Source organism: Castor canadensis, chromosome X (genome assembly GCF_047511655.1).
Source record: "Castor canadensis chromosome X, mCasCan1.hap1v2, whole genome shotgun sequence".
Lineage (NCBI taxonomy): Eukaryota > Metazoa > Chordata > Mammalia > Rodentia > Castoridae > Castor > Castor canadensis.
The window spans coordinates 143,956,031-144,028,119 of NC_133405.1; the positions used below are offsets into that span (position 1 = coordinate 143,956,031).

At 37.3% G+C, this 72,089-nt stretch overlaps 2 long non-coding RNA genes across 4 annotated transcripts; both read left to right on the forward strand.

Moving 5' to 3' along the window:
* Nucleotides 1-8,365: 8,365 nt before the first annotated feature.
* On the forward strand, nt 8,366-47,497 carry LOC141419734 (uncharacterized). Of its 3 annotated transcripts, none has more exons than XR_012444395.1 (5): nt 8,366-12,616; nt 34,027-34,132; nt 36,359-36,706; nt 40,009-40,059; nt 47,124-47,497. It is a non-coding gene; the product is annotated as an uncharacterized lncRNA (long non-coding RNA). The 3 variants fall into 3 exon arrangements; XR_012444394.1 differs by lacking the exon at nt 47,124-47,497 and adding an exon at nt 41,900-42,106; XR_012444396.1 differs by lacking the exon at nt 47,124-47,497 and having other exon boundaries at nt 11,580-12,616; nt 36,415-36,706; nt 40,009-40,723.
* Nucleotides 47,498-48,125: 628 nt separating this feature from the next.
* Nucleotides 48,126-52,196, forward strand: LOC141419733 (uncharacterized). Its single transcript, XR_012444393.1, has 3 exons — nt 48,126-48,211; nt 50,634-51,323; nt 51,850-52,196. It is a non-coding gene; the product is annotated as an uncharacterized lncRNA (long non-coding RNA).
* The last annotated feature ends 19,893 nt before the right edge of the window (nt 52,197-72,089 follow it).

Here is a 72,089-nt window from a genome sequence, read left to right on the forward strand (position 1 = left end):
GTCTGAAGGTTTGAAACACTACTTGCGTGCTCATTTCTTCCATGGAGCTCTCACCATTCAAACATAACAAAATTGGTGAAAAACCAGTTTTGCTTTTCTTCTGTCATCTATGTATGAATTCAACAGCTGTGCTTTTTGTTTTGGACTGTTTTACTGACGGTATTGAAAACATTTTTCACCTGAGGCTCATGAAGAGAGTGAGTACTTAGCTTGATGTCACTAATGAAAAGAAATCTATCTAACGAAGTACATTTCTTTGCAGAGCTGTGTCGTGCCATCTTTTAGGCCCTCTGCTGGAAAAGTGAAGTCTCAACTAATGCTTTCTAACCATATTTTCTTGTATTATAGAAGTAAGATGTCATTATATGACATCTATATGTATATAAAATATTTTGTGTCTGCTTTATGATATTTAGTATTGACTGCTTTATCTAAATAGCTGTTTTTAATTACATTACTTTAGAATATTTTCTTTCCTTCTGAAAATAATTTTTAAATGGTGCTAGGTTTGGGGGGATTCCAAGATGGTGGCTAGAGGGAGGAAGCAGAAAGCGAGCCTCCTATAGTGAAATCTTGGAGAGATGCCAGAGACACATTTTGCAGGCATAATCACTGAGAAAAGGCATAACTTTGACCCCTCCACACCTCCAACTGGCGCAGAGAATCTCCACTTCACGTTAAATGGAGAAACCAGGAGGGCCCCCCGGCCGCCAGTCGCTGGCGCCCAGATGGCTTGGGAAGACGTGGACCAGGTGAGCTTTGCGGTACCGCGGTACTCCCACAGACAAGCCTGGGCCAGAGCAGCATAGCCCCCTGGACAGACTGACCTCCACCCAGGGAAAAAAAAGAGAAACTGAGTAATAAGCAATAAGAACAAATAAGACACGTAGGAAAGAGGGTGGGGCGCACTGAGCGCCAAAGATTGGGGGAAGGGAATCCTTCCCGGGACTGTAACTAAACAAGCCAGGCAGGCCAGAGAGCCGCTGGCAGGAGCGGGAGTGCGTGCCCAGCAACCAGGAGTGGGAAAGCTTGTGAGAGTGGCGGAGGGAGGAAAACTCCACAGGAGAGGAGGGAAGACTCACTTCCCATGTGAGCTGTAAACAAACATGGCAGCTGGCAGGAGCAGCAGCACCACCCAGTAATCAGGAGCAGGAAAGCTTGTGAAAGAGGAGGTGGGAGGAAAACTTCACAGGAGAGGGGGGAAGACCCACCTCCCACATGAACTGTAAATAAACACACAGGCCTGAGAATGCAGGTGCAGTGTCACGTTTCCCGGTGCTTGGAAAGGGGAAAGCTTGTAGCAGAGGCTCATGCACGGAGAAATCTGAGCAAACAAAGCCTGCGGGACCAGGTGAGTGCTAAGCTCACCCCAGAGATCTGCATAAATAATGCCTCCAGCAACAGCAGGCTGACAGCAGCAGGCAATGAAGCCACAGTTGCAGATACCATTCTCAGAACTGTCTCCAGACTCTTTTTTTTTCTTTGTCTCTCTACCTTTGATGAGAGAACAACCAAATTACACCTGCAAGCTGAAAAACTTACTGAAACTGTATTGCATTTGAACTTGGGACACTTGGTGGGGTTCTTTTTGTGCATGTGTGGGTAGTTTTGTTCTTCTTTATGCATCCCCTTTGATGAGACAACTACAGAACAACATCTGAGGCACCATCTCCAGGATTGGAGACTGAGACTTCACTGCATTTGAACTTGGAGGTTTCTTGGGTTTTTGGTTTTTTTTAATTTTCTATTTTTTCATTTAATTTTAATACATTTTTATAAATAGATTTTTCTTTCATTTACTTATTTTTTATTTTTATTCTTACCTTTATTTTTTTATTTTTGATTTTCAATCCTCTCTCTGACTCTCTAATGTCTGTTCAGCTTACTGTCGATTAGTACACTAAAGCTCCCTGTTTATACCTTTGAAATCTTCTCTGACACCTTGTTCTGTTTTCTCCCTCCAGTCTGTGTATTTGTTTTTTGCATTTCTTTAACTTCTTGCTTTCCATCTCAGCTCACCCTGCCATTCTAAATATTACCATTGTTATTATTACAAGCTAGGAAATACTTAATTGCACGCAGTACAGGGACAGTAACAACACCAAAGACAATGATGGGAAGACAGAAAAAACAGGGAAACCAGTTTCCCCACAGCAAAAGAGTTAGTACAGGAACCAGAGGGGAATGAAGAAAACAGGTACTCAGATCCAGACTCCAAAAAAATGAAGATAAACTATGCCAAAGGACCCAATGAAGCCCACAAGAATAATTTAAAAGAAGACATACTACAAGTACTCAATGAGAATTTCATAGAGATGATACTGGATAGAGTCAACCAAAATGTACAGGAGACACTCAAGAAATTCCAAGACAACAAAAATAGAGAATTTGAAAAAACAAAAGAAGAAATAAAGGAAACCATAGAAGCACTGTATAAACACCAAAGTGAAAGAGAAAACACGATGAATAAACAGATAAATGAACTCAGGACAAAAATAGACAACATTAAAGAGGAAAACAGCCAGGATATGGAAAACCTCAGAAAAAAAGAACGAAACAGAACTGCAAAACAAAATGGAAGGCCAATCCAGCAGAATAGAACAAACAGAAGACAGAATCTCAGAACTCGAAGAAGAAATGGTAATTAAAGGAAAAACAAAAGAACAATTAATTAAACAACTGAAGACCTGTGAAAAGAAAATGCAAGAACTCACTGACTCCACCAAAAGACCAAACCTGAGAATCATGGGCATCGAAGAAGGAGAAGAGGTGCAAGCTAAGGGAATGTGTAATATATTCAACAAAATAATAACGGAAACTTTCCCAAATCTAGAGAAAGATACACCCATACAGATGCAAGAGGCCTCCAGGACACCAAACAGACCAGATCAAAATAGAACTACCCCACGACATATCACCATTAAAACAACAAGTTCAGAAACTAAGGAAGGAATGTTGAAGGCTGTAAGAGAGAAAAAAACAAATAACATACAAAGGTAAACCCATGAAAATCACAGCAGACTTCTCAACAGAAACATTAAAAGCAAGAAGAGTGTGGGGTGAGGTCTTCCAGGCACTGAATGAAAACAACTTCAACCCCAGGATACTCTACCCAGCAAAACTATCATTCAAAATAGATGGAGCAATAAAAGTCTTCCATGATAAGCAGAAAGAAAAACAAAATGTCACCACAAAGCCACCACTACAAAGGAATCTTCAAGGGATTCTGCACACAGAAAGTGAAACCCAACTTAACCATGAAAAGACAGGCAGCACCAAACCATAGGAAAAGAAAAAGCAAGACAGTAGAGAGTAACCTCAACTTAGGTACACACAATCAAACCTGCAAACAACTAAGACAACTAAATGACAGGAATCACCACATACCTATCAGTACTAACGCTTAATGTTAACGGACTTAATTCACCCATCAAAAGGCACTGCTTGATGAAATGGATTAAAAAGGAAGATCCAACAATTTGTTGCTTACAGGAGACCCATCTCATCAACAGAAATAAGCATAGGCTTAGGATGAAAGGCTGGAAGAAGATTTACCAAGCCAATGGCCCCCCAAAACAGGCAGGAGTAGCAATACTTATCTCTGACAAAGTAGACTCCAAACCTACATTGATCAAATGAGATAAAGAAGGACATTTCATACTAATAAAAGGGGAAATAGATCAAAAGGAAATAATAATTATCAACCTGTATGCACCCAATGTCAACGCACCCAATTTCATCAAACATACCCCGAAAGACCTAAAAGCATATATAAACGCCAACACAGTGGTTGTGGGAGACTTTAACACCCCATTATCATCAATAGATAGGTCATGCAATCAAAAATCAATAAAGAAATCCAAGATCTATAATATGCAATAGATTAAATGGACCTAGATGATGTCTACAGAACAGTTCATCCAACTTCTACACAATATACATTCTTCTCAACAGCCCATGGAACCTTCTCCAAAATAGGTCATATCCTAGGGCACAAACCAAGTCTCAGCAAATATAAGAAAATAGAAATTATACCGTGCATACTATCTGATCACAATGCAGTAAAAGTAGAACTCAACAAAAGTAAAGACAAAAAACATGCAAACAGCTGGAAACTAAATAACTCATTACTTAATGAAGAATGGATCATTGATGAAATAAAAGAGGAAATTAAAAAGTTCCTGGATGTCAAGGAAAATGAAAACACAACCTACCAGAACCTATGGGACACAGCTAAGGCAGTCCTGAGAGGAAAGTTTATAGCCATGAGTGCATATATTAAAAAGACTGAAAGATCCCAAATCAATGACCTAATGATACATCTCAAACTCCTAGAAAAACAAGAATAAGCAAATCCCAAAACAAATAGAAGGAGAGAAATAATAAAAATAAGAGCTGAAATCAATGAAATAGAAACCAAAAAACCCATACAAAGAATTAATGAAACAAAAAGTTGATTCTTTGAAAAAATAAACAAGAATGATAGACCTTTGGCAAACCTGACTAAAATGAGGAGAGAAAAAACCCAAATTAGTAGAATCAGGAATGCAAAAGGGGAGATAACAACAAGCTCCATGGGAAGTCCAGGAAATCATCAGAGACTACTTTGAGAAGCTATATTCAAATAAATTTGAAAATCTTAAAGAAATGGACAGATTTCTAGATACATATGACCATCCAAAACTGAACCAAGAGGAAATTAATTACCTGAATACATCTATAACACAAAATGAAATTGAAGCAGCAATCAAGAGTCTCCCCAAAAAGAAAAGTGCCGGACCTGATGGATTCTCTGCTGAATTCTATCAACCTTTAAAGAACTGATACCAACCCTCCTTAAACTGTTCCACAAAATAGAAAGGGAAGGAAAACTGCCAAAAACATTTTATGAAGCCAGTATTACACTTATCCCAAAACCAGGCAAAGACACCTCCAAAAAGGAGAACTATAGGCCAATCTCCTTAATGAACATTGACGCAAAAATCCTCAACAAAATAATGGCAAACTGAATTCAACAACACATCAAAAAGATTATTCACCACGACCAAGTAGGCTTCATCCCAGGGATGCAGGGGTGGTTCGACATACGAAAATCAATAAATGTAATAAACCAAATTAACAGAAGCAAAGACAAATCCACTTGATCATCTCAATAGATGCAGAAAAAGTCTTTGATAAGATCCAACACCATTTCATGCTAAAAGCTCTAAGAAAACTAGGAATAGAAGGAAACTACCTCAACATTATAAAAGCTATATATGACAAACCTACAGCCAGCATTATACTTAATGGAGAAAAACTGAAACCATTCCCTCTAAAATCAGGAACCAGACAAGGATGCCCACTATCACCACTCCTATTCAACATAGTACTGGAATTCCTAGCCAGAGCAATTAGGCAAGAAGAAGGAATAAAAGGAATACAAATAGGTAAAGAAACTGTCAAAATATCCCTATTTGCAGAAGACATGATCCTATACCTTAAAGACCCAAAAAACTCTACTCAGAAGATTCTAGACATCATCAATAGCTATAGCAAGGTAGCAGGATATAAAATTAACATAGAAAAATCATTAGCATTTCTATACACTAACAATGAGCAAACGGAAAAAGAATGCATTAAAACAATTCCATTTACAATAGCCTCAAAAAAAATCAAATACCTAGGTGTAAACCTAACAAAAGATGTGAAAGACCTCTACAAGGAAAACTATACACTTCTGAAGAAAGAGATTGAGGAAGACTATAGAAAGTGGAGAGATCTCCCATGCTTATGGATTGGTAGAATCAACATGGTAAAAATGTCGATACTCCCAAAAGTAATCTACATGTTTAATGCAATTCCCATCAAAATTCCAATGACATTCATTAAAGAGATCGAAAAATCTACCGTGAAATTTATATGGAAACACAGGAAGCCACGAAAAGCCAAGGCAATACTCAGTCAAAAGAACAATGCTGGAGGTATCGCGATACCTGACTTCAAACTATATTACAAAGCAGTAGCAATAAAAACAGCATGGTACCGGCACAAAAACAGACATGAAGACCAGTGGAACAGAATAGAGGACCCAGATATGAAGCCACACAACTATAACCAACTTGTCTTTGACAAAGGAGCTAAAAATATACGATAGAGAAATAGCAGCCTCTTCAACAAAAACTGCTGGGAAAACTGGTTAGCAGTCTGCAAAAAAATGAAACTACATCCATGTTTATCACCCTATACCAAGATTAACTCAAAATGGATCAAGGATCTTAATATCAGACCACAAACTCTAAAGTTGATACAGGAAAGAGTAGGAAATACTCTGGAATTAGTAGGTATAGGTAAGAACTTTCTGAATGAAACCCCAGCAGCACAACAACTAAGAGATAGCATAGATAAATGGGACATCATAAAGCTAAAAAGCTTCTGTTCATCAAAAGAAATGGTCTCTAAACTGAAGAGAACACCCACAGAGTGGGAGAAAATATTTGCCAGCTACACATCAGACAAAGGACTGATAACCAGAATATATAGGGAACTTAAAAAACTAAATTTTCCCAAAACTAATGAACCAATAAAGAAATGGGCAAGTGAACTAAACAGAACTTTCTCAAAAGAAGAAATTCAAATGGCCAAAAATACACAAGAAAAAATGCTCACCATCTCTAGCAATAAAGGAAATGCAAATTAAAACCGCACTAAGATTCCACCTCACCCCTGTTAGAATAGCCATCATCAGCAACACCACCACCAACAGGTGTTGGCGAGGATGCGGGGAAAAAGTCCCTCTTACACCGTTGGTGGGAATGTAAACTAGTACAACCACTCTGGAAAAAAATTTGGAGGCTACTTAAAAAGCTAGACATCAATCTACCATTTGATCCAGCGATACCACTCTTGGGGATATACCCAAAAGACTGTGACACAGGTGACTCCAGAGGCACCCGCACACCCATGTTTATTGCAGCACTATTCACAATAGCCAAGTTATGGAAACAGCCAAGATGCCCCACCACTGACGAATGGATTAAGAAAATGTGGTACCTATACACAATGGAATTTTATGCAGCCATGAAGAAGAATGAAATGTTATCATTCACTGGTAAATGGATGGAATTGGAGAACATCATTCTGAGTGAGGTTAGCCTGGCCCAAAAGACCAAAAATCGTATGTTCTCCCTCATGTGCGGACATTAGATCAAGGGCAAACACAACAATGGGATTGGACTTTGGGCACATGATAAAAGCGAGAGCACACAAGGGAGGGGTGAGGAGAGGTAAGACACCTAAAAAATTAGCTAGCATTTGTTGCCCTTAACGCAGAGAAACTAAAGCAGATACCTTAAAAGCAACTGAGGCCAATAGGAAAAGGGGACCAGGAACTAGAGAAAAGGTTAGGTCAAGAAGAATTAACCTAGAAGGTAACACACACGCACAGAAAATCAATGTGAGCCAACTCCCTGTATAGCTATCCTTATCTCAACCAGCAAAACCCCTTGTTCCTTCCTATTATAGCTTATACTCTCTCTACAACAAAATTAGAAATAAGGGCAAAATAGTTTCTGCTGGGTATTGAGGGGGTGGGGGGAGAGGGAGGGGGCGGAGTGGGTGGTAAGGGAGGGGGTGGGGGCAGGGGGGAGAAATGACCCAAGCCTTGTATGCACATATGAATAATAAAAGAAAAAAAATAGATAAATCGAAAAAAAAATGGTGCTAGGTTCAATAACACTAACACAAAAGAATCCTAAGAGGAAATGAGAAATCTCTTTCTGGAGCTTACTGAGCACAAAAAGAAAGCAGAAGAAAAATTGTCAATGCATAGAAACATACTATGCACAAGTTACACCTAGGTTGTGCACAATCAACACATTGCACTTCACACATTGTAACCAAGAAAAGCAGAACCACCAAAAGCACACCTCCAATTCATCCCAAGTGTGACCACTCCTCACCTCCATGATCATTTTAGAGCAAGCCTCCATCATATTTCATCTGGTGATGGCTACAAAAATCACTGAAATATTTGGCAAATATTTTACTTTATCTCTTCTTTATAATGAGCCAAAATCCTATCAAAATCCTATGTTTGCTCTTCTCCCTCCATTTATATTTTATTTCTATCTAATTGCTTGTGATATCTGTTCAAGCCCAGGTCTTTGAGAGACTCTCTTATCCTTACCATGCACTGCAGGTCAGAGCTGATAGTAAACAAACACAAAGGAAAGGAGGCTGGGTATTGTGTAAGTGAGATCTTTGCCACCTTCTACATCTCACAACGCAAGCAAGTTGGATGAGGAAGACAGTTCCTAAGGGCACCTTAGTCTGGTAGGTTTGGAAGAAGGTAGGCCCTGAGGATTACAGAGAAAATAAATTTTAATGATCCATCTGGAAATGTTACATTTAGTGAGTCCCAAAATGCTAGCCGCATCTTTTGGGGACCAGAATAAATGGGAGCGATTCTGAACAGGGTCCGTAAACCAGGGAAAGTTCAGTTTATAATGCCCAAGAACTGATATGCTTTGGCCCTGAGCTATGGAGGAATTTGTTGCTCTTCTCAGTGGTGGTGCTGAGGACCTAAGGTTAACAAGAGTGATGGGGCTATCTGGCATATAGGGAAGAAGGTGAACAAAAGTCGTGGTAGTTGAGTGTAGCCAAAAGTCACAACTAGGATATAACACTGAGCAACCAGGAACTCACAGTTTTGCTTGGCTGTGTGGTTCACTTCCCTTTCTGCTTTACATATTGGATCCCATATGCCACAACAATGAAGAGTAACAACAAATGACCCCATTGCAATATATAGTCTCATTCAATGTGTCATTGGCTTAGAAACATACTATGCACAAGTTAAACCAATATGTACAGTTTTGATCTTCTAGGTAACCTGCTCATTTCTGAGGACTCCTTCAAACAGCATTAAAATTTTAATCCTCTTTCCCTCCTTCTGCCTTCCAATTCACTAAGGGACACCTCCCATCCTTCTGAACTTAATATCAGAGATGATCCTTCATTGTATCCTTTTGCCATTCCAATGCAAATTTACAGGCCAAGTCATTCTTACTGCACAGTTGGTTGATACATCCTCAGAGTTGCCATTTTTGTTCTGTCAGACATCATGGCCCACTGTTGACCTGAATTTCTGTGTCCACTCCAAGAATATTGGTGCAAAGGTTGTCATAGTCAAAATGTGGTGAGTTAGTATCACAAAGTAAAATAGAATATATTCCAGAAATTGCCCAAAGAGATATGGCCCATTGTGAACTTTATTTCAGAAAAATCATGTAAGCAATGAAAGCCAGGAAGAGAGCTCCCACACCTCTGGGCTCCTATTGATTGTGGGGCAGCATCAGTCCTGCTTTCCCAGAGTGTCTAATGTCAACTTGTTTATTATGGAGTTTGTTTGTCAACAAATGGCAGGTCTGTGACATAACAACTTACAGAATACTAACTTTGAGGTCACAGTGTCTAGGTAGTAAATCTTTTCACTCATATTTATGAAGCTAATCCTATTCTATGCTCTGAAAGATCAGTTTTGGGAAAACTCAAATGATTCCTCTGTTCAATAATTTTTTCAGCTCGTTGAGGACACAAAACTATAATTCACCAGGAATTATGAAATGAAAATGATCACAAGACAGGTAGAGGTCTATGTTGTGTCATATACATGAGATGCTAAAGATGTGGTTTCAGCAAGCAGAAGGGACCATGAGTGTCCTGTAGGGAAAAATGGTGAACTGAGGGATGATGACCTAAATCTTTCAATCCAGCCTTACCATACTCATTCCAGAAAATATCATCTTCTGTCTTTTTCATGCCAATATTTTCACAGGATTCTGCTGAAGGAATCCACTGGCCCTGCAAGCTGAAATGCACCCATGCTTCCAAAAGCATCTCCTTCCCAGCAAGGCCACCTTGATTATCAGATTCATGTATGACAGTTTTGAAAACACCACTCTGGCAAAAGTTACACTGACATTTTATCAAACACCATGAACATGGAGGATGGAACAGTAGGAATGCAAGTATGGGACACAATAGGTCAAGAGTGCTCAGGAGCTTGGTTCTTGGATGCATATTTGACTTTGGCGAGTGCTGTTTATGACGTTACATATGGTAACTCATATGAGTGACCTACCAGAATTTCCAGAATTTCAATTTAATTTTCTCATGCATTCTATGCTTTAATTGAATGTTTTCATTATCTTCTTTAGTTCATTCAACTGTTTGTATTCTTTGAAGTATTTATTGGTACCTTTTAATTTTGATATGACCTATCAAAATTATATCATACTTATAATCATTCTTTTAATTTTTTTGATGTTTTATGTACTTCTCAGTCATTAGAGTCCATTATTATGGAACTATGATTTTTGGAGGAGTCAAGTTGCTTGTTTTTTCATATTAATTGTGTTTCTTCATTGTGATTTATGCATCTAAGGCCAAGTCATTGGTTTAAGGTTGTCATCCTATGAATTCTTTTTGTTGAAGTACTCTCAATTTTTTTGTCAAGACTTGGTAGTGTAGGGTTAGGTACTGTTTCACACCACTGGACATGGTGTGTAGCTTGTTATCCACACATTCATCATGTGATCATGTCAATGACCCAGTCCCAGCATCCCTAGAGGGCTGGGGGTGTGGCTCAAGTTGTGAGTGACTGTTTAGCAAGAAAATGTCACTGAGTTCAAACACCAATACTGCCAAGAAGAAGAATTTAAAAAGAAAAAGAAAGAAAGAAAGAAAGAGACAAAGAATAAAGAAAGAAAGGAAGAATGAAAACAAAACCAAACAAAATTACATGGAAACTCTCGCATTTCATGATTTATAAGTTGGTATTTTATGTGGTCTGAGGGAAGGGAGGACTGGTTGACTCTCAGTTATTTGCTTTAGGTATGCATTTAATATAGAAGTTTCCATTTTTTGTGTACTGTGATCCACTGTTGGACTCAAGGAGCTTTGCAGTGTATGGGCTGAATATGTACTCACTTATTCCAGCCCTTTGCAACCCTCCCCCGTTTGTGCCCTAAAGAACAGGAAGCATTAAAGTTTAGGACCTTATGATAAATTTATCAGCAAGTGGGGTAAGTAACCTAGCACTGAGTTCTATCCTAGAGGGGAAGAACTGGAGATCCCTAACAATTTGCATGATGGTCTTAGTGCATTCAGACTTTGCTAGCAGTTAGCTACCCTGTGTAAGGTCAGAGGCTGAAGAAATCAAGTGAACTGAAAGAACTTTTGTCAGTTTTACATGGCAACAAGCATTTTGAGCAGAGAGGAAGCTCTGGAGCCATCTGGAAGCCACAGGATGAACCTCTGTTTCTACAGTCATATCAGGTTATAGGATTTACTCCTTGAAGAAGAGGGGAGCACATAGGGTCCACACCCATTGCACCTTCACTGCCCAAGCCCCGTATTTCTTAAACTCCTCAGTGAGTTCACATCACACTGACTCTCTCCAGGAAGTCTCTTCATACTTCCTAAATTCCTCATTGCAACAAAACCCTGAGCTTGGATAAATGTTATTCCCTTCTGTCTTCTCTTCCTCCTGTATGTACTTACTGCCACACTGTAATATTTAGAAAGCATTTGGATTATGGTTTTGAACAGACAAATGTTTTCAAATAATCATTATGCAAAATACCTATGGTATGGAGAAGTATAGTACTTTTATAACAAAATATCATTGATAAAGATAATATTTGACACTTCAGATTTATTTTCATATGGCATGTCATGCATCAATTCAATGTAGAAAAAAATAAAACTAAGCAGGTGCACAGTCAAAAGGACCATCTGGGGACACCCAGCCATTTGGAGTAAGAGCTGTGTGGTTTCTGATCTAGCTACAAACTTTCAGTGAATTAAGTAATTAGACAAGTGCTGATCAAGTAAATTTTCTAGGATAATATGGATGATTCTGTTGTGCCATTTGCTACATATACCTATTGAGGACTTGAAATGTACCTAGCATAACTGAAGAACAAATCATTTAATTTCATTATACTTTGATTGAGAAATATGCTGCTGGTTTTTCTTTAATATATAGGATCATGTTGTCTGCAGATAGGGATATTTTGACAGTTTCTTGACCTATTTTTATTCCTTTTATTTCTTCATATTGCCTAAATGCTCTGGGTAGGAATTCCAGGACTATATTGAATAGAAGTGGGAATAGTGGGCACCTATGTCTCATTCCTGATTTTAGGGGATATGGTTTCAATTTTTTTCCATTAACTATGATGCTGTCTATAGGTTTGTCGTGTATAGCCTTTACAACGTTGAGGTACAGTCGTTGTATTCCTAGTTTTCTTAGAGCTTTTATTATGAAGTGGTGTTGAAGAATTTTTCTGTAACTATTGAGATGATCAGGTGGTTTTTGTCTTTGCTTCTATTAACGTGCTGTATTACATTTATAGATTTGCCTATGTTTAATCATGTCTGGATCCCTGGGATTAAGCGACTTGGTCATAACGAATGATCTTTCTCATGTGTTTTTGTATTCAGTTTATCCTTAATTTATGGAGGATTTTTACATCGATGTTCATTAAGAAGATTGGCTGATAGTTCTCTTTTTTTGGAGGTGTCTTTGTCTGGTGTTTGGATGGGTGTACTACTGACTTCATTAAATGAGGTAGGTAATGATGCTTGTCTTTCTATTTCATGGAACAATTTAAGGTGGGTTCATATTAGTTCCTGTTTAATGGTCTGAGAGAATTCAGCAGAGAATCCAACAGGTCCTGGAATTCTTTTTTGGGGGGAGACTCTTTACTGTTGCTTCAATTTTACTTTGTGTTGTAGATCTATTCAGGTGATTAATATCCTCTTGGTTCAATTTTGGATGGTGATAAGAATCTAGAAGTTTGTCCATTTCTTCAAATTTATTAGAATAGACGTTCTCAAAATGGTCTCTGATGATTTATTGGATTTAATGGTGTTTGTTGTTATCTCCCCTTCTGCAAAAGGAGAAACAAAACAAAAACAAACAAATTTGTTTTTTTCTCCTCATTTTAGTCAGGTTGGCCAGGAGTCTGTCAATCTTATTTACTTCTTTTAAAGAAACAACTTTTTGTTTCATTGATTCTTTGTACAGTTTTTGTTGTTGTTTCTATTTCATTGATTTCAGATCATATTATTTTTATTTCTCTTCTTCTGCTTGTTTCAGGATATGCTTGTTCTTGTTTTTCCAGGAGTTTGAGATATAGCATTGAGTCATTGATTTGAGATCTTTCTGTACTTTTAATATGTGCACTCATGGCTATAAACTTTTCTTAGGACTGCCTGTGCTGTGTGCCATAGGTTCTGGTAGGTCGTGTTTTCATTTTCATTAGTTTCCAGAAATGTTTTATTTTATTCTTCTGTGTCATCAATGACCCATTGATCATTGAGCAATGTGTTTTTCAGCCTCCAGTTGTTGGCATGTTTTCTACTATTGCTTTTCTTGTTGAGTTCTAGTTTTAATGCATTGTGATCAGCTAGAATGCATGAGATTATTTCTATTTTCTTATATTTGATGAGTCTTGCTTTGTGCCCAAAGATATGATCAGTTTTGGAGAAAGTCTCATGAGCTTCTGAGAAGAATGTGTATCAAGCAGAAGTTGGATGAAATGTTCTGTAGACATCAGCTAGGTCCATTTGATCTATAGTGTGATTTGTTAGTCTATTTCTTAATTGATATTTTGTTTGGATGGTCTATCTATTGGTGATAGGGGGTTGTTAAAGTCTCCCACTACCACTGTGTTGGAATCTATATATGTTTTTAGCTCCTTCAGAGTGTGTTTGATGAAATTGAGTGCATTGACATTGGGTGCATATAGGTTGATAATTGTTATTTCCTTTTGGTGTATTTCCCATTTAATTAGTATGGAGTATCCTTCTTTATCTTGTTTGATCAATGTAAGTTTGAATTCTATTTTGTCTGAGACAAGTATTGCTACTCCTGCCTGTTTTGGGGGGGGCCATTGGATTGGTATGTCTTCTTCCAGCCTTTCACCCTAAGTCAGTGCTTGTTTCTGTCGATGAGATGGGTCTCCTGTAAGCAACAGATTTCTGGATCTTCCTTTTTAATCCTGTTTACCAAATAGTCTTTTATGGGGGAGTTGAATCCATTAATATTCAGTGTTAGTATTGATAGGTATGTGGTTTTTCCTGTCATTTATTTTTTGTTGTTGTTGAAGGTTTGCTTGTCTGCAGTTGAATCAGTGTTACTCTCTGATTCCTTGTCTGGAACTCTCCTGTGGTTTGCTATTGCATATCCTTTCATGGTTTTGTTTGCTTTCATTTTCTGTATTCAGAATTTCTTAAAGAATCTTTTGTAGTGGTGACTTAGTGGTTATATAGTGTTTTAGTTTCTGCTTATCATGGAAGATTTTTATTGTTCCATCTATTTTGATTGATAGTTTTACTAGGTACAGTATCCTAGGGTTGAAGTTATTTTCATTCTGTGCCCAGAATATCTCACTCCATGCTCTTCTTACTTTTCAGATTTCCATTGAGAAATCTTCTGCAATTTTGATGGGTTTACCTTTATATGTTACTTGTTCTTTCTCTTTTATAGCCTTCAATATTATTTCTTTATTCTCTGTGCTTGTTGTTTTAATGATAATGTGTCATGGGTAGTTCTATTTTGGTCAAGTCCTTGGTGTCCTGGTGGCTTCCTGTACCTGAATGGTCATAGCTTTCTCTAGAATTGGAAAATTTTCTGTTATTATTTTTTTGAATATACTGTGAATTCCTTTTTGTTGCACCTCTTCTCCTTTTTCAATGCCCATGATTCTGAGGTTTGGTCTTTTGATGGAGTCAGAGAGTTCTTGCTTATTCCTTTCACAGGCCTTGTGTTGTTTGAGTAATAGTTCTCCAGCTTTTCCGTTAATTTCCATTTAATCTTCAAGTTCTGAGATTCTCTGTTCTGCTCTTGTTCTAGTCTGCTGGAGTGGCCTTCCATTGTGTTTTGTAATTTTGCTTCATTCTTTTTTCTGAGATTTTCCATGTCATGCGACACTTCCTCTTTAATATTGTCTATTTTGTCTTTAATTTGATTACTTCTCTGTTTATAGTGTTTGCTGTTTCTCTTTGGTGTTTACTTAGGGCTCCTAAAATTTCATATAGTTCCTCCTGTGTCTTCTCATATTCTTTATTTTGGTTATCTTTGAATTTCTTGAGTTACTAGACATGTGGGCTTCTTTGGGTTTCTTGGCATAGTTTATCTTTATTTTCTTGGATTCTGTAACTGGGTGTCAGTTTTTCATTTCCCTCTGAATGCTGTATTAAATTATTTTTGGGGGTAGATAGGTTTCCATCTCCTTCTTCCTATCACTTCCTTTGGTAATGTGTAACTATGTTCTTGATAGGCTATAGGTGGTTTCAGCCACCTGTTTTCTTTCACTTGGGTTAATTTTGTTTTGTGGTGTGTTGGGTTTTAGGTTAGTGTATGTATGCTGTTTCTGTCCCTGGTCTGTTTGCAATTTAGTATTAGCTATCTCACAATAGTAACACTAACAAAACAAAGAATGAAAAAAAGAAGAAAACCAAAGAAATCAACAGGAGAGTCGACAAACAAACAGGGAACAAAACAAACAAATGATCAAACAAACACATAAAAAATTCCAGGTTCAAGAAAAAAAGAATTTCAGTCTTAGTAATTCTGGAGTTACTCCTTCAACATCCAGTTCTGGTGTTGGTATTTAAACAGAAGGTCTCTTTAGTCTTGCCAGGTGGTTGGGGAGACTCACCAGTTTTTTTTTTCCTGTCTTTCAGTGGCAGCTTCTTAGTCAGCTGCTCCTTCAGTAGGGTGTGTCTTTTCCTCAGGTTCTGGAGATCAGCTCTATAGTCCAGAAGCCATCCTGCTTCGGATTTGGGTTTTTTCTGTGTTGGCTTGTTGGAGGTTTGTTTCTTTGCTTCACTCCTTTTCTCAGGGGCGAGTCAGAGATCTGTCAGCTGGCTCCCAGCTGTCAACATGTTATTATGGTTTGGTCACTCTTTTTCAATTTTTCAATGTCATTTGACTTTGGATGTTGCTCACTGGCTAAAGAGATGAGCTTTGTTGACCTCTATTTGTCCTGTTTTAAGTAGCAGCTTATCACCCACCTGCTGTTGTCCCAGCTACCATTCCAGTCTTTGTTCACTGAAAGTTCGTGTGGAGATCAGCTCCTTACCACTCCCCCTTTCTCCAATGTGCACAGCACCCTGCCCCCTCTGCTGCATATTCCTTCTCAGTTCCTTGTTTATTATTCAGTTTTTATTTATTTATTTATTTTTTTTGTGGGACAGTGGAGTCAGTCTGTGCAGGGGAGCTATGCTGGTTTATCCCAGGGGTGGTTGTGTGAATACCATGTGACACTTATTTGCTCCCCTGTTGGTCTGCTGGATGTCTCCCAAGGCAGGTTTGGAACCACTGTTTGGTGGCACAGGAGCCCTCCTGTTTTCTCAGTCTAATGTGGCACAGAGAAATTTTGCATGGGCTGGGGGTTCAGGGTGTCATTGTTTTGATTCTTCTTGGTGCTTTTTTTCCTGCCAAGTGTGCTCCATCATCTCAGCAATATATTTGATTTATGGAGCTCATGCTGTCTGCTTCTGCACTACAGTTTGTTTTTAAGATGAGATTTCCCACACATTTCACGGACTCATCTTGAATTTGCAGTCCTACTGTGTTTGACTCCAGAGTAGCTGTGATTAAATGAATTACCACCACATTCCACAAAAAGTTGTCAAGTGTAAAAAAAATGTGTTGAATTTTTTAGTTGGAAAGAATTTGTTGCAGTTTTTTCAACTCAAGGCACCTTAGGATTTTCATACTTCAAAAAGTTCAGTTGGGCAGTGAAAAACAATTTTGCAGTAGAGACAAGCATTCTTGTGTTTACATTTTCTGTGTAATATGTGCAAAGGTGATGATTTATTGCACTTAACAAGGAAGGAAGGATAGACACCACAGTTGGGGGTGTTTGGTGGAGAAGGTAGGGATGTGCTCGATTCAGTTCCAGCAGCCATGGAATACCAGGAAAGTGAAATAAGTGCAGCTATTTTCTTTGAGCTTTGTCCTTAGAAGCTTCTCCTGTTGGGAAGACATTCATATACTCATTAAATCAGTGGAATAAATATTGAAAACAATGTGTTTCAAAACACTTGTTGATAGATCACACACATGTAAACTAAATTATATTACAAACTGCCATATTTCTTCATCTTTTCTGAACATTTCAGTTTAACAAAAACACATAGAGTTCCAATTTCTCCAAATGATAATTTTTAACTTGAAACTATCCTATGGAGAAAATTGGTGAGGTTATTTTCCTAAAACTATATGTAGAGTATCACTTTATGCCACACTTTTTCACTTTGGAATTCAAAGGTGATGTGATGACACAAAGATGGAAAACTCATAGCATTTTCTTTGAACAAATACACTAAAGTCATTTACAAAATTCCATTAGCCACCTGTTATATAAGTCTGTGCTCCCATTGTCCAGATGAGGGACCAAAAACTATCCTTGAATGTGTAAGTGCAAAGAAAACATATTCAAAGAAATGAACTTAGTTGTTCTTCATGTTACAAATGTTAATATAAAGACAATGGTGCTGAGCAAAGGGAATTGTGAAAGGTAAAAGGTAAAATTTCAAGCTCAAGTTTGGGTTGGAGGTGGAAAAGGGAGATGTTCCAAGTGTTTGATAAGCAGTAAAGGATGCTCATTTTTAGGGGCACAGGATACACTATATATTATATGTAAATCAACACGAGAAATGGGTTTTTGTTGGCTCACCTCACTTGAACTCTGACAGCCAGCTTCATTTACTTTAATGTAAGATGTGGCAAAGGGACATTCATTGGGGAATTGTAGATTCTGGACCTCAGACTCCTAAACTGAAGCTTTGTCCTGCTCCCAACCCTGAAAACAGAATACTGATTTCCTTCCCTATGCCAGCTACTGCACACTGTAAGAGCCTCCTTTGCATAGATCTTTTTAAAAGACCTCTAGCTAGTGGTGTCAAAAAGGACAAATTATGGAAATCACTAGATGAATATAAAATAATTGTTTATACTCAACAATTATTTAATAATATTTAAAATAATCTTTGTCTGTAAGTGACATTGCAACTCAGACATGAAGCAGGGATTTATGTTTCAGTTCACCTTGGGGTAGACCAGACACTGAATCTTAATTTGCTGAAAAAGTTGCGAACCCACACACTTTGGTTGCCTGAGCATGCAACTTTGAGCCCAAGTAGCCCACATCACATGTCATCAGATGGATCATCCACCATGTTACCCTGGGGTTCCCACTTTTCCACTGGTAAGACAGAGATAGGTAGAGCTAAGGGAAGCAAAGGTGGTAGCACCTTAGCATGAAGGTTAGCAAGTGTTGCCTCTCTAATAGCCCAACACTTGTACAATTGGGTATCCCCAGGCCAAACAATGCTTCTCTTGTCATGGGCATGCACTACTCAGGTCAGTGCTCCATACAGGCTCTGCAGACACTCACTACAACTCATTTTTTAAAGTTAACAAAAATAAGGGAATGGATTTTTAAATGTACCCATTAGGGGATATATTACCTTCAAATAGGTAATTATGTCAAAATAGAGGATTGCCTTAGTTTGGAAATTAATTTATTTCTACTGTAACATGACAGTACATATTAAAGGCTCTAGACATTGAATCAAAAACATTTTTTGGACACTATTTTCATTGTACAATATTTAAAAATGTGTTTGTTTATATTTATTACTGGAATGTAGAAATCACTTTCATTATGTATATACTACACAATTTTGCTGAGAACAAGTTCATTGTCTTTAGGAGTATGTTACTTCCTTTTAAACTTTTGAGTAATTATCTCATTTGTATGTTTTTATTCATCTAGAGCTATTTTTGCAGTATAATATAAAATATGCATCTTTATATTATAATTCGTTACCAATAAACTTCTGGATTAAATTACAATGTTGTTGGTGAACACTCTTACAACCATTGTGGCACGTGTGGATGAAAAATTTTTAAATAAATGTACACAAATATCAGTTTATGATGATATCTGAATGCTGTGGATGAAATGAGGACTAGATGACCCGAAATTCCAGAGAAGTAATATGCCTCTGTAGGTGAGCTGATATTCTCCTGTCATTTTTGATCCCTCTGGAAATTAGACAAATTTAAAGTTCACAGAGATTCTGACATGTCAAGAGAGAGTGACTCTTGTGGTGAAAAAGAATCCAGCAAAGCTTTGATAGTTGCTAGAGCTGCCTTTGCAGACTGCACACAAGCAGAGTCCTTAAAAGCAAGATGGGTGGTACCTTAGGGTAATTGTTGAGGTCTACGTTGTGAAATCAGATTGAGTGACTAACTAAAAATGTAGAGCAAAAGATTAAACATTTATTTCTCACACTCCTAAGGTTTTGAATTCTGGGCCTGTGCTTTGAGCCACTCCACCAGCCCTTTTTGTGATGGGGTTTTTCAAACTAGGGTCTGGAGAACCATTTGCCTGGGCTGGCTTCAAACCATGATGCTCCTAATCTCTACCTCCTGTGTAGGTAAGATTATAGGTCACTGGGGCCCAGCAACCTTCAGTATCCTTATGTGTTTCCCCCATAATGTTGTATTTATTGTCCCTTATATGTGTCTAAGACACTGTCTTTGAGTTCCTACTGCATCTCATCTTGATTTTCCCAGCCCCAGATTTTCCTTCTGGTCCTCTTTATCTTAGCTACATAGTCTCTGCTGAACGACCATTCTCTCCCAAGTCACGCCTATGTATATGTAGGAGGTAGAATCGACTTTCAGAAACAGTTGTGTTCTATTAGATACATTAACCATGTATAATACAATCTAGCATGAATTTAGAGAAGAAACTTACTAAGTATCGAGTTACTACAAACCTAAATTACTGAATGATGCACTAGTTTCATAGAGTTTGCAGTTGTATCAGGGCATGATATTGAAATACAGGCAGTAGTCCCTTCATCCTTGTGATTCTTTTTATATATTTCTTTTCTTTTAATTTTTTGTTATTTATTCACTTTTTTTATTGCTGTACTGGGAGATACATAGTGACATTTACAAAAGTTCTTACCATATTCACCTGCTCCATCATTGCTCTTTATCTCTACTAACACCATTCTTGGAACAGTTTCAACAGGTCCCATATTTCCATTTTCATACAAGAGTAAATAATATTGTCATCATATTCACCCTCTTACCACATTTCCTTATATCTGCCCCCTTCTACTTGTGTAAACACTCAGAAAGGACCTTTTTAACCTCCCTGTTTTTTGTTTTTGAAAAAAGACATTTTGGGGTTCATTTAAAATAGCTATACAGAAAATTTCTATGTACATATGTGTTATAACACTAACTGGCTCATCCCTTCTCTTTTTCCTTTCTATTTTAGTCCCCTTCTTATGATAATTTCAAAAGGTTTAAAAATTATTTTTGTTGGAACTTGTTTATTTAGTATTTTTCATTTTTATTATTGTTGTATTGGGAGATAAATTATGACATTTATCAAATTTCTTAAATATGTCATAGTTGAATTCACCCTCTCCATCATTCCCCTTTATCTGCTCTACCATTATTCCTGGAACAGTTTTAACTTGTATTTTTTCTCCATTTTCATAGTTGAGTACATAATATTTTCACCATATTCAATCTCTTACACCCTTTCCTTAAATACTCACCCTCCCACTGGTGCCAACCCCCAGACAGGAACTGTTTTGTTTTCCATTTCTAGTTTTTTGAAACAAGATATTTTTGTTTGTTTAAGACGGTTGTGCTGGGAGTTTAATTGTGGCATTTCCACCATGTATGTCTGAGTTATAACCTGAATTGGTCCATTCCTTCTGTTTTCCTCCTTTCTACCTTATTCCTCTCATATGGTGATTTCAACAGGTTTAAAAATCTGTATTCATTCTTGTGTAGTAATACATCAAATATATTCAGCTGCTTAACTTCCTTTACACTTCAGTTCCCATTACTGACCTCCCCTTTGGTAAACCTCTTTATCATAATATTGCTTGTATTTGTATTGGGGCTTTGTTTCACATATGAAAAAAAACACGTGGCCTTTGGCTTTCTGAACCTGACAAACATTGGTAAAGATGATGTTCTCCAGTTTCATTCATTTACCTGCTACTGACAAAATTTCATTCTTTCTTATGACTGAATAAAATTCCATTTAAAAAAAATACTGTATTTTCTTAACCTATTCATCAATTTTGAGGCATCTTGGCCATTTATATAGCTATTATCAATAATGTTACACTAAATACTATTGTAACTTGACTTACATTACTTCAGGTATGTTTATTGTAACCACATAATGTCGGGTATATCCTTAGGACAGGTATTGATGAAATATGGCAGTTATATGTTTAGTTTTTTAAGGCACCCTCATACTATTTTTCATAGTGGTTGTACAAATTTACCTTCCCACCAACAGTGTATGAGGTTCATTTTCCCCTACTTTCTCTCCAAAACTTTTTTTTCTTGTGTTCTTTTTAAGTGCCATGACAGGAGTCATGCAGAATCTTATCATTGTTTTGATTAGAATTTTCTTTATAGCCAGGAATGTTGAGCACTTCATCATGTGTTCTTTAGCCATTTGGACTTCCTTATTTGAAAAAAACTTTGTTAGGCTCATTTGCCCAATTTTTCTTCACTGTAATATAGTAATATATTCTGATTATTAATCTGTCAGATACAAAGCTGACAATGATTTTCTACCATTCTGTGGGCTGATTCTTTTCTTGGTGACCATTTACTTCATTGTACAGTAGCTTTTTAGTTTCATGTAGTCCCTCTGTGATTCTTCCCAATAAATTCATCTCAGTTTCCACGTGGCTGAAACTGAACTCCAACTCTAACAGCCTCCCCAATCCAAAATGTGAGCTACAGGATAGATGTTTTACCAATAGTTGACCTCTCCCATGTGACCTTCATGATTTCATTTGCTATTCTTGGCCAACATACCTCAGATTTTTTTCTGGAAGGAAAATCCACTTGTGTTCTTTTATCCATTCAAGTTACATTAGTTAAAGTGTTACAATACTCTATAATTTTGAAAGGATGATTCCTTATTTTTGAAATCCAACTTGGAATTCAGAAAAGATGCATTTCATTTTGACATGTTATGACTAAGAACATTCATAGCCTTTTTGACACAAGATCTTTGCTTGGTGTACAATGACAAAGCCAATACAGAAATTCGAAAACCAAAAGTACACATTGATAAATCAGCTGCTTCTCAGAGCATAGTAGTATACAGTGCTACACCTCTTCCACATTGAGGAAGGATAAATGATAAGAAAAAGTGGAAATGAGAAGGGTGTGGAGGCTAGGGAATCACTATCTTAATAACTACAAACATTGTTCTGTTGGGTGTGTGTACTAGCAATGGATAAAGCAAAATCTGAAAATAAATCAACACTAAATTAACCAAATATTAAAAAGAAAATGTATTTCTTTTCATTCCTGTGTGTCACCCTTGATCTCAATTATATATTTCTGTTATAATGAAGTTAATCATTGTATGTTCATAAAGTAGGGGGAATGAGGATGAGTACTCCCTTATTCATGCCTGGCTGTTCTGAAGGCATTCGGAGCTTCTCCATTTGAGTGTTGTCTATGGTATTCAAGAATGTAGGAGCTGCAGGTCATCCCTGAGATAGAGTAAACATTCTCCTGGTTCAGAGGTCTCAGCCTATTCTCTTTCTCATATACAAACTCAGAAAAACGTCTGTGGCATATACTAGACAAAAACTCATAAAGGCAGTTGGGCCACATGAAGCAAGGAGGTTTTTTTTTGAGGCTGTTTTACTGTGGATGGAACATGTGAATTTTGCATACAATAATAAACTCCAACATCTTCAGCATCCAGCCTACTGATTTTCATTGTTAAGTCTGTCCCTGATCCACTGCCACTGAACTTGTCTGGGGCCCCAGAAAACCCTTAGAAGCCAAATATATCAGTAGCTGTGGAGACTGGCCCGAATTCTGTTGGTATCAAGAAAATTGGTCATTCCATTACTATGCAGGAGGCTCTTACTAGACACTCAGGGGATGGATACTGGCTCTCCAGAGGTGATGGACAAGGATAGTGGAGTCTGCATCAACACAACATCCCTTCTGGAACCTGAAATCATAATAAGATGGAAATGCAAGTATGTACATTTTTATGTTTTTTTTCTTTTGTTGTTTACTTCTTTTTAATATTTTTATGCCCCTAGTGCATGTTCTAAGAATAAGCATAAAGATATTTGAAGAGCATAAAAAGGACTGATGATTTCTCATACATAATCCCTCAACATCAGTGTTAGTCTTTTTCATTTTTCTGGAATCTTCATCATCATTGTAAATGAAAACTTAACATGCCCATGCTAGGAGAAAAGAATTGCACATCTCACACATGGATAGAACACACATGGTAAGCAGGGAGTCATAGATCTCTTTCTCCTACCCTATCTCCCTACTCTCCCTCTGTCCTTACCAGGGATCCAGACCATAAGAAGTTCCAGGAGCAGATCAAGGCACCTCATTTTCAGAAGTTGAACTGAGTAGTCCTAGTCAATTAAGACAAGATTACAGCAGGACATTTATCTCAGACTTAAAAAGGAACTGTCCTCCTTTAGGAACAATATGTCAATTTTCTAGTGGCTGCATCAGTGTGAGAAAAGCCAAGGGAGAGTAAGGCCCTCTCTTGCAATTCAAGTGATGGGAAATGTCTTCTGTGTTTAGAGGAAAACTGATGCAGAACATGCAGCAATGAAGAGAAGGACCATACTGTGAAAGTCTGTATCTGTGGGGAAGGCACAATCCACATGACCCCATCCCCTAATTAGGCCCAACAAAAAGGAGGTGTTTAACCAGGTCAATCTTAGGGAGAGGAAAGGCCACCCTGTTTGGTTCTCTCCTAGTTAGTCTAGAGAAGGAACCAGTGCCCACTCCCACTATTAATAATACCTAAGGGCTTTATCTAATAACTACATGGACTTGAGCTAATTGAAGAGTAGTCTGTTAATTTTTGTTACCAGAATAACTCTTTAGGATTATTAGCACCAGGTGTTAGAAATGATTTTCCTTGGTAACTAATGTGCTCCTTAAGAATATTCAAGTCTTTCACTTACAGATAGAGTTCTAACAGAGAAAAGTATAGACTTTTTATATCTTAGAGTGTGAATATGAAATTCTGTGTGTAAGGATTGTTCAATCTGGTAAATATCCTGTCATTATCATACTCCCTCATTATATTATATGCCAGATTAATCAAAGTATTTCTTAAGAATTCTTTCCTCCACTCTTCAGGAGGCTGAGGCAGGAGGATCGCTATTTCAAGGTCGTCATGTCCTATATAGGGGATCTTGTTTGAAACCAAAACAAAACAAATAAAATGAAGATTCCATATGGACATTGCAAAAGAATGAATATGGAATGATTTTATTTGTTTATGTTGTTTCTGTGCTCTGTTTGGAGAGATTCTCTGTACATCTGTTCTTTGCCTTCATGTAGAGCCTGGTCCTGTCATGGATTTTAGCTTCTTTTTTGCTCTGTGTGAGATTCCCCAGTCTCTCTCTTGGTTGGTTTGTAGGGTAACCACAGCTAGGAGTTCACAGTTCAGAATAGAGTGCACACATTAGAACATGAAGAAATGGAGCCACTGTTTCAATGTGTTAGTCTTTGACTGAGATTTTCTAGGATGTTCATCAAAATTGGTGCTAAGAAACAGTGTACTGGGTCAAATCTTCCTTGAAGGATTAATTTCAGTATTCAATCACCAAGAGCTCTTTTAGTATAAGTTTCTGTTGGTTTTGCCACCAAGTATATGGTACATTGTTATGGCAGCCCCAAGAAAATAATACCCACATTATTCACTGTGGAGTGGAACCTCAAGTTGTGGGAAGAAGAGATGCAGTGAGAATCCTGTCATGGTAATTTCTATTAAAATAGGTTCTTTTTTTATTAGGATATATTCATTTTACAAGAGAGTTTCCTTGGGACAATTTCAAAAATCTTCATTGTACATTGGTTAGATCACCCCCACCCTTTGCTCCCTTCGATCTTGTTCCTGCCCCATTCAAAGCATTTACAAGAAGTTTCATCAGTCTATTTCCTACATGTATATGAAGCACATCAACCATACTCCCTCACCTTAATCGTCTGCATTCAGCCTCCTAGTCCCATAAGTACTCCTCCATACACTGTGCCTTTTATACTGTTCTGTTTTAGTTAATAATTCCAACATCAATTTTTAAAGGGGTTTCTTTATGTATCCCCACTGTAAGTATGCTTTATTTTAACTAGTTAAACCCTTGCTATAATCCTCCCATAGCCCTCCTCCCAACTGCCATTATTCAACAGCTTTCAATACATATCATTATTACCTCCACTGCACATACATATCTCTGTATTGTTGACTATCATTCTCTTTTCTTTTCTCACATCCACTCAGTTCCATATAGTAATTCCACTATTATACATAAAAGTTTGTATATGATAATATTTGTTTTTGTGTATATTTTTATTTTTTTGATGTAGGTTTCACATATGAAAGAAAACAGGCAGTCTTTGTCTTTCTGATCCTGGTTTACTTCACATAACAAAATGTTCTCCATTTGCATCTATTTATTTTCAAACCACCTTATGTTACTAATTGCTGAACAAAATTCCTTTATATATATGTATAACACACCACAACTTCTTCTTAACTGATTCATCAGTTGTGTAGTGAGGGAGATGATATGGTTGATGTGATCTAACCAATGTTTGATAAGTCTAGCATTGGACTTTTTGCTAACAGTTACTTTGGGTATTTGATGGCTTTTCTGTTTCCATATGAACTTTAGAATTGATTTTTCTATCTCTGTAAAGGATGTCATTGTAATTTTGATAGAGATTGCCTTGAATGTATTGATTGATTTTGTTGGTATAGCCATTTTCCCAATGTTGATTCTGAGTCATGAGCATGGGATACCTTTCTATCTTATCATGGGAGATGATATGGTTGATGTGATCTAACCAATGTTTGATAAGTCGAGCATTGGACTTTTTGCTAACAGTTACTTTGGGTATTTGATGGCTTTTCTGTTTCCATATGAACTTTAGAATTGATTTTTCTATCTCTGTAAAGGATGTCATTGTAATTTTGATAGAGATTGCCTTGAATGTATTGATTGATTTTGTTGGTATAGCCATTTTCCCAACGTTGATTCTGAGTCATGAGCATGGGATACCTTTCTATCTTATGATGCCTTCTTTGGTTTTTTGGATTCTCTCTTCTGTGATTTATAGTGTTCAGTGGAAAGGTCTTCGGTTTTCTTCATCAAATTTATTCCTAGGTATTTTAATTTTGAAATATTATAAATAGGATTATTTCCCTAATTTCTTTTCAGTCTGCTCATAGTTGGTATACAGAAAGGCTACTGATTTCTGTATAATGACCTTGTATCCTGCTAGTTTGCAAGAAGCTCTTATGATTTCTAATCGTTTTTGTGGACTTTTTGGGTCTTTTGGGGAATAGGATCATATCATCTGCAAATAGGGATTGTTTGATATATTCCTTCTGTATTTGGATCCCTTTTTTCTTCCTCTTGTCTTCTTATTTTGGATAGGAATTCCAAGACTGTATTTAATTAGAGTGGGGGAAGAGTATATACTTATCTCGTTACTGACTTTAGAAGGATTGGTTTCATATAGTCTGTAGTGTAGTGGTGGCTCTGTGTTTGTGATACATAACCTTTAGTTTGGCTGAGGAATATTCCTCTATTCCTAATTTCCTTAGTGCTTTTATCATGAAAAGGCACTAACTTTTTTCAAGGGCTTTTTCTACATCTATTGAGGTGATATGTAATTTTTCTCTTTGCTTCTGTTTCTATGCTATATTACAGATATAGATATGCATATGTTGAACCATCTCTGCATCCTTGAGATGAGGAGATGACCACTGACTTAGTCATGGTATGCGATTTTTTAAATGTGTTTTTGAATTCAGTTTGCCAGTATTTTGTTGAGAATTTTTGAATCTATATTCATTAAGGTATTTGTTGTAAATCTCTTGCCTTCTTGAATTTTTGTTATGTTTTGGAATGAGTGTAATACTAGCTACACTGAATGAGTTTGGTATTGTTCCTTCCCTTTCTATTTCCTGAAGAATTGTGAGGACTGTTGGTTTTAGTTCTTATTTAAAGATCTGGTAGAATTCAGCTGTGAGTCTATAAGGTTCTGGGCTCTTTTTGTTGAGAGATTCTATTACTGCTTCAATCTCATTGCTTGTTATATATGTATTTATGTGGTCTATATTTCCTTTGTTTAAATTTAAATACATCTATAAACTTATCCATTTCTTCATGATCTTCCAGTTTACTTGAATATAAGTTTTCAAAGTATGCCCTAATGATCCTCTGAATTTCACTAGTATTTGTTGGATTGTATTGATTGGGTCTTTTTGCTCCTCTGTCTTGTCACATGTGCTGAGTTTGTCATCTTATAATCTTTTAGAAGACACAACTTTTTGTTTCATTGATTCTTTGTATAGTATTTTTGGTGTTGATCTCGTTAACCTTGACCTTGCTCTTCATTATTTCTGTCTGCTAGTTTTGGATTTGGGTTGTTCCTGTTTTTGTAGAAACTGAGGAGTTTAATTATGTTCTTTACTTGAGATGTCTGTGTTTTTTTTTAAATGTAGGCACTGATAGCTTTAAACTTTCCCCTTAACAGACCTTTGCTTTGTCCCACAAGTTCTGATAGGTTGCAGTTTCATTTTCATTAGATTCTAGGAACTTTTTTCCTTTTTCATTGTTTTGATGACTCACTAGTCATTCAACAATGTATTGTTCAGTCTTCAGTTGTTTGAATATTTTCTATCATTTCCTTTTTTATTGAGTTCTAGTTTTATATAATTGTGATCTGATAGGATATAGGGGAATATTTTGACTTTCTTATATTGTGTTCTAGAATGTGATCTATTCTGGGAAAAGTTCCATTAGCTACTGAGAAGAATGTGTATTACATGATGACTGGATGAAATTCTCTGTGGATATCTATTATGTCCATTTGATCTAAGATGTCTAGTAATTCTGATGCTTCTTTGTTGATCTTTTGTCTGGACGACCTGGATAGTGGTGACAATAGGGTATTGAGGTCTCCCATTATCACTGTGGTGGGGTCTATATCTGTGCTTTTACATCCATTACTTTTTTTTAATTAGTGTAGTTGGCTACAACCATGTTTGGCACAAATATTCTAAAAATTATTTCCTCTTGGTGAATTGTTCCTTTTGTTATTATGAAGTATCATTCATTGTCTCTTCTCACTGACTTGAATCTGAAGTCCACTTTGTCAGATATAAGTATAGCTACTGTTGCCTGTTTTAGGGGTCCATTTTCTTGGAAAATCTTTTTCCACCCTTTCACCTTAAGCTACTGTCTGTTTTTCACAGTGAGATGTATTGCTTGTAAGCAACAGATGGTTACATTTTGGTTTTTAATCCAATTGCTGTTCTATGCCTTTTTGTTGGTGAATTGAGGTCATTAATAGTCAATGTTAGTACGGAGAGAGGTGTGTGGTGCTTTTGATAATTTTCATTTCACTGATGCTTACCTATTGCACAGTCTGCTTGGTTTAAAGGAGTTTTCTTTCCTCCTTGAAATTTCCTGGCTGACTCAAATTTCTTCTTCTGTGTATAGGGGAACTTTATGCATTTTCTGTAGTGCTGGCTTGGTGGTCATGAAATCATCTACTTTCTACAAGTTGTGGAAGGTTTACATTTCTCCTCCAATTAGGCTAGTCTAGGTTGACAGTTAAATATATCTTTCCATGTCCTTCTTATGTTTAGAGTTTGTGTTGAAGTCTTTTGATATTCTTAAGGATTTGCCTTTATACGTAACTTGTCTTTTCTCTTTTGCTGCTTTCAGTAATTTTTCTTTTTTCTGTATATTGAATGATTGGATTATGATATGTCTGAGGGTGTTTCTTTTCTAGTCCTGATGGTTTGGTAATCTGTAAGCTTCTTGTATCTGGATTTCCCTCCCTTTCAAGGTTAGGGAAGTTTTCAGCTATTATGTTATTGATTAAGTTATTTATGCCTTTAGTTTGTATCACTTCTCCTTCTATACCCATGACTCATAGATTTGGTCTTTTGATCATGTCTCAGATGTCTTGCATGTTACATTCTTATTTTCTTAACATTCTTTCGTGGTCATTTTTTATTTAATTTCTGTGTTTTATCTTTTGAGTTTTTTTATTTGGGATTTTGAGCTGTTCTTTTCAAATTGGTTGTTTTCCAGGACTTCTATATCTTTATTAATTTCTTCTTTCATATTCTGCAAGTTCTCCTTAATTTCATTCATCTAATTGTTTGAATTCTCTTTAAATTCTTATACTTGTTTATTCACATCCTGTTGGAGTTCAGTCACTAGCTTATGTGTCTTCTCTTTGAGAATATTGATCATTTTTACTATTAATTTTTAGAATACAATATTTAATATTTCCTTTTCACTGTTGTTTATATACTTAAGTCCTTAGTGGTGGAGTTGGTTTTTGCCTTGTTGCCTCATGTTTGTACATTGAGAATTATGCATCCAGGGTCAAGTTTAGTTGGATTTTCCTTTCCCCTGTTTTCCTTTAATTAGGGTTTTAAGAAAAATTATATAGAACTCTGGGTGGTAGTTGAACTCTGACGTGTCTTCTTATTTTAGATTGGGGCAATCTAGTAAACTCTTCAGCTTATTGTTCTCAATGTGCTGGATTCTACTCTATGCTCAACATAGGGACTAGGTCTTATGCACTATACATTCATTTTCAACATAATTTGAAAGTGGACATTGACCCACCAAAATCTTTGTAGTTATGAGAATTTCCTAAGAATCAAGTCACAACAGAAAACTTCTTTGTTGTAGCCAATATGTCTCAAACCACATTTCAGGGGAGAGTGGATTTTTATTAAAAAGAAAACTGACAAAGGTACACCAATGAAATTAACAGGAATTCTGAAAGAGTTTGTATGTATGAGTGCAGATAAAGATACTCTTGGTTTGATATCAGGAACACTTAATTATAATTATCATGTGGAGATAGGTTACTGCTATAAAATAGAGGTGCATTAATGAACTAAAGAATGTGGGTCTGTGTTTTCTCAGGCAGTATGTCTTTTAAGACTTGGGAACCAACATAATTGATAGATTCAAGAAAGTAATTGATTAAATATATCAACTACATGAAAAAAAGCCATATTTGAAGGGAAGCTGGATACAATTCAAAAGTAATACATTTCTAAGCCCTACCTTAAAAAGCATGGTATTGATCTTTCTGAAAGAAAACCTTCAAGGCAGAATATATGTCAAATCATACAATAAATACAAATAATTTTTAAATTACTAAAAACATAAATGTGATAGGCTTATAAAAATTATAGGAAGGACTGCAAATAAAAGGTTTGTGTATATGATCGATAGGTTCACCACATAATGACAATAGGTTTATTAAACCATATTTCTTTTTTATTAAATATACATAACACCATGTAGTACTATACCTGTACTGAAAAACACAAAGAATTCTGAAATCTTACATTTGTGAAGAGTAAAATTATAAATTCCACATGTACACAGACATTCATGAGCATGCACTTGATCAGATATTTTCTAACTATTTGAAGTTTAATGGAATGTCAACTGAAAGTTAGAATCACATCTAAAAACAAAATACAAAAAGAAATGGAGGCCATCTGCTATTATTGGAATATATGAATAACATAAGCAATGTCATGTAATTTATATGTAAAACATTGAGTGGAAGACAATGTTAAAGACAAAGGGAGAAGAATAGATACATGAATTTATTCTTGAAAATTATTTCAAAATAAACATCAAAAAAAGAACAATGCAGTAGTATTTATGAATCTGAAGATGCTTTAAGATGTAAGAAATATATAATGAAATAGTAGGTATACATGCAATATAATATAATAAGATGATAAAATAAAGTCAATTTAATTTATTTTAGAAATGAGCAATGTCCAGATGTGCCAAAAATGGAATTAATATGCTATTATAAATCCTATGAAATCCCATGAAAGGCTCCATAAGCATGAGTACTGGAATTTAAGCTGTATTACTCAGGTTTATAGTACTTTATTTTAAAAACATAAACATTAAAAAGAAATAGAATCATAATATTTTATTACTTTTTGTAGGACTATGTCTCTGAACTCAAAACTTGGCACTTGCAAAGCAGATGCTACACATTGAGGCACATCTGCAGTTCTGGAATCTTAGTAGTTTAGATAAAACTATCTAAAGGGAAAATACGGAAAATGATTATTAAATACACATTTCATTAGAAGAGAACAGTAAATAAAATATGATAAGGAGGATATTAAAAAACATGAAAATGTAATTTAAAATCCATGGTAATTGTTTTGCCCACTAGGAACCCCTCCAACTGAAGGATCTATGTGTTGTATGTAAAAGATACGTATGGTTGGGGAAAGGTTTCAAGGTATGAGTAAAAGCTTATTTTGAGATTTGTTAGCATACTGATTATTAAAGTGAAAAGGTGAAGAAAAATAGAGGAGATGAACCAATAGGGATTACAATACATATATACATGGAAATGTCACAAGGAAAATTCCTATGGAGCTATATTAAATGAACGAAAATATCAATTTTTTTCTTTTACAAAATCAGAGAACAGGAGGGAAGAACTTTCTCATTTCTGTCTGAGAGGATTGGAGGGAGAGCACATTGGGAAAAGGTGTGGGAGGGTTAATATAGTACAAATACTGTGTACACAAGTATGTAATGGAAAAATAATCCCTGTTGAGTCTGTTCCAGGAATGAGGGGAGAGTGGATAAAGAAAAAAAGTGGAATGGGTGAATTCAAGTATGATTTATTTAACATAATGTAATAACAAATGTAAATGCCACAATGTACCTCCATGCAGCACAACAACAACAAAAGAAAAATCCTAAAAACAGAAAAAAACCACAATTAGAAAAGTTAAAAAAGTGAAAGGGTGTGAATTTCTCATTTATGAGTTTTTCTCACCTAATAAAGTTTGTATTGGCAGAAAACTGAATTTTGACAAAAGGATACAAATTTTCAATTTGAGAAAATAAGTAAGTTAAAGAGATCTGTTGTAAAACATGGTGACCACAGTTACTAACAATGTATTGTGTATTTGAAAATTATAAGTGTTCTCATCACAAAAATCTGGATGTGTAAGATAATGTTTATGTTATTTAGCCTAATGTATGTAGTCTTAAATGTACAGATATTTCAAAACATCACCTTGTATACCAGAAATATGCACACTTTTCACTTGTCAATTACCTATAATTTTTAAAACAATAATAAATTAGAAAATATAAGGTAAATTCATCTTTGTGTTTGACTACCTGAAATTGTCAAGTTTTCACTTATCAATTACCTATACATTTTTTAAAATTAGAAATTAGAAAAATAAGGTAAATTCATCTTTGTGCTTATCTACCTGAAAGTGCATAGGATGCTGTAAATTTTCTGGAGAAATAAGTCTATGAAAATAATTAATTATTGAGAATCTTGAGGTTAAGAACTTTTCTTTCTGGAAATTGTTTTTCCCAATAAAGTAATGTATTTACTCTTTTTAAAAGATTGTACTTCAAAACTGTGCAACATTTAGTTTTAAGAAAAATGGTTGTGTAGTGACATCTGTTGTAACAATGTCAACTATGTTATTTATACATTTTATTTCAGTTTGCAGAAATAATTAAGAACATATATAGTTATTGCTTAGTTTATCACCCACATAAATTTTTGATTAAATTGATTTATATTCCTCATTTAGTTTGTCATTTTCTAGTAAATGTTCTAGTCCTAATTTCAAAATAAATTTCATTCTATTATTCAGTTTTATGATATTAGAATCATTAGCAGTAACATATTTGTATTCCTCTGAGGAAGTCAGAGGATTCTCTTATTGCTGAAACCAGAAATTTTCAAATTTTTTTCTCTATTCTATGTCATCTAGTTATGGAATCTTAGTGACTTTACTTGGGTATTTTTAATTTTTATCATGTTTTCACTAGTTGATATTTACTAAGGAGCTATCACAGTTCAATTTGGAAAATTAATGAGAAAATCTACAGTATATTATTGATGATATTTTATCTATATAATTTTCTAGAAACCATTTTAGGTTGGATGGTTTAGAATCAAGTACTTTAAGCAAAAGTTCCTTCCTTCTAATTTCATTTCCCTTTTGCAAGAGTAACTATTATTAAATAGTAAATGTAAAAGTCCTGTCCACTTCAGAACTGTGGATGAATCCAAGACAGGGAGTTACATTTATTTGCAGAAAAAAAAGCAGTGTTTTAAGGGAGTTTTCAGACAGTAAAATTTGTTCGTGTCTGTGTGGATTACTAATCAAACAATAACCAGAAACTCAAAATTATGTCAAAAATTTCACAAACTTTTTATGGCACCACTGATACTAGCTATCATATAGTCATTACCAAGCACAAGAGGTGCCAATGTTTCTTCCAAAGAGATATGTTTCCTGTTAGTTTTCTACTTATATAATATATTATGGCTTAGAAGAGAAACAGTATTCATCTTACTCTCCTATGAAATTAATTCTTCTTTTGGAAATGAATTTGTGTCATTTGAAATCATCCTGATACATAATGAAGGTTAGCTTTCTTGACTTTGATTTAGAAAAATTATGAAGATATGGAACTCTAATAATTTCTTATTAAAAAACGGACTGTTGATTTTAACATTATGAAGGAAGATATATTTATTGATTTTCATTTCAATAAAATTTTTATTTAAATATTATCTGTATCTTAAAATCATTATTAAGGTATTAACACATGTAGTCAAAAAATCAATTTCATTTTGTATTTTGCATACTAAATTAATTTGTTATATCCTTTTCATATGAATGTGTTTATTAGCACAATAAGTAACAAGAGGATGGGGACCAAAGTTTGAACTCAGGGTTTCATGCTACCAAAGCAGATACTCTACTGCTTGAGCCACACATTCAGTTCATTTTTTTTTTTTTGGTCTGGCTATTTTAGAGATGGGGTCTTGCTAACTATTTGCCAAGAGTGGCCTCAAACTACAATCTTCCTAATCTGAGTCTCACAAGTAGCTAAGATTACAAGGATGAGCTACTGGTATCAGGCAAGTAATTTTACTTTATATTTGGTGATTTCTTTTATATTTTATTATAATATACTATTGGAGGGACTTCTGTCACACTATAATGATTTAGAAATTATGAACTTTTAGAAAATTTTCCTTTTAAGGATATGTACACAATTTTAAGTTTTAAAGGATTTATTTGAAACTGAAATGCAACCTGAGTATTATTTACTTTCACTATAGACAATTATGATTGTGGGCTTGGCTATATTATCTACATTTTCATTAATATAAAAAGTGCTAAACTAAAATCATATATCTATTTTTAATTTCTTCAAATATTCAAATATTATAAATATCCATAGTGCAATATTTGAATAAACTTAAGGAAAATATAGTTGTTAAAATTTTACAAATCAGAAAAATATGAAATTTAAGAGATTCATGGATATTAACATCTTTCAATGTCCAAAATAAATTAAATAAAGACGATAGCATGTCTCAAGAGATAGGTGCTTGCCTAAGAAGTGCATGGCCCTATATTCAAAACCCACATCTGCCAAATAAAGAAATAAACATCTAAATTAATCTTACCTAAACGCCCTTGTTGATGTGTCCATGAATCTGTGAAATAGAACATGTGAAGAGATTATGAGGAATAGATTATCTCAATAATTACACAGAAAATTATTATTACAGTCAAGAAGTTATTATTATTATTATTTGTTATGGACAAATGATGAAGGAAATGGTGGAAAAAGGGAATTCAATTATGATAAATTTGATACATTATAAGAACTTCTGTAAGTGCTACAATGTATTGCCACCCAGCACAACAATAAAAAGATGATAAAGTATATATTAAGTACATTTACATATTATAAGAGATTACCAAATTTATAACATTTCTTGAATGGTTTTTGTAATTGCAGAATGGTTTTTGTAATTGTAATTGCAGAGCTAGAGAATTTGGCTCTTTTACAGCTTGCTGCTGTAACAGTGTGTTACAAAGGAGGTGGACTCTATAATAGAAATTCTTTGTCTCAGTTCTGGAGCCCAGAAGTCAAAAATAAAACTGTCAGTTATATTGTTTTCTTCTAGGACTGAGAGAGACAATTTGTTCCTTGACTTTCTTATAGCTTTCCAATGGTTTGCTTGAAATCTGAAATGCACTGGCTTATGCATGCATCCCACTGATTTTTGCCTTGGTGCTAAAATAGCATTTTATCTGGAAGAGTCTGTCTCAAACTGTCCATTGTGTGAAGACATGAGTCACATTATATTAGCATACACCCTACTCCACTATCACCCCATCATAACCTCATAAATTACATTTGAGTTTACCCTAGTTTCAAACAATTTCACCGTCTGAGGCAATGGAGGTTAGGACTACAATATATGAGTTCGGAGGGATAATTCAAACCCAAGAAAACCTTTTAAAGTATTTTCAAATGTATAATTAATAACAATTGATATCTTTCTCATATTTGTTTTTAAATTGTTTATAGCGCTGCACAAAAACTTTTGGTACATTCTGTAACCTACTAGATCTTCCCTTTAACAGTCCAAGCATGTTACACCTAGATTTTTTAATATTGAAAATGAAAATGCATTATCACTTAAATGGAGGGTTTTGTTAATTTGTGGTTGTTGTAATTAATGATATATGTGTTTTGAGTGCTTTTTGATTTATTTCCTCCTTGTCAGCAAAAGTTTGATTTTTTTCCCTCATTTGCCTACATTATTTGGTGCTGACTTTAACTTCTTTTCAATTTTCACTGTATTGTTATGTTTAAGTTTATTATTTTAGAAGTTATTCTTCACCTTTCTTCATGAACAAATAATTTGGTAAATCTAAACTTACTATTTAATGCCAGTCTCACAAAAATATAGATATTTTAACATTTTTATTTTTTATAAATTTAATATTATTGCCCATTATTTTATTTGACTTTTATTGTAAACTTCCCCCAAGTAGACACCAATGTTACCTTCTTGTATATATACAGAGAGACAGATAGGTAATTTGAGATATCTATACATATTTATATATAAATAAATAAACATATATATATTTATACATATAAATAGTTTTGTACTTGTTCTAAAATTTTTATCTGTCTCATCATGATTAGTTATCTGTTTTATATCAATAACATATGGGATAATATGTTCTTCCTCTGGTTTCATACTTCTTTTTCGTTGTTTTGATATGTGTGGTTGTTGGTAAAGCTTATGCCTTTAATTTGTCCCTATTCTTTAAAGATAATTTATTATTCACCAAAATGCTCTCTGTTCCTTGAATCTGGGAATGCATAAAGACTCACAGAAAAGCAAGATTAAACTTCAAGATGAACTTAACTGAGGAATTCCAAAATGGCAGCTAGAGGAAGAAAGCAGAAAGCGTTCCTCTTATAGTAAAATCTTGGAGAGACGCTGGAGACACACCTTGCAGGCAAAACCACCAAGAAGAGGCAAAACTTTGACCCCTCCACACCTCCAGCCAGCACAGAATCTCTACTTCACGTTAAATGGAGAAACCAGGAGGGCCCCCAGGCTACCAGTTGCCCGTGCCCAGATGGCTTGGGAGAAGTGGACAAGATGAGCTAAGTGGTAAGTGGTACTCAAACAGACAACCCTGGCCAGAACAGCATAGACCCCTGGACAGACCGACCTCCACCTGGGGAAAAAAGAGAAACTGAGTAATAAGCAATAAGAACAATAAAGACACGTTGCAAAGAGAGTGTGGCATACTGAGCACTGAAGAGGGGGTGAGGGGAATCCTTCCTGGAGCTGTAAATAAACAAGCCAGGCCTGGCCTGAGAGGCTCTGGTGGGAGTGGGGGTATGCGCCCAGCAACCAGGAGCAGGAAAGTTTGTGAGAATGGTGGAGGGAGGAAAACTCCACAGGAGAGGAGAGAAGATGCACTTCCCATGTGAGCTGTAAACAAACACAGAGGCCAGAGAAAGCCTGTGCTTGGAAAGGGGAAAGCTTGTAGCAGTGGCTCATGCACAGGAGAGCTCTGAGTAAACAAAGCCTGTGGGGCCAGGTGATTGCTAAGCTCACCCCAGAGAGATCTGCATAAGTAATGCCTGCAGCAACAGCAGGCTGACATCAGTGGGCAGGCAAGCCACAGCCGCAGATACCATTCACAGACCTGTCTGCAGACTCTTTTTTTTTCTCTCGCTACCTTTGATGAGAAAACAACTGAACTACACCTGCAAGCTGAAAAACTTACTGAAACTGTATTGCATTTGAACTTGGGACACTTTGTGGGCTTTTTTTTTTGTGCAGTGTTGTTCTACTTTATGTGTCCCCTTTGATGAGACAACTACAGAACAACATCTAAGGCACCATCTCCAGGATTGGAGACTGAGACGGACACCAAAATTATTAAGACTGAAACTTCATTGCATTTGAACTTGGAGGGTTTTTTTTACTTTCTATTTTTCATTTTGTTTTATCTTATTTTATATATATATATATATGTATATAATATATGTTTCATTTACTTACTTGTTATTTTTATTCTTATCATTATTCCTTTTATTTTTGATTCTCAATCCTCTCTCTGTCTCTCTAATGCCTGTTCAGCTTACTATCGATTAGTACACAAACGCTCCCTGTTTATATCTCTGAAACGTTTTTGTTTGATTCTTTGTTTTGTTTTTTCCTACTGTTTATTTGTTTTTCCCTTTTTCTTTAACTTCTTTACTTTCCAGCTTCTCTCACCCTTCCATTCTAAATATATTATTACAAGCTAGAAAATACTTAACTGCATGCAGTACAGGGACAGTAACAACACTAAGGGCAATGACAGGAAGACAGAAAAAACAGGGAAACCAGTTTCCCAACAGCAAAAAAATTAGTACAGGAACCAGAGGGGAATGAAGAAAACAGATACTCAGATCCAGACTCCAACAAAATGAAGATAAACTATGCCAAAGAACCCAATGAAGCACATAAGAATAATCTAAAAGAAGACATACTATAGGTACTCAATGAGAATTTTATAGAGATGATACTGGATAGGGTCAACCAAAATGTACAGGAGACACTCAAGAAATTCCAAGACATCAAAAATAGAGAATTTGAAAAAGCAAAAGAAGAAATAAAGGAAACCATAGAAGCACTGTATAAACACCAAAGTGAAAGAGAGAACATGATGAATAAACAGATAAATGAACTCATGACAGAAATAGACAACATTAAAGAGGAAACCAGCCAGGATATGGAAAATCACAGAAAAAAGAACAAAACAGAACTGCAAAATAAAACAGAAGGCCAATCCAGCAGAATAGAACAAACAGAAGACAGAATCTCAGAACTTGAAGATGAAATGGTAATTACAGGAAAAACTGAAGAACTATTAATTAAACAACTCAAGACCTGTGAAAAGAAAATGCAAGAACTCACCGACTCCATCAAAAGACCATACTTGAGAATTATGGGCATTGAAGAAGGAGAAGAGGTGCAAGCCAAGAGAATGTGTAATATATTCAACACAATAATAGAAAATTTCCCAAATCTAGAGAAAGATATTCCCATACAGATGCAAGAGGCCTCCAGGATACCAAACAGACCAGATCAAAATAGAACTACCCCACAACATATCATCATTAAAACAACAAGTTCAGAAACTAAGGAAAGAATATTGAAGGCTGTAAGAGAGAAAAAACAAGTAACATACAAAGGTAAACCCATCAAAATCACAGCAGACTTCTCAACAGAAACATTAAAAGCAAAAGAGCATGGGGTGAGATCTTCTGGGCACTAAATGAAAATAACTTCAACCCCAGGACACTCTACCCAGCAAAACTATCATTCCAAATAAATGGAGCAGTAAAAGTCTTCCATGATAAGCAGAAAGAAAAACAAAATGTCACCACAAAACCACCACTACAAAAGATTCTTCGAGGGATTCTGCACACAGAAAGTGAAACCCAACTTAACCATGAAAGACAGGAAGCACCAAATCACAGGAAAAGAAAAAGCAAGAAAGTAGAGAGTAACCTCAACCTAGGTATACACAAGGTATACACAATCAAACCTTCAAACAACTAAGACAACTAAATGACAGGAATCACCACATACCTATCAGTACTAACACTTAATGTTAATGGACTTAATTCACCCATCAAAAGGCACCACTTGATGAAATGGATTAAAAAGGAATATCCAATAATTTGTTGCTTACAGGAGACCCATCTCACTGACATCCTAAGCATAGGCTTAGGATGAAAGGCTGGAAGAAGATTTACCAAGCCAATGGCCCCCCAAAACAGGCAGGAGTCCAATACATATCTCTGACACAGTAGACTTCAAATATGCATTGATCAAATGAGATAAAGAAGGACATTCCATACTAATAAAAGGGGAAATAGACCAAAAGGAAATAATAATTATCAACCTGTATGCACAATGTCAACACACCCAATTTCATCAAACATACCCTGAAAGACCTAAAAGCATATATCAACTCCAACACAGTGGTTGTGGGAGACTTTAACACCCCATTATCATTAATAGATAGGTCATCCAAACAAAAAAATCAATAAAGAAATCCATGATCTAAAATATACAATAGATCAAATGAACCTACTTGATGTCTACAGAACATTTCATCCAACTTCTACACCATATACATTCTTCTCAGCAGCCCGTGGAACCTTCTCCAAAATAGGTCATATTCTATGGCACAAAGCAAGCCTCAGCAAATATAAGAAAATAGAAATAATACCTTACAGCTAGGATTACAGGCCTGCACCACCACCTTGTCCCTTTTGCAACCTAATTCTCGACAGATGCTTTTCCCAAAGTGGGGAAATTGAGGATCTAATTTGTGGGGACACACATCTAACATTGTTCTGTACCATATATCTTTTAAATAATATGCAGGAAATTGTCTTTTACAGGTTTGGATAAACACCTCAGATGTTATATTGGTTGGTCTACGAGACTATCAGGTAAAAAAAAAAATCTCATTTGAATTTGTACTGGGTCCTTGTTACTTAGTGGTTAATGTTTGAAATCACAGTATTGGCATCTTTGGCCAGTTCCTGCCCATAGGCTCTCTCACCATTCTGCCATTTAACATTATTATGGACCCTTGAGTCAGAGATTATGGCTCTTTTATTGTTCAGAATAATTCTCCAAGTTGATTAATAGTATATGTGTCTTGTGGGAAAAAGCTTTTTTCTCTTACTATTTTAAATATATGATGCAATAAATAATCCCTGGTAGGTGTAGATAAAAACCACAGATCCTTCTGTTCTCATTCATCTGAAGGCCGTGTGTTAGATGCTCTAGGATGTTAAGAGATGGCGATTCCCCAACACTGGTCTGTGAAGTAATAATGGCTCAAGCTGACGTTTTTCACTGCTCTTATGGTAAAATGGCAAAACTGTCCATTTTCTTTAGCGGTTCTAAATTACATTTCCTAAAAAGAATGACAGCCTAGGGAGGTGGTGTTCATTTTACAAAGGAGTCTTCCTTTCTTGTTTTCCCCCACTTTCTTGTTAGGGCATGTCAGTTGTACTATGTGTGTGGGGGTCGTTCATCGTGATATTTCCATATATGCATGCAGTGCACTCTGATCACTTCACCCCATTACTCTTTGGGTCCCCCACAGTCCCCTCAGAAACATCTGTCTCACAGTTTGTTTGTTTGTTTGTTTCAGTGGATTTCATTATGACTTTTCCCTACATGCACACAATGTACTTTGATCCTATTCTCCCTTGGTAGAACAAAAATTTAGTAATCCTGTGGAGTTCCAGTCACTTACCACCTTAATGTATTTTTACTGGGGAAAAGGAGTTTTGCTGCATTGCCCAGGGTATCAACCTGGGTTCTGGGACTCAAGTGATCCTCCTGCCTCAACCTCCCGTGTAGCTGGCACTGTAGGTGAGCCCCCCCACACCCAGTTCATTACTTACATCTTCATTTTTTAAATGTAATGGTCTGGGAAACTGTTATTCTAGGAATGCAGCTGAATAAGTCAACTCTTCCATTCTCTTGGGCCTTATGGTCTTTAGATAGCCTGCTGGTGGAGCACGGTGATGTGCATGCAAATGGTCAAAATACAAACTGTTCTTTAAGCATATGCTGTCAATTTAGGATGAGCACAAAAGCTGTGGTCATACATAGCCCTCTGTAAGCTCAAGCTTGAAACTGCATATGCTTTGTGAGTTTGTGAAATCCATTTGATTTTCATGTAGAAGAAACTCATCCCTTTTAAGTTATGATACTGTGAAGTTTCCAGTGTGTCTATTGCTGTGCTTTGCAGGGTCTGTAGGTATCTGTTAGGTCTCGCTGCCCTACACTTCAGGTCCTCTTATTTCCTTGTTGATCATTTGTCCAGTTGTTTCTTCTCATTATACAGTGGCCCTGTCAAGTCAGCTATTCAGTTTTTTACCTTTTATTATTATCCTAATTGCAGTTGGCTTAGCTGGAGGTTGAACTTGGTAGGCAGGCCAGCACTACTACTTGAGCCACCCCGCCAGCTCTTTTTTTTCTGCATCGGCCAATTTTGAGATAGGGTCCCACTTTATGCCGTGGGACCACCTTGGGCCGTGGTTCTCCTACTGGGCCTCCCTGTGCAGCTGGAACCACAGCCCCGTACTACCATGCCTAGCCATTGGTTGAGAGGGGGTCGTGTGAACTTTTTGCCTACCCTGGCCTGGAACCACTATCCTCCCGGATCTCCACCTCCCATGCAGCCAGGAACACAGACTTGAACAGCCATGCCTGGTTTGGAATTTGTTTCTTTGGAGAAGTTCTGTGTTTTCATTTTCATTTTCCATTTAGTGAGACTGTTGCGGGAATCTCAAGCTGAGATACAGGACACTGAGGCAGTTCAGCAGGAAGCAATGGTTTAATTGTGCCGGCACAGACCCAGTGGACTTGTGTCGTCCAAGGGCTGAGCCCCTGAGAGCAAAGGGGTCTCACGTTATATACCCTTGCAAGCAGGTTACAGAAGCAAGAAGCAAACCTCAGCCCACATTTGGCTGCAGGTGACTTTACTGGCTATTCCATTCCCCCAGGGCTATGTGAACTTCTTCATGTTTCAGTGTTTTATCTCTCTGCTTTGCCATCCCTTCCCCCTGCCTCATTACCAAACACAGCCTGTCTGTTTCTCTTCTGGTCCTCCTCCCTGCTATAAGACATCAGTGTCATCATCCCATCAGTATTTGTAGATGTGTTTTCCTTTAATTCTTTAAATGTATTTATAGTAGTTGATGTAATGTCCAACTTCTGGCCTCTGTAAGATATTTTTTGAGGTGACTCTTTTTTTGTCTTGTTGGAGGCCGTACTTTGTGTTCTCAAGGTCTCCTACTTTTTGGTGGTGTTATTGTTGAAAACTGAACATGTCAAATACAATGTAGCAAGTCTTAAATTGGTTGCTGTTGCTTTTTTGCTTAGTGACTTTTCTGAGCAAATTCTGTGGCCTTAACTGCTTGGTTCCTTTAGTGGACAGTTCATGTTTTTGGTTGAGATTTTGTTAGAAGCAGGAAGCCTGCCAGGTGTCCTGATACCACCAATAATCCTGGTACCTGGGAGGTGGAATGTGTAGGAGCCTGAGTTCACGGGTTAGTTACATGGCAAGACAGTCTCAAAACCCAACAACAGCAACTACGCACAATGGTAAGCCTCCCAGTCTATGAGGGTGACTTTGTACAAGTTGGGATACACCAAGCCAATCAACAGACCATTCATCCCTAGTTTTCATCTCATGCTTTGCAGAGTCTCAAGATCAATCAGAGCTGAGATTAAGGCCTTTCAGGGGTAAGAGATTAGTGTCTTCTCTTTTGTGAGCATCTGCTTGGGCTTTCTAGATTCACAGAAGTGTGCTGGGGTGTTCTAATCTCCTATGGACATTGACTTCTAACACTTTTACATTTCTTTCGTTGGGTTTTTTTCCCCAGATGTTACCTCTGCTTAAAGGCATTGCATAGACTATTTTTCTCTGAATCCTCTGGACAAAGGGTGGTGGAATATTGCTAGTAAATAAGCTTGGAATTATTTCAAATAAAGGAAAGCTTTACTGTAAGGGGGAGCTTCCGGGTACTACGGAATAGCTCTGTAGAGAGTGGTGTTTTGACAGAGGTCAGAACTTGTTCTACATCTTCCAGTGGCTGTTGCGTTGCTGATTTTCATGGCTACATGGAACAGATATGAGAGGCATAGGAATAGAGTCTTAGGACAGGGCAGGTTAAAATACTAGAGAGCTTGATCTTCTGACAGTCTCCCATTTTTCTCCAATAAGCACTCTTCAGATTATCACGTGCATTCGGTTATTTTCAGACTTCTGACAGAATGGATAGTGACAGACTTTGGCAGTATTCTCAACTCGTTAGAGAATTTCAGTGAGTCTTGGTGTCTGTCACAAGCCCCTCTCTTGGAGCAATAGCCCTTCTCTGTGAGGCCCAGCTAACTGGTGGCTAAAGAAAAACAGACTGGAGAAGTTGATGATATAATGGGAAAGCTTCAGTGTGCTTGTTCTGGGAAGACAGGTCTAAGGGGAGTTAGGAACAGCCTTGAGGTCATATAGCAGGGAAAGAACAAAGGCAAGACTTGGGTGTTTGCACAGCTAGTGCTCCTGGTGGGAGCATAATCTGAATAATCATCATCCCTGATTCATGACACGAAGTGCTGCTGCTCTGGTGGCAACCTCCCTTTGCTTCACAGGACGGACTTTGGTCAGATCCACAATGCCAGAATTAAAATAATCTGAGGGGGAAAGAGCAACTCAGAAAAGGACACTGTGTGAGAGACAAAGTGGAGTCTGGTTAACCATTGGATTCTCCTCCACTATGACTGTTCTGTGCCTCTGTTGTAATAGACTCAATCATATAGTAATTTTCTTTTATAAAAACTTCCAAAGTAGAAAGTTACAGGTTTTCTTTGAAACTACATATTTTTCATTCAAATTTGAATCCCATGTGCGTTTTAATAAAATCTTTGTGTATTTGTCTGCACATACAATTTTGGAAATACTGGTTCACTTCATATGGTCAGTGAATCACCATGATTATTTTACTTGCCTCTCTTTGGATTTCTTTGCAATTAATTGTAAGGCATCAACAGGAACTTCTGCCCAATCACCAGTCTAGCTGAGTCAGGTTCTTTAAAAGTTGAGCATTTTAAGTCTGTGCTTCTCAGGGATGTTTGCACCAAAACCACCCATTGGAAAGAGCTTTTCAAAATTCAGTTTCTGAGGGTATGCCCCACATCTACTCTCAGTCTTAGAAAGGAGTTAAGTATTTTGAAACTGCACAGATCATTCTGATTGGCAATAAATCCTAAGAACCAGTTGCAAACATGAAAAGTCTGGCTGTGCAGCTGCTAACATGGAAGCATTAGCACTTTGTATTATCTTGTCACTCTGTCTCTTGGTTCTCTGGTGACAGCAGAATTACCCATGGTAGGCCATCTTACGTGATACTGCCAAGAGAAGATGTGCATAACATCGTTTCTGGGAATGTTCTCAGTCTCAGTCACCTGGTGCCAGAGTAGCATTTTAATCTTTAGTAATGAGAGGTTTTACGATGTGGGCGAGAGCGTTTTAGCTTAGTCTGCAGGTTGCAGAGCATCCCAGACCTGTGAAGGTAAGAAAGCAGCAATTGTGCAGAAAGCTTGTTGTTTAGAGGTCCAGGTGTCTGGATTTTGTCACAGTAAGTCTCTGCTTCACATTTTCCTGAGAGCTCTTCTGATTGTGACCTTTCCTACAATCTAGGAATGGCCAGTACCCAGGGAAAGGGCTGAAACATTTTAACTAATTCTATACAAAGTCATTAAGATAGGAAACAGGATGCAGGGAGAAAATAGTTACACAAGCATCAACTGAACAGAATAATGAGGGAAGCAAAAGCCACTCAGCTCAGGCCCAACTTCACACTGATATGTTTTTCTAGAACCCATTATACTCTTTTTCAGTTTTCAATTGTGTTTCACTTACAAAGTTCACATTGCAGTTTTTGTGCTTCAAGAGACTTCTAATCAAAAGTATTACTAAGTAAGATGAAGGGGAAGGTTGTCTGTTCTGCTTTTATGAAGATTAAATCTGTAAAAGGTCCTTTTATGAATTGCTATTAGTTATATGCACCCTACCCTTCTTTTTGTTAATTTACACCCAAAGGTTGTTTGTGTTTGTTTGTTTGTTGTGGTACTGGGGTGTGAACTCTTGGCCTACACCTTGAACCACTCCGCCAGCCCTTTTTTGTGATGGGATTTTTTAAGGTAGGGTCTCCTGAACTATTTTGCCAGCACTGGCTTCAAACTGCGATCCTTGTGATCTCTGCCTCCCCAGTGGGTAGGGTTACAGGCATGAGCCACTTGTACCTGGCATTTGTTTGTTTGTGAAAGACGCACAAGTTTGTAAGTAAACACGGAGTGAGTTTTTCCTTAGTGTGTGTAACTTGAAAAGAATTAGGAAACAAATGATACTTTGTTCTCACCAGTTTAAAACATTAATTATTTCTAAGGATAAAAAAGCTGATGTAATTTTGAAGTGTAATGCAAATGAAGCTAGAAGCCAGAAGGCATACGGAGAGCTTCCAGAACATGGTAATGTCTATAGTGTTACCAAATGCTGTCATGTGCTGTTATGGTTCCTTAGGGATAACATGAGGGATTTTGGTAGAATTGGGTCTGTTGTGTGTTACAAAATTTTAAGTATGGTAGCATTTTAGAAAGTTAAGTAGGAATCACTAAAAAATGTTCTTTTGGTGAGCAGTTGGTGAGTTTATAAGCTTTGAATATAGAGCATCCAAGAATGCCATTTAGGAAACTTTTTCTTACTCTCTCCTCCTTTTTTGGTACTAGGGTTCTCCTCCTTCTCCTGCTCCTTCTGCTTCTCCTCCTCCTCTTCCTCATCCCTTCTCTTCCTCCTCCTCCTCCTTCTCTTCCTCATCCCCACCTTCTCCTCCTCCTCCTCCTTCACTTCTCCTCCTCCTCCTCATCCCTGCCTTCTCCTCCTCCTCCTACTTCTCCTCCTCCTTCTAATTCTCTTCCTCATCATCCCTGCCTTCTCCTTCTCCTCCACCTTCTACTTCTCCTCATCATCATCTCTGTCTTCTCCTAGTCCTCGTACCTGCCTTCTCCTCCTCCTCCTCCTACTGCTCCTCCTCCATCTACTTCTCCTCCTCCTCCTCCTCATCTCCACTTTCTCCTTCTCCTCCTCCTCCTTCTACTTCAACTCCTCCTTTATCTTGTTTTCCTTCTTTCTCCTCCTCCCTGTTCTCCCCCTCTTCCTCTCTTCTTCTCCTCCCTTCTTTTTTCCTCCTTTGCTTCACTTCTTTCTTTTTTTCTTCTTTCTCCTCCTCTGGCTTCTTTTCTCTTCCTTCTTCTTTTCTCCCCATTCTCCTTCCCTCCTTTTCTTTCCCTTCCCCTTCTCCCTCTCCTTTGTTCTCTTTTCTTCATGCCCTTCCTCTTGCCCCTGCCTTTTTAAATACTGAGTTTTGAACCCAAGACTTCTGTGATGCTAGGCAGGCACTTGATCCATGCCTCCAGAACTGAAGGTATTTTTTAAAAATACAGTCTCATATCTTAGTCCAAGATGAGCCCAGACTGTGATCTCCTACCTATGGGTTTCCACGCAGTGAGGGCCACAGACCTGGCTCATTTGCAGAGGTGTGATCTGAACAATTTTCTTTTTGCCTGGGCTGGCATTGAACCATAATCCTCCCAGTAGCTGGGATTATAGCTGTGAGCCACTGTGCCTGACCCCTGATAGTAGATTTGAACTCAGGGTCTTCGGGTCACTAGTCAAGTGTACTACCTCTTAAGTCACACCTCCAGGTCAGTTGCTTTCACTTGCTTTTCAAATAGGGTCTGTGGTTTCCTCAGGCTGGCTTCTGACTACCGTCCTAATTTCACAATTAGGATTATAGGAATCATCTACCACACCCAGTTTATTGTTTTGAAATAGGGTCTTGCTAACTTTTTTGATCAGGCTGGTCTCAAAATATGATCCTCCTTACTCTACCTTCTTAAGTAGCTGGCAACTTTATTTTGTTACTTCTTTTAATAGGGGGTTTCACTATGTACCCAGATGAGATCCCCCTGCCTCAGTCTCCTGAGTAGCTTGGGTTGCTGGTGTGCTGCACCATTCTCAAGAGACTGGCAGTTTTCATGTAAGCATCACCAATTAGGATACTTGTTTTGATTTTTATAGAGAACAATGTTCTCTTATGTGTTGGCATGGTTAGGATTTGTGTGGTTTTGTATTGCAGTGCTGGGATTAGAACCCAGGGCCTTCACATAATGTAGTACTCAACCACTGAGCTACATCTTATCAGTCAGAAAGATTTACTCAATTCATGCTTACGCATAAGAAATAAAACCAAAACAGAGCTGCTACACTTAAACTGCCAATAATTTCATCAGGATCCTCATGTTACATTCCCAAGCCCTTCATGATTCATGATTGTATCTACAGGGTATATAAAACAAAAATACTTACTTTCTTTCTGAAAGGCCAACATAAAGCATTGTCACTTGAAAACTTGGAAAGACTAAACTAAGACCATGCATGAATTTGTAAGCCTCAATGTTTTCTTTACAGGGCAGCTAGTTTATTTTTAATTCCAGTGCATTTTATCATAAAAATAGTAAGATTCTTCCTAACAATGATGATCCTCATGAAATTATTGGCCTTTTTAAAACTAGCAGCTCTTTTTGCTTTTATGTCTTACAGGTATTTGACTAAGTCTCTCTGACTGGTGAGAACTCGCATACTATGAGGATATTTCTAGGCCTTTCTCAAATCCTTTCTGAAGGATATTTTGAAGGTTTTCAGTGAGTCTAATCAGAGTCTGTCGGCTTTACTAAAATACTCTTTTGAACAAAAGAACACATGGCTCTTGATTTTGTAACAATTTTTAAATGAATGATCATCTGGGGGACTTTTATTAATTTGATCTCTGAGATCAATGTGTATTGTTTTATGTCAGACCCATTTCTTTTCTTAATAATACTTAATAATATTTTGATTATTCAGTGGGCATTTTTGTTATTGTATGTTTAGCTAAAGCCAATGAAACGGACACATTTGGTCCCAGAGAGGATGATGAAATCCAGTTTGATGATGTCGGAGATGATGATGAAGACATTGATGATGTAAGTATTATGACCCTTACAGATGTTTTGTGTATGTTCTTTATGGATTATATGTCTTATCTGGGAGAAAGTCCCCTTCTTACCCTGATATTTTCCTTTGGCTTCATTATGCTGAATACATAAATTTAGGATATGTTTCTGAGCTTGAATATTCAGTACTTGAATATTTGGAACTAGCCAGAAACAAGCTGTTTATTCTCTGATTTATAATCCCTTGGGATATTTCTTTCTCTCAAAATCAGGATTAGTTTTGGCAGAAGCCGTGCCATAATCCTAGCTGTTTTAAGGAAGAGTACGTAAAGAGGTAGTCGTTGACAATTTCTTTTGTGTGTGTGCGTTGCTGGTAGAGGGGTCAGCATAGTGTCTTCCAAGAATTTTAGCAGTTTTGAGCTCATGCCTTTTCTGAAACAAAATATTTGTGTTAAAAAGACTTATTTGATACAGCGTTGAAATTGCAGCATCCTTTGACAACCTTCTTTCAACGGAGGCATGTTGTCAGGATCCTGTTATTTTATCAGGTATCACTGTTGCCCTAAACCTCACTTGGAGTTGCTGTGTGATTAATTTGTGAAAAACGGCTGTTCTTCCTAGCATAAAGTAGTGAGCTCACAAGAGTACTATGTTTTTTAGTGTTCTTTTGCTGTTCTACATTTAAATGAAATTCCTTGATACACATTTATTATGACAATTGCTTATGTGTTTATATTCATGTTTATGTTTGTAAACATAAACATGTATAAGTAATGCTTAGCAAGCCCTCTGCCACTCACCTTTATCCTTAGCCCTTCATTGTTGTATCTGTAGTATATTTAAGTCAAAAATATTTATTTTCTTAAGCGTATGTATACCTATCCATTCACACACACACACACACACACACACACACATACACACTATCCCATTCCAAACCATTTACATTACTTATACTGTGAATGTGTGTGTGTAACTGGGATGGCAGTATAGCTTACAGTTCAGTGAGGTTCTTCTTTTAATTCCCCAGTAATGAAAATGTATAAAGCCAAAATAATGAGTGTTTGATTAGACACTAAGTTGAAATTTTAGAATACGTAGAGTAACTTTTCAAAAAAGATTGCATGTGGCATAATTACCAGAGCTTGTCAAAAATGCACAGGGCCAATTTGGGGAAGTCAGTTGGGTCTCAGGTGACCCTGATGTTCACACCTCATGGAGAATCCTTGATCAAAAACAGTGATCTCTAAAATTTTATTCCCTAATGTCTTTGTAAGAGCATCTTCAAGCTATTCAAAGAAGTTGAAAATTTTCAATTCAAGTAAACATCAGCTAATTTTACAACTTGCATTTGTTTATACGTGGTTTATCATACCATCCTATTTTCTATTTTTACATTATTCCAAACCACTTACATTACTTACACTGTAAAATAGCATACCCTCTACCCCTATTCTGTACCACTATTGTGTGTGTGTGTGTTTATAAATTGTATGTACAAGTTTTAAAACATACATCACTCCAATGTTACATAAGTCTTAAAGCTATCTAAGTGTAAAAAGGAAGAGTGGTGAGTAGTGAACCTGTTCTTCTAATTTCTTTGTACAATTCTCTTTCGGGACCCTAAGCCAAAGGAGTCTTACGACAAAACAATATTAATGATACTTTCCTGAGACAAGAGACTGACATATCATGTCACTATTGGTTGTGGCTTAAGGGCAGATCTGAACATTTTGTCAGCTGACCTTAGTTTTAGATAATTAAAGATCCTGTCCAGACTGTATGTATTAATACAAAGCTGTGTGCACAGATGATAGACTAGATGAGAGTGTAGGCACAGTAACCATGTTTTCCAGAAAATATAATCTATGCCACTATTTCTTCTGGAACATTTTGAGTGGGCTGAGAGGGGAAGGGATTGAAAAGAAGTGGGACTATCAAGGAAATTTGGTATTTTGACTATTTCATAAAGGCTGCTTTTGTTTAAGACCTGAGGACTCTACTACTTCTAGAGCAGCTCTCTTTTTACAGGTTTGAACATCTGCAAAAATTTAAATTACACTAAATTAAAATTAAGTTAGGGTAGATTTAGTGTTGCTCCTGTGACCAGATCGACTCAAATTAGAGAATTTGGTTTAGTGATACTTCTATTCGGAAAGAATTATATATATTCCTTAGTGTGTATGATCAGCCTCAACACAGCAGATCTCTAGAAACAGAGAAGGAAGGAGATGCTGAGTTGTATTGTGGATATTATGGATAGTGTGTAACACGTATAAGGATATTATGCATAACATATAACATTCTGAAAGCGAGAAAGATATTCTGGCAACAGAGAGGAATAGAGGAAAATTTGATATACAGAATGTTCATAGAACTTTAAGGGCGTCTTACATTGCGTAGAATGTTGTAATGATTATTTTCATCCATCTCCTGTTCTTCTTGCTTCCAGATCTAAGCTGAACCCAATGTGTTATATCCCGAGTATTCTCAGGGTCGTTCTACATTCGGGATCTTGGTCGTCAGCTGTTAAGAGTAAGACTTCATTTAGCTTGCCAAGGAAAGCAGATTGGTTTGTTTGCATTTTAAAAAGTATTTGTTATATTTCTTTGAAGACTGAAGATGTTGTGTTAACTGACATGTGAAAACATAGATGTAATGCTACCATGTGCACTGATAAACCAATACTTCATTTCTAGTAAACGAATGCCATCACTCAGTTGTTTCCCTTGTGACCAGAATGGATTTTAGCCGCTTTCAGAACCGTTATGTTCTAATTATCTGGACGTTCTCTGGAGACTTTTTAAATCTAATTTATAAATTTTTAGAATTCATCAACATAAATCTGCATTTGGAGTTGAAGAATATCGATCTGTTTTTGAAATGCATGTACCCATGTGTATTCTTAAAACTTCGATATTTTATACATTCTTGTTTGTCATTTACATTGCCACTGTACCAAAAAAAAGCATTTTCAAAATGTAAATTTAAAAGCATGCGTAGCAATTTGGGGTTTGTAACATTAGCAGCTGGAGAAATTGAATACTAAGTGATAACCAGTTATCTTGAGGTTTTAAGGGAAAAAGAAAGTGAAAATAACTATGCTGTTGTATTTACATAGAAAAGTTTTGAAACAAGACAGGTATTCACAAAAGTAAGTGCACATCACATAAACATATACCTAAACTCAAATTAAGAATTATTTCCAACTCAACTTTCCCCTACTCATATCCCCAAAATATACCACTCCAAACCCCCTAATAAGACCAGAGAGGAGATAGAGGGGAAGTTGGGCAAAAAGAGACAGCTTTCTTACCCCATAAAGGCTCTAATCTAGTAAGGTGTACCAAAATAATTGGGCATTGCTGTGGTTTGAATGTGACCCCCTTCCCCCCTAACGCCAAAGTATGTATGTTGGAAACTTAATTCCCACAGCAATTGTGTTGAAATGAGGGACCATTAGAGGTGATTAGGGATGGCATTAGTGGGTCTGTCTGAGGGAACTACAAGGAGGTGGGAAAGGGTAAGAGAATGTGAAAAACATCATGAAAACTATTGAAACATTCCATCTGTATATGCAGACAATATACTGCCATGCACTGCAATGATAGGGGCAGGGTGACAGGGAAAGAGCAAGCAATGAGGGGGTAAAAAAAAAAAAAAGACAGGTTGTAGTGGTACATAAAACATTTACTTTTACTTTTACAAAATAGGTTAGGTAAAAATGTCATTTTACTCTAATTAAATTGCATTGTACAAGTGAAGAGCCAGTCTCATAATAAAAGAGGTCTCTATTTTCCTGATGCAAGACTCACAGAAATAAAACCATAATAAAGTGTCACGTTGAGCATCTGGTCTTCTTACTTTGTGTTACTGGCATGTTGTTACACATACTGATATGATACACATACTGGCACATCTGACTAGCAATTTGTATCATAGTCTCTCTTTTTAAGATTTGCTTATTTTATAAATTTGTTAACTCTAATAAAGTAAGATCTGGCACACAGTTCAATCGTCTACGTCTTTAAGGAAACAGAGTCATTGATCAGTTTGTAAAACATTCTCCCAATTATTTTCACAACTGAAAATAAGGGAATACAACTTCACATGGCTTTGTAACAAAAAGGTAACAACTATGAAGACGAATAAACCTGCATTTGACTGTGTCCCATTTTGCCATACATCACAAACACACCAACACCATAGATTGAAGATACGAGGCCGGGTTATTTATTTCCTGAAATAAGTAAAATAAGAAATATAAGTACACGGTGTAGTTTGAAGTTCTTACTCTGTGGAATTCTGAACACTGACATAAGTGGGATGTGTCTTGAGAGTAAGTACTGCTTTTAACACTTAAGTAAGCAGATTTAACGAGCTGACTTACCGTCAGTGTTGATGAGTAATCAAAACTCACATTTCAGAGTAATACATTAAAGGAAATTGCTGAATTTACAGGGTATATCCTCTTGCCGTACTTTGCCTAAAGCTTAGAATTGTGCTTCATGAGTGTAAAACTCCTCTAACACTTTTCTTCTAGCGATACGGTTTGTCTAAAGATTCTTTGAAAAGACAACTGTGGTTGCAATTTGTGGATCTTTGTTGTGAAACACTTTTGCTTTTGATTGATAGTCCATTTTACCATTTCATCCTGGAAAGTCTAAAATTGCAATTAAACATTAAAGCAGGAATAAGACACAGCTCTATGTACTCTACTTGAAGGAGTTGTTTTGAAAACATTGTGTGGAGATTTTCTGGTTTCATGGTTTTGATTATGTTCTAAATGGTTTTAGGCATTGTTAGCATAAGCTGGGTTATTTGTCAGAGTCTCTGGCTCTGTCTGTAACAGTAGCGCAGACCTGATACAACTGTCTTCCATACAGTGGTATGGGCCTAGGTACTTCATCACCACCTATCTGACACTCAGACCAGTCAGGGCAGCAGTGCATGTTCAGATAACATAGTGCGTCACCTGGCAATAAGAGTCACATGGATGTGGTGACAGCAAATGCTGTTAGTACTTAGGGTTTTGTTTTGTTTTTTTCTCAGAAATGGTACCTTAACCCCACAATCATTCACACCTGGATTGGGGCAAAAGCCTGGGGTTCCCTTCTGCCTGTGTCAGCTGTTGTGTCCATTACAGAGCAAATGGTAACTGGATATGGTTTGAGCTAGGCAAATAAATTCTTGGGACCTTCTTTGCTCATGTAATACCCAGGGCTTTTCTCCTAGACTTCTTCAGCTCAGTGGCCTGTGGGTGCAAGTTGAAGTATGATGAATCTGTGGCCAGGCAAACTTTCTGTTGGAATTCTTCTGGCAGTACCTCGAGGATGGGGCAACAATAAGACTATTTACACTGCTCAGTGTCACATCAGCCTGCACTGTAGAGGGACAGGAGTAGCTCAAAGGTTTTCTTGCCCTACCTGTTAGTGACAGGCATTTGTACACTATGCAGGAGGGAGAGGTGAAAGAAATACATCTTTCTTCGGTTGTGGCACTGCTGTGAATCTGCATGTGATGAGCAGTGTCCATGTGTTTTCCTATGATGTTGTTGGAATGTCTTCTTTTTACCTCAGATGTTGTTTGAGTTATCTCTCTTGTTGTGTTTTAATTCGTTTAGCATAGGTTCGTGTCCTTCATTTTCCTTTCGTGAGGAACCAGAACTTTATTCCAATGATCTTTTATATTTTTGTCTCCATTGCATTTTTCCTGCGCTGATCTTAATTTCTGTTACTTTTGGATGAAGACCGCTCTTGTTTCACTTGTATCTTGAGATGCAGTGGTAATCTGTTCCTTCATGTCTTTAAATTTTTTTTTATGGTGTACTTTCTTGATTTGGACATTGACTGCTATAAACTTCCTTAGTAGTGCTTTTGCTACATCACATGGGTTTTGATATTTAGTGTCTCCATTTTTGTTTTATCAAGAAGAACTTATTTTTTCTTATTTCCTACTTAATTCCTTTGTTGTTCAAAAATAAGCTGTTTATTTTCCATCTATTTGTATGGTGTTTAAAGTTTTTGTGTTTGATTTCTAACTTGATTCATTATGGTCAGAAAACAAACTTCCCATGAATTCCGTTTCTAAAAAATTGTTAAGACTAGGCTTATGAGCACTCATAATCTATCCTAGAGAATGTTCTATGTGCTATTAGGTAAAATGTGTATTTAACAGCTCTTGAATGTAATAATGTGGGTATTTGTTAGGTCCATTTGGTACCAGGTGCAAGTTAACTTGTATCTTTCTTACCTAGTATTTTTGCCAATTTTCTGGAAGGCCCTGAAATCTTCCCATCTGTGGTGCTCACTTTCATTCTTTTTTAGCTGTAAGCAATCTGACCAGGTGTGGCTGCAATCTACAGCACAAGTGTAGATATGGTGTTAGCTACTACTGTTTTTCTTTCTTTCTGCAGATACTGTGGGCTAGTGGGACTTTAGCCTCTTCCTAAGTCTGCAACTTTTATCATCCCAGTTCTTTAAGGAAGAAAATCTGCTAGAGTTTGAGTAGGAATGGGTTGTGGCCAGAGGTGGACTTAATTCTTCTCAACTGAGTTGTGGGGATAGCTCAGAGGAAGAATACCCAACTCTGGAATATGTGGGCCTGGTCTCAGTTCCTAGCAATGGAAAAAACAATGAAAAGTAGATCAAAGGAATAAAACCATAAGGAAAAATGAGAGATAAAAAATAAAATTGTAAAGATAACACAAAAGAAAAAACCCAAACAATAAGTGATAAAATACATTGAAAGAGAAAACTGAGTGAAACTTGTCCTAACTTGGAAAATCAATCAGGGGTGGATGCGATGGAATATGACAGTCTAATCTCTGAGTGTCCCAGGTGTCCTGTATGGGAGGAGTAGCGGCTCATGACTGTAGCTTATTGAGTTTTCTCTCAGCTTTCACCAAATGAGTTCATGCAAAATGCAGGCTGTGCCAGGTGTTCTTGCTGAACCAATGAAGGTGAAATGCTAGCTGTCAAAAGTATATTTTCTCTGAAGGTTTTTAGTCTGCACATTGGCAATGTGGTCAATCCCCAAATCGAGAATCTCTCATATGGCTGCTACCTCCCCAGTCAATATGACATGGTGCCCACTGAGACCCTGACAGAACAAAGGAAGACTATTGAAAACTGTAAGAAGTGCCGAGTGACTCCCAAAGGCAAACTTACCAACACTACATTCGACCTATTGGCTAAAAAACTAACAGTCATGAAAGCATGGAATGATATATTTCAAGCACTCTGGGTGATTACTGTGATTACTATATCCAGCAAAGTTATTCTTTAAAACTGACAGAGAAATAAATACCAAGAGAAGCACAAACTAAAGTAATTTATGACCACCAAGTCACCATTGCAAAGGATTCTTAAAGGAATCTTACAGAGAAGAGGAAGACAGATAGTCACATCCATGAGAGCTTAGGAGAGAATAAATCTCACTGTAGATAAGCAAGTGAAAAATAGGAAAGAATCAAAGACTAACAACTTGTAAACCTCAAAACCTCTAAGACAAATAAGAAAGAAAAAAAAGCAGTGCTAGAGTCAAACAGGAAAATACTAATTTCATCTATTCTTGCATTTCTACTAGTTTTTGCTTCATGTTTGCCTCAGGCTCTGTCATTTGGCACTGCAATATTAGGAGTTCTTTCAACTACTTGTATAATTGGCCAGTTTCCTCTTATATGATACCCCTCTCTATATCTTACAATTTTGCTTTGTTTGAAATCTCTCATGAAATTAGTAGAGCTTCCCTACCTTTCTTTGATTTGTACCAGCATGGTGAGATTTTTCGATTCTTTTACTTTTGATCTGTACTTGTAAAAACATGGCAAGTCATTTTTTTAGGCAACATACAGTGGAGTCTGTTTTTTAATCTGAAAATCTCTGACTTTTTATTTTGTTTTGGTTTTGGCAATAGTGGGGATTGAATGCAAGGCTTCACATTTGCTAGGCAGACATTCTACCACTTGAGCTGTTTTGGCAGCCCCTGTGATCATGGACACTTAAAGTGCTATACATAGATTAATTTCTATTGTATTTGTTACTGTTTCTGTTTGCTTGGTAACCTACTCTTATGTCCCCGTTTCTGTCTTCTGCTCTTATAACCTCCTACTAGGGTAAATTATGTGATTCTATATTTCTCTATCTTGCAGAAATTATACTTGTTTTAAAACTTTTCAAAGTGGTTGCCTGAAATTTGAAATACACATATACAACTAATCTAAGTTCACTTTCAAATGTACTGTACCATTTAAAAGTAGTGCAAGTATCCAACGTAACAAAATATTTCTGATTCCTCCTTCCTGTCCCTTGTGTCACTTTCACTTATTTCGCTTGCACATAAACCATGATCACTGCATATATTCTCACTATTATTAGTTTAAGTAAATTTCTTAAATCAGTTAAGAAGTTAATTCTTTGTCCTTTTCTGTTTTGGTGTGCAACTCTTTTGCTTACCTTTTCCCTTCTCTCTGACAAGCTTTTTAGCATTTCTTGCCCAGTGTCTGATTAGAATTCCTTTTAATTTGTAAATTAAAATTAGAAGATTATCATCCTTGTTCTTCTCCTTCCCTTTCAAAGGACAGTTGACAAGATGTAAGTTGTAGTTTAGTGTGTATTTTCCCTCTTGGCACATTTATTATATTGCTCCTGGGTTGTCTTGCTTGCATGATTCCTGAGAATAAGACATAGATGCTTTCCTATAGGCAAAGTGTTTTTATGCTGTATGTTAAGGTTTTTTATTTTGTCTGTTTTGAATATATTTCCAGGTACAGTTATGCCAAGTCTCTACCATCCTGATATCTGTGACTTGGTTTCTGGTAATTGAAATTCCCTCTGCAAACTGTATGTGTGTGTGTGTGTGTGTGTGTGTGTGTGTGTGTGTGTGTTTTCTGTTCCTTCTGCTATTACCATTACAGGTACAGTTATGCCAAGTCTCTACCATCCTGATATCTGGGACTTGGTTTCTGTTAATTGAAATTCCCTCTGCAAACTGTGTGTGTGTGTGTGTGTGTGTGTGTGTGTGTGTGTGTGTGTGTGTGTGTGTGTTTTCTGTTCCTTCTGCTATTACCATTACAGGATTTTGCTCTCTGTGTGGTTGTCCTACACTTCCTGGATATTTGTTCTGCTCTTTTAAAGTTTTGCACTCTTTACTTGGGGGGAGGCGACAGGGTCATGCTATGACCAGGCTGACCTTGAACTCACTATGAAGCCCCAGCTGGCCTTGAACTTGTGCTTCCCCTGCCCCAGCATCCTGAGTGCTGGATTACAGGCAAGTGCCAACACATCCAGTTGGTTTCTTTCATTGTGCTTTGTATTTTGGAAATCTTCTATTGCTTTACCCTGACACCTATAGATTAATTCTCAGTTATGTCCAGCATACCAGTGAGCTTAGCAAAGTCATTCTACATTTTGTTTTGCTTCTTTCTCTGATGCTCATCTCTTTTCTTAGATTACTCATCTCTCTTCTTTTATGTTTGTACTTTTGTCAGTGATAGCCATTGGTGTATTAATTATACTTGTTTTAAACTTATGGCCCTATCTCACTACCATATCTGGACCTGCTTCTAAACCATTTTGTCTTGCCAGACTGTTCTTTCTCTTTTAATACAGTTTGTGATTATTTTGAATGTAAGGCCATGACATACTCGGTTTAAAAAAGCCTTCCCTTCCCTAGTAGTCTCCATTTTACTTTCATGACTTGCTGCCCTGCTCGGGTTGCACAAGCGAGAGAAAACACCCAGGTCTTGTTTGGGCGTCTGGGTTATTTCACCTAATGATTTAGTACATTCGTGATAGAAGTGGTTGCTGTACAACCACCTCTCTGAGGTTCCTAAATATCTCTGTCACTGCTCACTGAGCAGAATCCATGTTTCCAGCCCCAGGAATCCTTCAGTTTTCCTTTTATCTGAAAATACTTAACTTGCATTGAGTGTTTACATAAATGGAGCCAAACAGTAAGTGCCTTTTGGGTTCTTTCAGCTTTCACTCAGCGTAGTATTTCAAGGTTAGTCCACATGGCAGTACATATCAGTTTTACCATTGCTTTTGGCCATTTTTATTAATGTACATTAGCTGTACAAAGTAACGAGTTTCATTATGACATTTCCATACATAAGAATAATGTATTTTGTTCATAGTCATCCACTCTCTGGTTGTTTCTTTCATAGGACTGGTATTTGAAGTCAGGGCTTCACACTTGCAAATTAGGCCCTCTACCACCGGAGTCATACTTTCTGTCCATATTGCTCTGGTTGTTTTGGAGATGAGGTCTCTTGCCAGGGCTGCCCTCAAACAGTGACCCTCCCAATCTCAGCCTTCCGAGTAGGCAGGATCACAGGCACGAGCCACCACTGATCAGTTTCTTTCCCTTTCCTCTCCACACTTTCCCAATCCCTTTTTCTCCTTCCACATACCTAATAGTGCCGTCTTTTATTTCGTGTCACTTTTGCTAAAAATTCACATGTCAGAGGAAACGTAATAACTATTCTCCAGTGTGGCTGGAGTTCCAGAATTAGAATATCATTGTGGTATTTCTGATAGCCCAAGGAAATGTTGAGAGAAAAAAGTTAAATTTACTCCTACAAATATAACAGTAAAGTGGATTTTTGCTCATGTAGAATCTAATGTGTACCCTGAAAATAGTGGGACTCAACGGACAAAGCTTCCTATAATTGCAAATATTGTACCTATAGCTAGGACAATAACGTTATAAATCTGATCACCTCCTAGGAGTGTTCCTGGTTGCACAGTGTGAATCAAGAGTCCTAAGACAGTACTGACTATTCTTGTTTCAGCACCAGACATTATATAAATGGTTCCAATATCTTCCTGATTAGTTCAGAATAGTCAATGGTTAATGAACATAGAGGTAAAATGTCTGAGTTAAGTATTCGGCTATAAATTTAAAGACAGAAGTCAAGCCCTCTTTTTACCAAGCTTCAAGGTGATATTTCATGTTGAATTGCAAATTCAAAGGAAAAGCTTCAATTCTGCCAGAGCTTCTCCCACCTTTGTTCCCCTATTCAGTAGGAGAAGTTGTTTTAAGCCAGTTGATTAGCCGTTAATTAAAAACTTCATGGATGGATATCCCACCAATGTAAAGCTTTAGCTTAATTAAAGTATTTGATTTGCATTCATTTGATGTTCAATAAAGTCTTGCAATACTTACAACAGGAATTAAGTTTTAATTTAACTTACTTTAGGGCCTCTGAAAGCCCTAGTTTAGGGTAAATATTATGGGTGGTAGTGGTAATGATATTTTGGTAATAATGAAGAGTAGGAGCAAATGGTTGAGTATTATTATAGTATTGTCATTTGGTTTTTATGGTATTAATAATCAGGTATAAAATTAGTGTAGTAGAGTTAAATTAGTCATGTAGAAGTAAAGGTTTAATAAAGGTATTATTGCTCTAACAGTTGGCATAATAATTAGATTTTTTCTTAATTTAATGATTATTCATTTGTGTAGAAATCCTGTTAGTGATGGTAATCCTCCAAGTGACATAAGGGAGACTAGTATTATGAGGTGAAGGAAATGCTAAGACAGTTTGTTGCTCAGAGATCTAGTCTAAAATAAGTGCTAAAACAGATGTTTTCCAGACTGAAGAAAATGTAAGAGAAGGAGATGCAGAATTTCAAGCGGAGAAAAGAAAAAGAAATGACAAGTGTCTGGATACATGTAATAGCTTTTTTTCCCTTATAATTTTCAAAGTATATGTGCATGTAGAAAGCAGAATATTTAACATTGATGGCTGCGTGGAGAAAGTCTGTGAATATAATACATAGGGCAATTGTAACAAAAAAGAGAAATGACTTCTATTAGTAGTAACGTATTAATAGAAGTACATGTTGAAATTTAATTAAGGTATATAAATTTCAATCCTAGGAAAACAATCCAAAAAATTACTGTGAGGAGTAATATTATGAGAGAAAAATAAAATAGCATTCTAAAAACAGTCTCCAGTCCTGGAGATGGTGCCTCAGATGTTGTTCTGCAGTTTTCTCATCAAAGGGGACGCATAAAGTAGAACAAAACTGCACAAAACAAAAACAAAAACAAAAAACAAAAACCCACAAAGTGTCCCAAGTTCAAATGCAATACAGTTTCAGTAAGTTTTTCAGCATGCAGGTGTAGTTTGGTTGTTCTCTCATCAGAGGTAGGGAGAGAGAAAAAAAAAGTTTGGAGACAGTTCTGTGAATGGTATCTGTGGCTGTGGCTTGCCTGCCCGCTGCTGTCAGCCTGCTGTTGCTGGAGGCGTTATTTATGCAGATCTCAGGGGTGAGCTTAGCACTCACCTGGCCCCACAGGCTTTGTTTACTCAGAGTTCTCCTGTGCATGATCCTCTGCTACAAGCTTTCCCCTTTCCAAGCACACTGGGGGAGGTGACACTGCTCCCGCTCTCCCAGGCCTGTGTGTTTGTTTACATCTCACATGGGAAGTGGGTCTTCCCTCCTCTCCTATACATTTTCCTCCCACCGCCACTTTTACAAGCTTTCCTGCTTCTGATTACTGGGGGATGCTGCTGCTCCTGCCAGCCGCCATGTTTGTTTACAGCTCACATGGGAAGTGGGTCTTCCCCCCTCTCCTGTGGAGTTTTCCTCCCTCTGCCACTCTCACAAGCTTTCCCGCTCCTGGTTGCTGGGCGCATGCCCCTTCACCTGCCGGAATCTCTCCGGCCCGCCCAGCTTGTTTATTTACAGTTCCTGGAAGGATTCCCTTCCCCCAATCTTTGGTGCTCAGTGTGCCCCATCCTCTTTCCCGCGTGTCTTTATTGTTCTTATTGCTTACTACTCAGTTTCTCTTTTTCCCTGGGTGGAGGTCAGTCTGTCCAGGGGGCTATGCTGCCCTAGCCCGGGTTGTCTGTGGTAGTACCACGTACCGCTAAGCTCACCTTGTCCACGTCTTCCCAAGCCTTCTGGGCGTGGGTGACTGGCGGCCCGGGGGCCCTCCTGGTTTCTCCATTTAACGTGAATTGGAGATGCTCTGCACAGGCTGGAGGTGTGGAGGGGTCAAAGTTTTGTCTCTTCTAGGTGGTTTTGCCTGCAAGGTGTATCTCCAGCGTCTCTTCAAGATTTCACTATAGGAGAAACACTTTCTGCTTACTCCCTCTAGCCGCCATCTTGGAATCTCTACTATTATTTTTATTCCATCACTATCTTCTCAACCCTATTCTGAACCCCTTCACTCTCTCTCCTTCTCCTGTGCTACAATCCATTGTTCTCCTTCTCAACTACTCTTTCTGCCCCTTCTCATCCACTCTCGCCCCCTGCCTTCACCTCTCCCTCCCATCCTCCCCCAATCTGTCACCACACTATCCTTCCCTCCTACACACTCACTCCAACCGAAAGTATTTTCTAAACATCTCCATGTGACGTTCAGACACGTTCTAGCAAAGCAAGATGATCACAGTTAGGGACATGGGAGATACTTGCTACTTGTGAATTCTCCTCTGTGTTTTCATAGTCTTACAATGAACTATTCTGAAGTTTCTCTGTTTAGAACTGTGGGTAACTAGAGTTTTAAAAATAGCCAGATAATCTAACATTTAGGCTCGATGTTTGAAAGATTAGGTGGGAGCCTGAAAGAACATGTGTTAGGTTTGCCATAAGCCATCATACCCAGCCTTGAGAATTTTTGTGTCTATGGGCATTAAGAAAATTGGTCTACAGTTTTTGTTTTTTGTTCTGTCCTTACCTGATTTTGGTACCAGTGTAATACTAGTCTCACAGAATAAGTCTGGTAGCATTCCTTTATTGTCAGTTTTATAGGATAAGGTTTTGTTTGTTTGTTTTGCAGTACTGGGATTTGAACTCAGGGTCTCACATTTCCAAGGCAGGGGCTTTGCCAGTTGAGCAACTGTTCCAGTACTGGAACCATTTAAGAAGTCCTGGAATCATTGGTGTTGGTTCTTTGTTAAAGGTCTGATAGCATTTAGCTGTACATCATTCTGGTCCTGGGCTCTTCTGTGTTGTGACACTTGTTATTATTGCTCATAGATCTGTTTAATCCTTGGTTCAAAATGTAAATCATAGGTGTCTAGGAATTTATTAATTTATTCTAGGTTTTCCAGTTTATTGGAATGAATATAGCTTTTCAGAATATGCACTGGTGATCCTCTGAGTCTTGTTAGTATTGTTGTAGTAGTTCCTTTTTCATGTCTAATTTGGGTCCTCTCTGTCAACCTTTTCAAATAACCAACTCTTTGTTTCATTGATCTTCGTATTCTTTTCGTTTACATTTTCATCATTTCTGCCCCAATGTAATTAATTTCTTTCCATCTGTTAATTTTGAGGTTGGCTTGTTCTTGTTTTTTTAAGAGTTTGAGGTACATCAATAGGTTATTTGAGATCACTCTGAATTCTTTGATGTAGGTACTGTTAGCTTATGAACTTCCCTTTTAGAACTGCCTCAACTGCATTCTACACAGATTCTGGTGTGTGAAAGCTTTCATTTTCATTTGATTCTAGGAAATTTTTAGTTTCCTTCCTGTTTTCCCCAGTGACTCCCCCCTCCCCCCCACCATGTTCATGGAACGGCATAATTAATATTGTGAAAATGCCTATGTCATGGGAAATGATGTTCAGATTCAGTGTACTCCCAACTAAAGTCCGAAGTTCATCTTTACAGAAGTAGAAAAAATAAGTCCTAAAATTCATATGGAAGCACAGAAGGCCCTGGATAGCCAAAGCAATCCTGAGCAATAAGAGCATTGTTGGAGGTATCACAATACTTGATTTCAGCTATATTACAGTATTACAGTAGCGAAGTAGCATGATGCTGGCACCCAAAAAGGAAAAAAAAAACTATATAGAGTCAGGCACTGGTGGCTCATGCCTCTCATTTTAGCTTCTTGGGAGGCTGAGATTGGGAGAATCGGAGTTCAAGGCCAGCCCAGGGAAATACTTTGCTAAGACCCTCATCTCCAAAATGAGCTGGAGGTTTGGTGCAAGTAGTAGAACAACAGCTTTGCAAGCACAAAGCCCACCAAAAAGAAAATAAAGCTATGTAGTCAAATGGAATAGAATACCCAGTAAAATTGTATTCAATTTTTACATATATGGGAATGATTGACTGGTAATTTTACATTCTTCAAATATAATTTTAAAAAATGTTCTCAAATGCCTTCTCCAATAAAATAGGTTAGAATATGAAAAAAGTGGATTTCTCAGTTTCCATGTGTCTGTATCATTTTTCTTGCCTTCTTTGGTGTGTCATTATATTGCATTATAATCTGATGGTATAAAAGAAATTATTTCAGTTTTCTCATATATGCTATGACTTGATTTGTAGCCCAGCTGTTTTGCAAAAATTTGCATGCGCTGTTGATAAGAATGCATATTTCGGCCAGGCGCCAGTGTGTCCCATGCCTGTAATCCTGGCAACTCAGGAGGTAGAAGTGAAAAGGATCCAGGTGAAATAGTTCCACAAGACCCTATCTCAAAAATAGAGCTGGTGGAATTGCTCAAGGTGAAGGCTCTGAGTTCAAACCCCAGTACCAGACAGACAGACAGACAGACACACACACACACACACACACAAAGCATGTGCATTCCACAGTAGTTAGTTGTATGTTGCATATTATATGTGATAGATGCCTGTTAAGTCCATTTGATGTATGATACAACTTATCTCTGAAGTTTTCTGTGTTCATCTTTTATCTGGGTGATTTATACAGTTTTGAGAGTGGGATGTTGAAGTTAGCCACTGTAATTGTAGCAAAACATTTGTTTTGGGAAATTTGAAGCATTATATCTTCTTGATGAATTTTGTAGGGCTTATCATGTGTATTGTTATCCTCCTTATCTGCACAATTTGTTCGGGGGGTGGGAGATAAAGGAGATTGATGGAGGGGGTGCATTCATCTGAAACGCATTTTAAGAACTTTTATGAATGTCACAATGTACCCCCAGCACAAAAGCCTAAAAATATTAGGAAAAAAAACCCCAGAAATTGTTGACAGAGAAATATGTTTTTATACATAGAGAATTTAGTAACACATCCTCAGTGGTTTACAAAAAATGTCTAAGTCTAGACACCACCAATCCTTTTTTTTTTTAAGTTTTATTTTTTTTTATTATTCATATGTGCATACAATGCTTGGGTCATTTCTCCCCCTGCCCCCACCCCCTCCCTTACCACCCACTCCACCCCCTCCCTCTCCCTGCCATCTCCTCCATACCCGGCAGAAACTATTTTGCCCTTATCTCTAATTTTGTTGAAGAGAGAGTATAAGCAATAATAGGAAATTCCAAGGGTTTTTGCTAGTTGAGATAAGGATAGCTGTAGGGAGTTGACTGGCATTGGTTGCCTGTGCATGTGTGTTACCTTCTAGGTTAATTCTTTTTGATCTAACCTTTTCTCTAGTTCCTGGTTCCCTTCTCCTGTTGGCCTCAGTTGCTTGTAAGGTATCTGCTTTAGTTTCTCTGCATTGAGGGCAACAAATGCTAGCTAATTTTTTAAGCCAGACACCACCAATCCTAATGAGCCATATAATATTAAGTCCTGTGCATAGGGAATGTTTTCAGCATCTACAGTTCCTAGGAACTTGAAGGCCTAAGATTAAATAAATCAGAAAAGAACTTAGATTGAATGAAATACTTTTAGTTCATGATGATTTCCTAAAGATGATAATAGAAATGTCATTTCCCTTGTTATATGTAGGATTAAACTAAAATATATGCCACTCAGGAACCTTGAATCAGTGAATCATCTTTGATTATTCTGTTTTTACTGTCTGAGTCTTTAAAATTAGAAACTGTAAAAATTTGACCAGAAGGTCCCACACCATAGTATAAATTTTTGTTAAGTAATTTGGAAATAAGAATCTTCATTGAGTTTTTTTTTTTAACTTAGTTTACATGAATTTATTTGGGAACTTGTTTGCCACCGAATATAAAAGAGTATAATTTGCACTAGTAATCCCAATAATTTGGGGAGTATAAATGAGAAAAGCCACATTACTTGGAAAAAAATAATTCCCAGGTTGGAAAGGGATTATAGGTCTAGTATTGACCACCCAGCTGCCCTTGGACATTTATTCCTAGTTGATACTGTATCAAAGGAAATAGCCCTTCTCTGGTAGGAGTGGTCCCTTGACCAACAATATGTTCTGTTGGGTCTCAGAAGGGGAGAACATATTAGACCCAACTCATAGGCCAGAGGGTTTCAGGTTAGCTTTACTCTTCTCTCTGCTCCCTCATTTCCTCAGGAGTATCAGGCCAGAAACACTGCAGCCAGCCAGAGCAGGATGGCCAGGTCTTCAGTATAACACAGTTAAAGAGATTTATTATACTTAAATTAATCGGGTCTTTTTAACCTTCTGTGGGGCACGTGGTTATCCTTGCCAGTAAGTTCATTTTTGGATGTTTAGATTCCTTTTTACATAACTGCAGAAATGAATTTTATCTTGCTTACCATTTTTTTTTTACAAAATGACTTCAATTGTAATACTACTTTAAATTGCAATAATTTACAGTATTATTTAAAGAACATCTCTTTTTCATTTTTAGCATATACATAGCCAGGCTGTGATGTAATAAAACCTTAACCCTTTTTTGCTGTAGGTTTATAAGACCTGTCCCAATGGGCTTTTAGATGGGACAGACATGGCCCCTCCCATAATAAACCCAACACACAAACACAAAGCACCCAAACAAACAAAAGGGAATTTTCCAAAACCAAGGTTAACAAAGGAGAATGTTCCACTAAATGATACCCTAGGTTTCCTGGTCCTACCTAACCCATGACTTTTATCCAAATGGTGCCAACAAGGTCACAAGGTCCTCAAGCAGACCTCTCCAAACAGGTGGAATCAAGGGGCCCTGATAGCTCCATTTCAATTATAGATTCTTTGTTACTCACACCTATAATCCTAGCTACTCAGGAGGCAGAGACTAGGAGTATAAGAGCTGGAAGCCAGCCCAGGCAAATAGCTCTCTAGATCCTATCCACCAGGGCTGGTGGAGCACCTCAAGTGGTAAGAGTTCCTGCCTACCAAGTGTGAGGCCCTGCATTAAAACCCCAGTGCCAGAAAAAAAAGAAAAAAAAAAAAGGTAAGAAAGAAAAAAAACCCATCACACAAAAGGAAGGGCTGGTGGAGTTGTTCAAGGTGTAGGGTCCTGAGTTCAAACCCCAGTACCCCACTCCCCTCTCACCCCCCCCACACACCCAAAATTGGTTAGAGTGGAAATTTCCTCCTGCGTGGACTTAGGGACCTGAGAATTAGCATAGTTGTATGTATGAGTCTGCCCAGATCCTCCCCAGGGGAATTGGAGGACATTGGAAATGGGGAGTGATGTGGATTTTTCTCCCTACTTTGAAGTTAAGAATGATATAAAAATAATAAAATCCTTCCCCTCCACCCCTGCCTTTTTTTTTTCTCCTCTGGACAAGGTGCTTCCAATCCAGCTGGCAAGAGACCCTACCTGTAATGCCTACCTTATAGTAAAACTTCATTATTCCCCTCAGTACACCTATGTGTCCTGCCTGGGTGCTTCCACGTAGGACACAAAGAAGTTGGCAATCTTCTGATCAGAGACTGCACCAGCCTATAGCAGTACCACCTCCAAAAAAAAAAAAAGGTGCTTCTTGAGGGCAGAGAATAGTAGTGTACTATCTATAAAACCAGGTACTCAGGAGATTGGGAGGAGTCAGGCTGGAAGCCAACCTGGGCTTGACAAGCAAGTATTTGTGGTTTTTTTGTGTGTGTTTCTTTCAGTTCATTTGTTCATTAATTAATCATTTGCTTTTTTGATGTTTAACTTCTGGATATTAATCCTCTGTCCAATGAACAATTGGCAAGGACTTTTTCCTTTCTGTAGGTTGTCTCTTTGTTCCGTTTTTTTTTAATTTTCCTTTTTGGTGGTACTGGGATTTGAACTCAGGGCCCTGTGCTTTCTTCGCAGGCACTCTGCCCCTTGAGCCATGCTCCTAGCCCTGTGTCTTTGTTCTGGCATTTGTTTCCTTTGGTGTGCAGAATCTGTTGAAGGCAATTTCTTTTTGTTTGTTTTTACCCTAATTTCCTGAACTTGAGCAATTGGAGTCCTATTTAGGAAAGATTTGTCTGTGCCTGTATATAGCAAGTGTATCACCTAAATTCCCCTGTGTTTTTCCTGTTTTCTTTCTTAAAGAAAGAAAAATGTTGTTACATATTTAATGTGTACTCTTAGAGAACTGTTTACAAAATCTGCAGGAATGCACAGTTATGTCCTAAATCTTCACCCTTATTTTCTCACCCTGGAGAAACTTCTAGTCTTGCCACCTTTGTTCATGGTAAGTGCCATATAGGTGTACCTGTATTTTATCTTTTATACCGTATTTTAACCACTCCTTTTGTATGTTTAGATACTCCAGTATTTCTCATTGTGTTCCAATTCCCCACAGTGTTTAATACAGACATGCTGTACCTTTGCAGTTAAGGTATGTATGGTATAGCCATATAGTCTAGGTGTTGTAGGCTGTTATTTAAGTCTCTGTGAATACAGAGTGCTATTTGCACAATGATGAAATTGTCCCAACACATTTCTCAGAATATCCTTACTAAGCATACCTGCATATCATGCAGATATTTTTTAAATACCAACGAAGAAGGGCATAAGAGACTTAGAAATAAAATATAGCAGTACAGTAATGTTGAGTTTGAATTAAGGAATATCAACATCTAATTAAATAGTTCCTACACAGTAGAAACGTCAAGCAAAAGAGTTGTTTACAGTTCTACTTTGTTCTTCTGTACTTACCCCTAATATACATCGATACAATATAGCAATAAAAAGCCAGTAAAAGTCACTATATTAGACGTTCTGACAGAGCTTAGTTTAAAAGATGCCTTTTTTTTTTTTGCCTGAGTAACACCTTTAATCCTAGGTACTTGGGAAGATTGAAGCTGGAGTCCAGCACAGGACCCTTTTAGACAACTAACCAGAGAGAAAAGAACTGGCGCGGTGGCTCAAGCTCTAGAGCTGTGCTTAGCAAGTGTGCGTTCAAACCCAGGACAGCCGTCCCAAAATTACAGTCACAGGTTATTTTCACATCTACTGCTTTACATCGTCCTCACCATCCTGTACTGTGGGTATCACTGGCTAATACCAGAAATAAGAAGCCCAATAGTTAATGATTTTTCTCAGTCATCAGTTTCAGTGGGATTGATTCTAGATTATATGTCTCAGATTTCCTACGGTTCCACATCCGAGTTAAGATTAAAGTATGGGGGCAGGGGGAGAGAGAGACAGGAGGAGAGGAAGAGAGCAGAGGAGAGGGGGGAGAAGGGGGGGGAGAAGAAAATGAAGCCATGTGCTGCAAAGATAAAGAAGCTGCTTTCTGTTCTTTATTTTTCTCTGAGAAAAAGATAGTTCCAACAACTAACGTAAACTTAAAAAGATAATAGGTCTCCATTTCCACCAAACTTCTGACTGACGTTGGTGCAGAGAGCCTCACGGAAATCGTGCCTTGCATAGTGAGTAGGGCGGTTAAGCACTTCAGTGGTCTTATCCAGTCTCCAGTAGATCGTAGTAGATATGCTTGAGAAAGAAATGGTTGTCGCAAGCCAGGGAGACCTCAGTAGGTTCCTTAAGTAGGCTCCTTAAGTCTACCAGGGACTGCTCTGCGGCCTGGCTGAATGAAAGCCCGATGTATGTGCGCACCTGCGGCCCACTCCGAACAAGGTGTGGGCAAGAAGACCGCGCTGAATCTCGTATCCAAACAGTAGGCCAAGAGGCTGAGCGTGCAGGGCCAGGAGCCAGGAAACGTGGCTTGAAAAACATGGTCAGCCAGGAGGGTACTGCTTACCTTCTATTTTCACTTAAGTTTTGTTTCAACGCAGAAGTCCGCCAAGGCCTGGGAGTAGAAAAGCCAAACAAAGGAAAGCAAGGGGTGTAACAGAGGGGACCATTGTTACACCTGGCATTTACCTTCCCTTGATCGGTTACTTTTTATTGAACTTCATGCACCAGGAAGCGAGTATGTTAAAGCTAAGGGTACAGCAGCCTTTTCCTTCCCAAGGCCCTGATGCTTCAGACCTGTGGCTTCATCAGGACAGAAAATAGTACCCCGCTGCGGAATCCAAGTCCTTTGTCCTTCTGGGCGCAGCACTGAGACTACAGATGCCCTGCTACACATAAACAGGAAAATTGTTAAACAATGGTACTTAGTTATTAAAAGTAATACTAATACTGAAGTAATTTTTATAAGCCTGCAGCCGTCCTTATAATCCAATTTTATACTATTTTTTTTATCATTCAGAGAAGATTCAAAAGCCCCATCATCCAGGTATAAAGTAATGGGGACTTGTTAGAACAGGTTGAGAAATACACAGTATTTTCTGCAAGAATTTGTAGGCTGTTTTGGTTAACCTGCCAGTATTTGTTACAAATTCACTAATAAACCCATCTAGCCTTTGTGTAAAAGAGTCTTAATTACTAATTTATTGTGGGTCAATTCAGATTTTAATTTTTTTAACTGAAATATGCACACAGTGCAAAATTCAATAGCTTTAAATGTGCAGTGATATTTTTAAGAATATTCATGAAGCTGTGCAACGTACTGTGTTCTTACTTCCATAAAAGTATACCTTAGAATGAGTAATGCATAAACCACAGAATTTCTTTTCCTACCACAGATTGAACTCAGGGCTTTGGATAGGCTCAGTAAGTGCTGTACTGCTGGAGCCACGCCTGGAGCCCGAACCCAAAAGCATTAAAAAAAATCACACATCTGAAGACCAGAAGTCTTAACATCAAGGTGTCAGTGGATCGTTCTCCATTCCCATAAGTGGTGTTTTTTGGGGATTTGTGTTGTTGTTGTTGTTGTTGATACTGTGGTGTGAACGCAGGTTCCACCCTCTTGCCCTTCAGTCATATCCCCGGCCCTTTTCTTTTTTTTAAGGTTAGCTTTCAGGTAGAAGAGCAAGACAGATTCCTTAGATATTTTTTTAATTACTAGAATAAATTAATTATACAGAGGGGTTTAGCTACTAATTCTTTATAAGCTTCTCTAGAATTTCTACCTATTAGTACTTCCAACATACAAGTTTGGAGAGGCATAATCAGATCATAGCTTGACTACCACTATCCAATCGATCATGACATTTAATCATCTCCAAAGCCATTAGCGGTCTTTATCCCATTCCCTTCCCTGTAATTTCCTGGCTTCAACTAATCTATTTTCTGTCTGTGTAAGTGTGCTGCTACGGATATGTAAATGGAATTATGCAATATGGTGGTTTGTCATGGGTGGCCTCTCGCAGTCTCAGAGGTTCATACATATTGTAACATGTATCACTACTTTTTTTTGTGTGTGGATCTGGAGTTTGAACTCAGGGCCTACAGCTTAAGGAGCCATGCCACCAGCCCTTTTTTGTGAAGGGTTTTTTGAGATAGGTTCTCGTGGAAGTATTTGCCTGGACTGGCTTTGAATTGTGATCCTCCTAATCGCTGCCGCCTGTGTAGCTAGGATTGCAGGTGGGAGCCACCAGTGCTGGCATCACTACATTTTTTTTTTTTTGGTCTGAGAAATGTATTTATTTGGTGTGTATTCTATATATTCTAATTTTCTTATTCACTAAAACCATGGTGCAAAGTGTTTTAATGGCTGTTTCCCCACTGAAGCTATCCTAATGATGCACCTCAAGCTCTTCATTTTATTAAGATCTTGATTGCTGATTTTGATTTGATTACTTCTTTTATATGCCTGGTCAGATTTTATTTGTCTCTTCTTAAGTTGGTATTGGTACTTCCACGTTCCAGAAATATTTTTTCACCTGCTTAATCTAATTTGTTGATTGTACAAGTGTCTGTATCGTCTGTAGTCAGTACTGTCATAATTGTCTTAATTTCTGAAAAGTCAGTTCCAACACCCAGTTTTCACTGCTGGTTTAGTTTGTTTTTTTCTTGTTTTTTTTTCTCAGTCTAGTTTTGGAGAAATAGTATTAAAAACACGATTTTCTCTGGCTCCAGAAATCCTCTCCACCAAAGACAGCAGAGAAATAAATCGTTTTTATTATTAAAAAAAAAAAGTGTACCAGAATGTGATGAACACCACAGGCAGTCAACTAAAGAGTTGGTAATGATAAAAAGAATCTTACCATTTTTATGTAACCCAGCAGTTACGTAAAACTGAATACATGCTGTGAAGATAGACACTGGTCTTCAAGTGAGAGAATCTGACAGCACTGTTTATTATGCATCTCAACTTTACTGTAAAATGAGGAGGCTGCATATGTTCCTCCTCCATGTGTTGGTATTATCGGTGTATGCCATCAGGCCTGGCTAAGAGGGAGGGTGACAGCTCTCAGTGTCTAATTTAAAAATTAGATAGCTTTCCAATATATAAACTAATGTCATACCTTAAGGTCTTAGAAAACAAGAACAACTCACCACACAGTTAAAAGACAAAAAGAAATAATAATGATGAAGAAAGAATTAATGAAATGGAGACTGAAAGAAAAATACAAGGGAGAAATGAAACAAAGAGTGGGTTCTTGAAAAAAAGATAAACAAGATTGACAAACGCTTTGTCAGTATACCCCCCAAAAAGAGAGACAAGATCCAAATTAATAAAAGTGGAGAATATGTCTAATTTAATACTATTCTATATCTCAAATTCATACCCCACTTCTCTAGTACCATAGTTGTCTGGTTACTTTTGTATACCTGTGTCCAAAATATCTGAGAAAACACCTTAAAGGAGTAAGGATTTATGTTGCTCACAGTTTCAGAGGGTTCCATGCCTGGTTGTCTGGCATGCACTTGAGCAGAACATCATTGTGGTGGGAGCATTCAGCTCGAGAGGGCCTTCACCTCATGATAGGTGGAAAGCAGAGAGCAAGAAGGACCTTGAGGCAGCGTTCCTGCTTACCATATTCTTCCATTAAGAATTAACCATAGATTTCAACATTCTATCTTATGCTCAT